Source organism: Urocitellus parryii, chromosome 7, assembly GCF_045843805.1.
Source record: "Urocitellus parryii isolate mUroPar1 chromosome 7, mUroPar1.hap1, whole genome shotgun sequence".
In the NCBI taxonomy this organism is placed as follows: Eukaryota; Metazoa; Chordata; class Mammalia; order Rodentia; family Sciuridae; genus Urocitellus; species Urocitellus parryii.
In genome coordinates this window covers 130,209,126-130,279,632 of record NC_135537.1, presented here as the reverse complement: position 1 = coordinate 130,279,632, position 70,507 = coordinate 130,209,126, and the positions used below count along the sequence as shown (strand labels likewise).

The 70,507-nt window shown below is 40.5% G+C and overlaps 2 protein-coding genes, 1 long non-coding RNA gene and 1 pseudogene across 5 annotated transcripts; 1 reads left to right on the top strand and 3 right to left on the bottom strand.

Moving 5' to 3' along the window:
• The first annotated feature begins 15,451 nt into the window (after window positions 1-15,451).
• On the top strand, window positions 15,452-67,966 carry LOC144255764 (uncharacterized). Of its 3 annotated transcripts, XR_013343928.1 has the most exons (5): window positions 15,462-15,524; window positions 31,497-31,559; window positions 58,597-58,736; window positions 67,092-67,414; window positions 67,944-67,962. It is a non-coding gene; the product is annotated as an uncharacterized LOC144255764 (long non-coding RNA). The 3 variants fall into 3 exon arrangements; XR_013343927.1 differs by having other exon boundaries at window positions 67,092-67,966; XR_013343929.1 differs by lacking the exon at window positions 31,497-31,559 and having other exon boundaries at window positions 15,452-15,524; window positions 67,092-67,966.
• LOC144255800 (acyl-CoA-binding protein pseudogene) lies at window positions 30,571-30,823 on the bottom strand (annotated as a pseudogene).
• On the bottom strand, window positions 47,290-49,557 carry LOC113177750 (C-type lectin domain family 10 member A-like). The gene is made up of 6 exons (XM_026382275.2): window positions 49,467-49,557; window positions 48,719-48,832; window positions 48,216-48,311; window positions 48,063-48,134; window positions 47,664-47,750; window positions 47,290-47,574 (listed from the first exon to the last, which is right to left on the bottom strand). Exons 1-5 carry the CDS (start codon window positions 49,531-49,533, stop codon window positions 47,728-47,730), a joined length of 372 nt encoding a protein of 123 aa, XP_026238060.2. The 5' UTR covers window positions 49,534-49,557; the 3' UTR covers window positions 47,290-47,574; window positions 47,664-47,727.
• Window positions 56,105-58,636, bottom strand: LOC144255763 (C-type lectin domain family 10 member A-like). Its single transcript, XM_077800644.1, is given in 9 exon segments — window positions 56,105-56,261; window positions 56,372-56,478; window positions 56,552-56,703; window positions 56,796-56,882; window positions 57,011-57,082; window positions 57,164-57,235; window positions 57,318-57,413; window positions 57,795-57,908; window positions 58,559-58,636. Coding segments are annotated over 9 exon segments (924 nt in total). The 5' UTR covers window positions 58,626-58,636.
• Window positions 67,967-70,507: the final 2,541 nt, after the last annotated feature.

Genomic DNA, 70,507 nt, shown 5'->3' with positions numbered 1-70,507 from the left:
CAACGACTCTCCATTGCTAATTCCTCTATTTTATGTATAAGACTCTTCATAATAATCAAAGGTGTATCTGTCTAAGCTACCTTCCCATTACAGATCCCTCCTCAAGCCTTACTTGCTCCCACCTGCCCTTAGCTACTTACCTTCTCCACCGACATGCCTAGCCTTTTCTCACTTCTGGCTTTTGGCATATGTCATGCATCTGTTTGAAATGTTCTGAATGGGGTACAAGAGTCTATGAAGGTTTAAAGTCCTGCCACAGACACCTTGGGAAAGTGGCCCCACCGGTTTTCCCAGCTGGTGGGAGTGCTGTTATAAAAGCCACCAGGGTGGTGGAGCCTGCAAGTCCTCAAGCCACCTAGGAGAGCAGAAAGCACTGCTTCCTAAGAAGGTTTGTGAGGACTCTACTGTAAGATAAATGAAACCAATTGAAACAGTCGTCTCCTGTGGTGAAGTAGAAAGAAGACTGGGACCTCTGAGTCTGGGAGGAAAGCTAAGCACTTAAGTATGATGCTTATGAACTCAGAAGGGCATCCCAGAACCTGGAAGTGGGGTGATTTGTTATGAAAAGGCACATTCCCCTTCTACCTCACATTTCCTATATTCTTAGCTGAAATTACTGCCTGTTGCTCATGGAGGTAATTTATATAGCACAGAAATTGAAAGAGTGGAGCCCTAACTTAGATGTTCTGGGTTCGAATACTGTTCTACCATTTCTCAGTTATTTGGTTGTAAGCATGTTGCTCTACAACAACGTGCTGGTTTTCTCATTTCTAAAAAGGGCATAATAATAGAAGCTACCTAATAGGGTTGTTATGAAAATTAAATGAGGGCTGGGGGTCTAGCTCAGTGGCAGGGCACTTGCCTAGCAGGTGCAAGGTCCTGAGTTCAGTCCTCAGTCTCTCTCTCTCTCTCTCTCTCTCTCTCTCTCTCTCTCTCTCTCTCACACACATAAAATTCAATGAAGATTAAATGAGTCACTGTATGTACATGTATAAGTAAGTGACATGGTCCTTGAATATATGTTAGTCCCCAGTGCTGCTGCTGGGACTCAGGGGAGCTAGGTTAGGCTCTCCTGGTACTCCTGCCCGTTTCTCCACCTGGCTGCTTCCACCACTGGTCAAGGAACCCCATTAGTCTGGTGAGTTCTCAATAGAATCATGTGAGTTATAAAATGTGAATATCTATTAAGAGATTAAGTAGAAATTTTTGTTCTTTTTCTTTGAGGCGTTTTGTTTAGTGTTTCCCAAAGTTTATGAGAAAATGGTGGTCTCCTTATTACGACTCTATAAAAAAAAAAGAAAGGAAGAGTAAAAAAGAAAAGTCTTACTTATTATTTTACACCAAATATTTATAGACACCTCTCATGCCTGGCACAGTGCTTAAAACTGGGAAGACACACACACACACACACACACACATATATATGATACATTCTCTCTTCCCACAGCTGCCAAATCAAATCAGAGAAACAGTCACATAAAGAAAAGAAATGCCAGCACCAGGAGAGGGACATAGACATGCAGAGTGGTGCATGGGAGGAACTGACTCACTCAGCTTGGGCCTGCTGGGAGGCCTCACAGAAGAGGAGCCCTTGAGTTGGGTATTGAAGGATGAGTAGGAGTTTGCCAGATGGATGAGTGGGTAAGGGCATCCCAGGCCAAGGGAGCAGCCTGTGGAAAATCACAAAGGCATGAAGTAGCTTGGCACATTGTTTATTGTTTGGGGAGCTGTAAATAGCTGCTGTGTAGAGAACAGACAGTGTGTAGGAGAAAAATGTTGGATGGAGATACCTCTGTTGGGCAGAGGTCCTCTCTAAAAGGCCTTGAAGGCCAAATAAAAGAATTTAAATGTTTTTTTTAACTGCTACTTCCCACAAATTTGCACAGAAGTAGCACTCACAAGTATTGAACACTGGATGCAGAAGAGAGAGGACTTAGCTACAGTTGGAGGCAAAAGAGAACCTCAGTGACAAGACTTTTGTGTGGGGGAAATTTCTTTGTTTTTTTAATTTTTTTTTATTTTAATTTTTTTTTTATTGGTCGTTCATAACATTACATAGTTCTTAATACATCATATGAGGGGAAATTTCTTTGAAATATCTTGTTTTATGTTAAAAAATTCATGTGGTATTTTGCATTTGACTTTATAATAATCTTTGATGCATGTTTTCATAGGAAAAATCATGCTCTAAATGACTAGATAAATTTACTATTTTCTCCTTAAGTCTTCAAGCAAAGATATAATGCTCCGGGAAGATGTACATACTTGTTCCAAGATTTCAATTCTCCTGCACTCCTAATCTACCTTGTTAACCTCCATCAGAAAATTTCTAGTCGGCAGTGAAATTGCTCATTTTTGTCCTCTGGTTTTCATTCCTATGTCATTCCTACACCATGAGGCCCTGGAGGGGCCTTATATAAATTATAATTTTATTTATATAAATTATAAATCTCTGGATCTCTTTCACATCCAAAGATAAAATTGTTAAGTGATCATTGTTGAATGGTTTAACAAAGGTGAGTGATAAATTGTTGGATGAGAGACACACCCAGCAAAAGAATCGTTGAATGAGTGAACTTGGTGCCTGATATTCCAACAGCATGTGGTAATATCATATGAAAGAGTGGGTGGCTGATGGACCCAATTCGTAATGACTGCTTAGGTGAAGAAAACCCCAAAAGCAGATGCTGAACCAGAGGAGTCTTTAGAAAGATCGTAAGAGAAGATCAAGGAAGGTATGGACACGATTTGTTTTGGGGACATGGGATCCGGGAGTGTGTCTATAGTTTGTCAACTATAAAATGACCCTGAAGCTTCCCATGAGAACCCCTGCAGGAGGCTCTTGGGACTTCTGGGGCCTGCGACCTCAGGGAAGCTCTGTGCTGAGCTTAGCTATCCCTGGGTACACCCACCAGGGAGCTCTCTCTATATAAGTGGATAGAAAAGGCAGGAGTGGGGGGGATGGGGATTTCCAGGCAAGATTGGATGGCGTCACCCACAGGAAACATTGCCATACTTGAGGTCCTTTGTTCCAGTGTTTGACTTGGTTGATCTTAGAGCTTCTAAGATCAAACAGAGCTGCCTCTCACTGGGTCACTTCCCAGGACCTTCTCCTTCCCCCAGTTCACCCAGAGACCACGCCAAAAGAAGTCAGCACAGATCTCAATGTTCAAACCCAGGGCCTGGAAGAATGAGGAAAGAACATAACCTGAGAAGGTTATCAGGACACAGAAGTCGGTGTATATGGATAAGGGAGATGAGTAATGGGTAATCTAGAGTCATTGTTGAGTTGGGTAATGAAGCAGGAAGGTGGTGGGGCTCATGGTGTATAGGAACAAGTCCATTTGGATGACCTCACCAATTGAGTGGATGGAGAACCAAGCTGAATCCCCTGAGCCTTGAGCTGGGACTTGGCAGAACCTGGGGCTGTAGGGAGCTAGTGATGGAGTTGGGGTTGGCCCAGATGAGGCAGCTGAGGGTAGAACTAGGTTGGAGCCAAGACCTAGGATAGGATGGGAGTCCTACACCACCTGACTCCCCTTTCACCCCCTCTATCAAATCTGTCTCCATTGCTACTTTCAATCCCAGACTTCCCTTCTTCACCCTACCACCAGCCTCCCATTGCTGTTACATGCTGAGGGGCTGTCTAGAGGCTCCAATGCCTGGATCTCTCATGAAAATCCAGTCTCTGCACAAATGTATTATCTAGCATATTCTGGGACTTGGGCCAATGTCTACGTCAAATTTTTCAGTTGGAATCCACAGGCAGAAACTCTGATCTATTTAAGGAAAGAAATTATTTATTGCAGGATATTGGTTTGCTCACGAAATTACCAAGAAGGCAGCAGAACTAGGTTTGGCAGAAGCACAAACTGGCACAACCCATGTGGGCTGCTAAAGCCCATTTCTGGAACACTAGATGTCGCTGCTGGCAGCCCTCTATACCCATTGGGCCTAGAGACTGCTGCGGCTGCACAGAAATATTTTCTTTTTTGCATCACTAGTTTCCAAATCCAAGTCCAGGGCAGTGATCCTGACCACTTGGTCCTCTCTTGCTCCTCTCTCATCCTCACTGGAATGGGCAACAGAAAAGCAAGCACTTGGTGTTTTTACTGTCTGCAGCAAATGGGTTCTGCCTCAAAAATAACAAGGTGAAGCCAGGCCTGATGGCACATGCCTGAGTTCTGAAGTTCCAGCTACTCAGGAGGCTGAGGTAGGAGGATTGCTTGAGCTCAGGAGTTTAAGGACAGCCTAAACAACATAGTGAGGCCCTCCCTGTCTTTAAAATAATAAGGTGTGGAATTTATTTATTTATTTATTTATTTTGGTTTTTTTTTGGGGGGGGGGTGGGGGAAGGAGGTACTAGGGATTGAATCCAGAGATGCTTAACCACTGAGCCACATCTCCATACCTTTTTTGTATTTTATTTAGACATAGTGTCATGTCAAGTTGCTTAGGGGCCTTGCAAAGTTGCTGAGGCTGGCTCTGAACTTGTGATCCTCATGCCTCAGTCTCTCTAGCTGCTGGGATTACATGTGTGCGCCACAGAGTTCAGCCCTTTATCCTTTCTTGATGTGGGAGAGGCAGACAAGACAGGGTAAGGGGATAATGTCTGTCATTTTCCCTCGGCTGTACCCAATCTTTCAGCTACCTCTGAGTAGCTGGGTCCCCGGAAAGGCCTACTTGTCTGTCTTCCTGATCCCAACCTGGGACCTCAGCATCTGACCTGAAGGATTTGTCCTCTTAGAGAATATGCTGGCTACTACTCTTAGGGCCGCAGTAGCCCTGCCAGGCCAGAATCTCCGCTGAGTAGTGTCAAACAGATCCAGAAGCCAAAGCGGGAGGGGACCAGGAGTCAAATGATAGGTTTTCCTGTAGCTGTAGGAGTGTAAAGTAGATATCCTGGGAGGATCTAGCAAATACAAGGTAGAGTTGAGGATGTAGCTCAGTAGTAGAACACCTGCCTGCTAGATAGGGCCCTGGGTTTGATCCCCACACAGCAAAAAAAAAAACTAATAATAATAATAACATACACAAGGCAGAGTTCTCAGGAGCAAGGAAGCTAAAGTTGCATATTTTTTTCAACCAGGAAGAAATAACTAAGGCAGAGTCGGGTGCTGGCTAACTAAGCTTTGGGAAAGTCCCAAAGCCACTGGCAGGTTCATGAACTGGAATCTGTGGCTCACTGCTGCCAGCACCACACACAAACCTCTTGTCCTTAAGCAGGGTGGCTCTTTTCCCTCTCAATGCACTCACTTCTGAACAGAGTGCCTCTCATCTGCCCTTGCCCAAATTCAACGTCATTTCCTCTGCAAAGCCTTCTGCCTCTCCCCTACTTGTGAAGTATCTTAAATCCTGGCAGTATATCTTCCTAAAGGTTCCTTCTCTGTGTCCCATTCAGGCAAATAGCTCATCACAGCTCTTTCCTCCATTCATAACTGAGTGTCCACTGCAATGGGATTCACCCTAATTTAAAACGCATTGGTGAGGATGTGGTGTCACCGAGGGAAGTTATACCTGCATAGGTCTACAGAGAGGTGAGTTACCTTGAGCACCTCACCTCCCGATTTATGGGTAATGAGTTTACCCCTTCCTGGACCCAGGGATCTGGGAGGTAGGAAGTTGGGCCTCCAGAGCAGAAGATTCAGGACCAAGACCAGAAAGTGCTGGGAGCACGGAGCAGCAGAGCAGGTGAAGAGCCAAGTCTGAGCTCTACAAGACAGAAAGCCTGGCAGATCTTAGCCTGGCTTCGGTTTTCTGAGTTTATTTCCTTGTTGCCCTTAAGGAGAACTGACTGACCCCTGAGTAGGCAGGACTTAGGCTCATTCTCTCCACATGCTTACAGAAATACTTGAGCCATGAAAAGGTCAATAGACTCCAAAACACAAAAAGAAAAGTGAAACTAAAATGTTTAAATGAGTCTCTACAAAACAAAATATTAATCAACTTCCATATTTTAAAATTTGCATTCTATTGGAAAACAATCTGTAAGTTGATTTTTTTTTTCAATGCTCAAGACTTCCTAAGTATTCATCATGATAGCTTTGAAATCATGGTCAATCATAGATTCAGTGAGCTCCTTAGAGATAGACATTTTTTTTAAAAATAAACATTTAAAAAAATCTTAATGGAAAAATATTATATTGACTATAATATATAATAATATATTGAGTGTGAAATGTGGGTGTGTCACGAGCCATCTGTGGGCTGTGTGTGGACTGTTGTGCATAGTAGCCTCCTGAGGGGATAAGTCTGGCATTGGGAACTCCCCGTGGCACCCCTCACACAGCACCTGAGATGGGTGTGACCTGCCAAGATATCAATCAACCTGCTGACCGTAAGACTCCGCCCTTGAAACCTTATGCCTGCCTTTGACGTACCCTCTTAAATAAACCACCAAAGCCATTTTGTCTTTTGTCTAATTAGAGAACCTATGTGGACTAGATCTATCAGGGACTTCACTTTCTGTAAATATATTTTTGAGTATTTGTGCTTTGTTATTTACTAATCATCTGAGATTGTAAGTCTTAGGGTGACTTGGATTATCCTGGGCAGGAAGAAAGACCCCTTAATGAGATGCTGGCCGCTGTCATCCCCCCATCCCCCATCTGGGTGTATTTGAACACACTCAGTACTGAGAGGTAATAGCAAGGTCATAAGGACATGAACTCTGGGACAAGGCAGCCTGACTTGAAGTTCTGGCTTTGCCACTAGTAAGTGGCACGTCAGGCTGCCTTGTCCCAGAGTTCATGTCCCAGAGTACTAGCTATCTGATTTAGAGCAGATGATTTAACCACTCTGGGCAATGACTCCCTCACCTATTAAAAAGATGATGATTATGATGATGATGATAGTTCCTAGGAGTTATAATAGTCCTAATAGTTTCTGAAACACAAAGATGACGATAATTCCTATGGTCTGAAAGTTGTGACTCCTTGAAATTCATGTTAAAAATCTAATCTCCAATGCAAAAGTACTAAAATATGGCAACCTTTAGGAAGTGATTAGGTGGAATCTCCATAAGTGGAGTTGTGCCTTTATAAGAGGTTCAGGGAAGGGCTGGGGTTGTGGCTCAGCGGTAGAGTGCTCGCCTCACACGTGCGAGACCCTGGGTTCGATCCACAGCACCACATAAAAATAAGCAAGTGAAATAAAGGTATTGTGTCCAACTACAACTAAAACAATTTTAAAAAGAGGTTCAGGGAAGCTCATTCATCCCTCCTACCATGTGAAGACACAGAAAGAAGGAACTATCCATCACTCAGAGAGCAAGCCCTACCAGACACTGAATCTGTTTGCTTCCTAGCCTACAGAATTGTGAGATATAAGTTTCTGTTGTATATAAACTGTTCAGGCTAAAGTATTTTGTTCTAGCTGCTTGAATGGACTGAGACAGTGATCATAGCTTGTTACTATGAGAAGAATATCTTTAGGTTGTATGAAGATTACATGAGTTAATGTTCATAAATTTTTTGGAACAATTTCTGGCAAGAAGTAAGCACTATTTAAGATTTATTAGTTTGTTTATATAAATAAACAAATTTAAGAGAGTTTTGGATCCCTGAGTGTTTTGTTTAAGTCTTTAAGAAGGTTACATCCAAGTTCACCTGGCCAGTGAAACTGTGCAGAGTAATGTATGCAGAATTTGACACAGCTTTGGGAGGAATCAGGTAAACTTGTATTTTCAGCTTAGAGGCAGAACACAAAAGGCCCCAAGGGAAAGGAAAATTCAGGCACTATGGAAAGCTGCCGAGTTTTTGTTTGTGTCTCCTGCCCAGGTTAGCCTATGAAGTCTCCAGGTTTGGTTTTATTAAGAAAACTGTCATTCGAACTACTCCCAAATCTAATTGTCCATTTGAACACTGCTGGACTCCAGCAGTCTCTGGCTGACAACCCCCGCCCTACATGACACATACACCTTAACTGTTTCTCTCCAACCTTTGACTGTCTTACTTTCCTCTGTGTTTTTTGTCTCTGATGATGGATCCAACTTACCAGGATCCCATCCAGTTGCAGGTGGTGGTAAGGACTGGCTATGTCCAGAAGGCTCTGTGGTATGCTGGTCCTATCAGCCCCAGAATGAAGGGAAGACTAGTATGGATTAGATGTGGTTGTCTCTAAAGGCCAATGACTTGGTCCCCAGTATGGTGGTGTTAAGGGGATGGGACATTTAAGAAGTGGAGCCTACTGGAGACATGTCCACAGAAGGGACTATAAGAACCAAACCTCTCAGGCTTTCTATGTGGCAATGTGATCTTTCCCTTGATGTGATCTCTCTCACACACACATGTGCTCCTGCCATCCACTGAGGTCCTTAGCAGAGCCAAGACTTGAATCTCTAAAACAGAGCTAAATAAATCTCTTTATTTATAAAGTTAGCCTTCCTCAGGTGTTTTTTTTTATAGTAACAAAAAAAAAATGAATTAATACAAAAAGACCACACTGGCTTTGAGTCGCAAGCCTTTCAGGAGAACATAATCGATGTGCTTAATGGCGGCATAAACCACATCCTTTGCTAAGATATTTATGGCTGCAAGTAACAAAAGAATATAACTTAGCTTGACTTAAACAATAAGAAAAAAATATCATCTCATATCTTAGTCTGTCTAGGCTACTATAAGACAATACTATAAGCTGAGTAGCTTATAAACAATAGAAATATTTTTCTCACAGTTCTGAAGGCTGGAAAATCCAAGATCAATAGATTAGGTGTTTGGCAAGGGCTCATTTCCAAGTTCAAAGATGTCTTCTTGTAACCAGAACCTCAGTGCTTGGCCCCAATGTCAATTAATGCCCGTTTAATAATGAGGGCATGGTTTTGAGAAAAAGGAAAAAGAGATTTTATTGCTTTGCTAGCAAAGGAGAAACACAGGAGACTTCTGTCCCAGCGGCTGTAAATTCTGCCCATTAGGAGGAACAGGAGGGTTTTAAAGGAACTTTTCATTCCAGTGTGCTCTGGTAGGGGATCCCGGGGTCCAGTGTCCTTGTCTGCCTCCCCAACCCCCGCTCCACATCCCACATTGGTGGTGGAAATGGAGTTCCTCTGTGTGGAGTAAGCTAGCAGCAAAATAAAGCTAAGAAAAAGAAGGCCATGAAAAGACCACACGACATGGAAGTAATTTTGAAAAGCGGGAGCCTGCATTTGCTTTATTCTATGTGGGGAAACTTCAAAGGGTATCCATAGAATGTTCCTCACCAAGTAAGGTAGGAGGCAGGCTGTCCAAGCCCCACCCATACGCCTGACTCCAGAACTACAGAGCAGTTTTCCTGGCCAAGCAGAGACTTAGGTCATGTGCATTGCATAATCCATTAAGTAGGAGGAGCTGCCAAATAGCACAAGGCCAGACCAAAATTTCCTTGGCTCAAGGCTCAGGGAGTGAAGACTTCTCAAACAGCTCAGGGGTGGCTCTCCACACCAGAGCAGCCTGATGGTGTGTGAGGATTCACTTGTTAATTTGGAAGATATTCACTTCCTAGATCCTCTGGCAGCATCTCCTTCCCGTGGAGCACAGATAACTCAAGGGAATCTCATTCCCCACCCCCAGGTTAGGGAGGGAGAGAGGGAGAAGAGGAAAAGGAGTACCCGTCCCTTTCAAAAATAAGCCTCAAGCTATTTTCAAAAGGTGAAGTGGACCACTGCTATGTTCTCACTGTGATATCTTTTCTAACAACATTAATCCACCCACAAAATCTAATCCTAAAGACCCCACCTCAAAATACATGGAGCTTTGGAATTTTATACCCATGAATTGTTTTTCTGATGGAGGTGGGGGATGGGACACAAACATTCAGTCTGTAGCATCTCAGACCTCAATACAACTAGAGGTGGGAATAGTCCAAAATTAGCTTATCACTGGCTCAGTAACATCATCAAGGAATCAGATTCTTCCCAGAGTTTCCATGTATTACCCCATGGTTTTAACTTTTTTCCTCTTAAAGCTGCAGTTTAAAATATTGCATGTAGGCTAGCAATGTGTGGGTATAAATGAGTACATCTCTTCCTCTGCATTCTCCTTAGCAATAAGGGTATCTTCCCCCACAGGTCCCAGAAAATGGCACCTCACCTGAGGCCAGAATTTTATCATATATGTAAGATTAAACCAGCCACTGACAAGGGGTGTGGAACCACCATGATTGTCCTGCCTCTGGGACTAGGCTGGAGTCAGCCTCACCTGAAGTACACAATGATATGGAATAGAGGAGATTCCAAAATACTTAGGGCCAAATAACAAGAAGGAAAAAAAAATCGCAGTCCATGTTGCATAGAAAAATCAAGAGTAATTGCTAAACTGTCTATGAACTCACAGCTGGTTCTTGAAGAGACTTAGGGAGGTTGGAAAACCAAAGATTACAATGGAAGGGTTCACTCCTGGGAAACTGGTGTTTTTGTTTATTACTATTGATGCAATTTGTTCTCTCTGATTTTTACCACCAATTCCTCCCTCCACCACATGTAACACAAAAGAGTAGGAAAAAATACCTACACTCTGTACGAAGAGCCTGGCATAATTTTTGGCATGAAATGGGCATCAATGTAGCAGCAATAAATAAATGTGTCTCTCTTTCCCCAGCCTAGATAACTACAGCCACATCCTAACTGGTCTCCCTGACTGCAGAGAAGGGCATTTTTCTAATATTCAATTTGGATCTGAACAAATGTTCCTGCCCTCAGGACAAAGTCTTGTGTCCTTAATCGGGAACACAAGATCTTTTATCCAATGAATCCAGCCTGGAAACTGCATCTTCAGAATTCTTATTCATGCATCCTCAGTTCCAGCCCTGCTAGAGGGATAAATGATTGAAGGAGGAGTAGGCAAGGACTCAGTTAAAAATTAGATGTAACATCACACCAATAAATTTAGAGGAGACATTGAATGAATTTCAGCAACCATCTTCTAATTAAAAAAAAAAAAACCTAAGTAAAATAGGCCTATAAGAAAACTTCTTAAATTTAATAAAGGTCATTTCTCCAAAACAGCAAATAGTCTAACAACAAGAAAATCACTAACTCTATTTCATTAAAAAGAGTAAGCAGGGTACCCATTATTACCATTATTATTCAACAGTGTCCAGAAGTTGTAGCAAAAAAAAAAAAAAAAGTACAAAAAAGAAAGCACATAATTATAAGACTGAATACCTAGAAAATACAAAGATTCTAGTATGAAAGTATCAGAATTTATAAGAAAATTTGGCAGGGTGGCTGAATACAAGATATATAAATGTAAAACAGTAGCTTTCACATCCTTTGCTATATCCATAGGGCAGCTAATGTTCCTAAAACCTTCCCACTAGAAAATGCTGAAAAGTGGGTAAAAAAGAAAAACATTCATTTCAAATTAGTAAAAAACTTAGCTAGAAAGAAAGGGCAATTCTTAAAGGTGAAGCATAAATCCAGGCAGGTAAACTGATGGAGACTGAAGAGTTAGATATAGTACTATGGAGTTTCAGAGTGAATCCCTGCGTGAGTGGCAAGAGGCAAATTCAGGTCCACGTGAGGTGGGGAGTCAGATCATGAGAATAGGCTCAAGAAGAATCATAGAAAAGACAAGAAGGAAGCTGGTTTGTCTTGGCCTCACCTCTGAAGAAGAAAACAGCAACCCTGTAACAATTAATAACCAGAAACCACCTGTCCCCAAGCAGGAACAGGGTACAACTACATACCACATGTGAGGTCCAGGAAACCTCCAACCAAGTATTTTCTTAAAGCAGTACCAGATTGGAAAACCCCAGGCACCTGGCGGAGGAATATACCAAATTTTAGGAGACAAAGTTCCAAAAACCAAGAACTCATTCTTTTTTCTTTTAAATCATAAAACACAAAGAAAACTAGGCATCATGAATGTGTAAGCAGAGATTGCAAACAGCAGAATAAGACCTATGTAGCGTTTAGATACTGGAATTACTAAAATATATATATATGATAAATATATCTGTTTAAATAAATAGAAGAGAATTTGAAAACATGAACAAGAGAAAGAGACCAGAGAGCTTCCCAGTGAGGAGTGTCCACAGCTGTTGCCACCATTTCAGGCCCAGTCTATGTGCTTGAGAACAGAACTGACCAGCTGGGGAGTTGGTAGAGCAGCAATGATGTCTCAGCACATTGGTGCAAAGGTACACACATGGCAAGTCACTTCCACTCAGAAGAGTGGAGTCTCCTCCGATTCCAAACAGAAGATCAGGAGTTTGGGTTCATTACTTGCTTTACTAAAATTCTACAAAATGCACAATTTGGATACTACAATGTTGATAGAACCAGCTTCGGAGGTTTAGGCAAGGAGGTGGAGTGATTCTCAGGCAAGAAGGGTCAGAAAATGTACAACCTGATCCCACTTAGCCTTTAATGAGAGTGGTGGGGGAGATCTTGTCTTTAAGAAAGGAGACAAACTGAGATTTCAGGAAAAGTCTGAAGAACAGAGATGGAGTTAAAAAGAGAAGGCAAGATGGGGAGCAGTCTAGCTCTTTATAGGGAGATATATAGGCCTGCCACCATTTTAGTATTGGCTCTTATTTGAGTTCATGAACTAGTAAAGTTCTCGAGGGTCTTGGGATTAGTGTGAGTGGTCAAAGGGAAGGAGTATGAATGCCAAACAAGGTCACTTCCTATTCATTCATGCTCCTCTGTTAGATCAGCAGGACCACATGAGGACATTGGCGCAATAAACAGTTTTGCTGATGTATGGGAATGAGATTTTTTTTAGTTTTTCACAACTGACATATATACAATTTTTCTACAGGTATCAAAGACAGTTTAGTTCAGATAAGCACTGTGAACTTTTGGAATAGAACTGCTCCATTCCTAGTCTCAGTTCACCAAGACTGAGCTATGAAACTGGAGAGCTTATGTGTTCATTTTTGGATTAGTTAATTTTAGTGGTAGTAGTGACTTTATCTTATGTATAGAAGAGACAGTGTATTAGTCCATTTCTGTAACAAAATAACAGAGGTTGGTTATTTTATTTAAAAATAGGTTTTATTAGCTTGCAGTTTGCAGGGGCTCAAGGACATAGTATTTGTATGGGGTCAGCTCTGGTGAGGGCCTTGTGGTTGATAACATCACAATGGTGAGTTCACATACAAGAGCAAATGCATAGTGGGGTGAGAAGCCAGAGAGATTCAGGGGTTAGACTCACTCTTTTATAACAACCCACTTATGTTCGTCATATTTCCATTGCTGTGACAAAACACCTGAGAAAAACAAAGGAGGAAAGATTTATTTGGGTTCATAGTTTCAGAAGTTTCTGTACATGTTGGTTGGCTCCTTTGCTTCTGAGCCTGAGGTAAGGCAGATTATCATGGAGGTGGGAGCATATGGAAGAGAAGGCTGCTCACTTCAGAGCAGTCAGGAAACAAAGAGAGAGGGGGAAGTGGCCAGAAACAAGAGATACACCTCCAGGGCATACTCCCAATAATTTGATTCCTTCAATGCGGCCCCATTTCCTACAATTTTCATTACCTCCCAATAGCCCATTAATTATGAACTTGTTGATGGATTAATGCTATGATGATGTTAGGACATTCGTGATCCCGTTACTACCCCCAAAACACCACCTCTGAACATTGCTGCATTGGGGACAAAACCTTCAACACATGAGCCTTTGGATGATATTCTAGACTCAAACCATAACAACCACTCTTTCAGGAAATAACTCATTCTGTAGGATCAGCATTAATCCTTTCTGACTTTGCCTGCCACTAAGCTCTGTCTCTTAAAAGTTCCATCACCTCTCACATGGTCACACTAGGGACCCAACTTCTAACACAAAAATCCCTAGGCGATATATTCAAACCATATCCAAACTGTTAACAGATGGTTATCTTGCCCCCTTATTCTCAGATGGTGAAAATCAACCTGTGGAAAACTGATGGTGTTAGGAGGAGTACCTGCTGCTTATCCTGATTTATTAATGGTTTTCTTTTCTCATTCTGAAACCATTCTATCAAATGGCAACAAACTGTTCCTGTCCACCCCCATGAAGTAATCATGCAGTGTGTGAATAATACACAATAGAATTACTTTTTCACTTATAAAACATGATCAGTTATGACTCATTCTGACATTTCAAAGCCTAAAAATTCTGGGGGCACTACCAAAGGCATTTGTCTTCCTTCTAGCCAATGATTCATACGTTTTCTTCAGATTCTGTTAACCCTTGTCATTCTTTCTCCCCAAACCTATAAGTACATTAACTATAAGATCAGTGTGTATTTTCATTACAGATATAAAACTGAATGTTCAGGGCACATAACTCGGTGCCTAGCATTAACTGGATATTGGAACCACTAAGTAGAAAACTAAACACCCAGCTGTCTGCCTTCCCTCAAAACATCATAGCAGGCTTGCTAAAGATCAAACTTAGGGCCCCTGGGAATCTAGGCAAGTGCTCTACCTCTGAGTTACTCCACCAGGCCCAGTCTTTTCTTTTTCATCACAGAAGAAAATCTTTCACGGACCCCCATCAGGCTTCCAAATTCTCCAGCATCATTGGCCCAAACTGAATTATATGAGTACTCCTAAGCTGACCATGGACAAGAGAGTGGACATGCGCTAATGGGCTTCAACCAATCATAATTGCAACCCTTATTGCGAAGCAGGGCCAGGCTGCCCTGGGCAGGTTGCAGCCCTAGACTGGCTTATCTGAACAAAGGAAGGAGCAGAAAATAAGTATTTATCATAGAGGCAGAAAAGGATGGTCTGAAGCCAGAAAGAAGAATAAAGCATATAGAGAACTGAGAAAAGAAACTTTCTAGATTCCAGTTCCCTTTCCAGTCTATCTCAGAACTCTAGCCACTTCCCTGCTCTGTGGTTTCCTGAGGCTGCCTTAACAAAATGCCACAAACTAGGTGGCTTAAACCAACAAAAGCACACAATAAATATTACTTAGCCTTAAATGAGAATGAAATTATGGCACTTGCTGTTAAATGGATAGAACTGGAGAATGTTATGCTAAGTGAAATAAGCCAACCCTAAAGAACCAAAGGCTAAATGTTTTCTCTGATGTGTGAATGCTAATTCACAATTAGGGTGGTGGAGAATACAGGTCCTTATTAATAGACCTTATTACTCTATGAGTATATATGATTACATGACCAGTGTAACTCTACATCATGTACAGACAAATGAGAAGTTATGCTCCATTTATGTATAATGTGTCAAAATACATCCTACTGTCATGTACAACTAATTAAAACAAATTTAAAAATTCTAAAATGTTGGGAGCTGCCCTGGATGCAGACGCCTTTAAGTTCTGATATGCCGGGTTCTGAACAATTCTTGCGTCCAGTCTGGCAGGGCAGTGCCAGGACGAAGTAACTTGAGCGTTTCCCTAGCTCGGATAACAAGGCATGGCTCCAGGTGTAGGCATCACCCGCTGGGGTTGAGTAACACTCACCTGTTCCCTTGTAATCCTACCTCTTTGCCCTTTTGGGGATAGAATGTTCCATGGAACCTCCCCTTACAGTGGCTCTCTCTCTCTCTTTCCATGGACCCTTAAGGTTGGAGAGCCATCACAGATTTTGAAAAGGTACTTCTCTGTGTTGCATGCTTTCTTTGTCATTTTCTTAAGTTATTGGAATAGTCAAATTTTGTGAACCCATCATTAGGTCGCCAGCTAGGATAGATGATGATACTAAAAAATCAACAAAAGCATGGTGCTAGAGGAAATCAAGGTGTGGGTAGGACTATGCTTCTGCTGAAAACTGCAGAGAAAATCCTGTGTTGGCTCCTCCTGGCTTCTAGTGGTTTGCCACCAATCCTTGACTCCCAAAGACAACACTGCAACCTTTGCTTCTGTTCTGGCATGGTCTTCTTCCCTTGTGTGTCTGTCTCTTCTTAGAAGGACACCAGGCATTTTGGGTAAAGGGCACATCCTGCTCAGCATGACATCATCTTCAATGATTACATATGCAATGACTCTATTTCCAAATAGGTCACGTTCTGAGATATGGGGGCTAGAAAATCATCATATCTTTTGGAAGATACCATTCAACCTTTAATGGGTTGTATGAGACACTCTTGTATCATAAATGGTCTCTTGCATTACCTATATCTAGAAATTTTCTATAGTTTATAACAAAAGAGTCCTTGTAATGTAGAAACCAATGTCATACCATGCCTTCCAGGGTCTCATCTCCTCTTTACCTAAATCTCCTGGTCTTTAGAAGCAAGTTCATGTTCACCAAACAGGGTGATCTGTGATTACCTTAGATCAGTTTAATCTCCTTCTAACCAAAGAAAGTCCCTTTTCAGAAGGTTTTGCATGAGTTTGAAGGGTTCATTTGCAACATTAAAGAGCCACCATGAGAAGTTTCCTAAAATTAAAGAACAGTCTTCTTTTAAACTTGTAGTTTTTTCCAGACAGAAGAAAATACAGGGTTGCTTTTTTTTTTAACTTTTTAAAAATTTGTTCTTATTAGTTATACATGATAGTAAAATGTATTTTGACATACGTATATGGAGTATAGTTTTGTGCTCATTCTTCTGGTTGTACATAATGTAGAATTACATTGGTCAAAATGCAGGGGTTTTGTTGTTGCTGTTTTAATTTGTGAAAATATAGCTTTTTATTTTATTTTATATTTTTAGTTTTGGTACTAGGGATTGAACCCAGGGGCTCCTTACTACTAATCTCCACCCTCAGCCCTTTTTATTTTTTATTTTGAAACAGGATCTAAGTTGTTTAGGGCCTTGCTAAATTTCCCAGGTGGGCCCGGAAGTTATTAGGATCCTCCTGCTTCGGCCTCCCTAATCGCCGGGAATACAGGCCTACACCATCACACCTAGCTGAAAATGTAGCTTTTGAATCTCTCTTTTTTGTTCAATCTGCATCAACTGCACCAGCTTGCTTGACTTGCTTCCAGTTCAGATCCCAACTGGATTACCAAGTCTTACTCTTTGAAACCTGTCCCAATTGTACATTCTAATCTAACTCAACCCACCCCCAAATATTGCAGCTTTTCAGAACTGGGGTAACCTCCCTTTTCTGGTATCTGTGACCTGCCACATCCCAGTCTTCACCTTGACTGGCCTGGAATCGTTTTTGTCTTTGCTGTTGAGATGACAACTACAGCATGATCTCGACTCATTAATTCCAAGCTTGGGAGAATTTGTGTGAATTGATGGAAATTCATTAATTGATCTTGTTCAGTGACACTTATTTGTTTTTAATTTTTTTAAAAAATATAAGTTATGGACTAGAGCTGTAGCTCAGTGGCAGAGCATTTGCCTTGCATGTGTTAGGCACTGGGTTCGAGCCTTAGCACCACATAAAAATAAACAAATAAAATAAAGGCATTCTGTCCATCTACAACCACAAAAAATTTTTTTTTTTAAAATACAAGTGATGCCGGTAGAAAATCCAAGCAGTGCAAAGAGACCTTAAGTGACAAACCTACAGTAGATCATATCTGGAACAGTAAGTGGGGCCTCTCTATCCCCATCACCAGATCTGTGTCACCATGTGAAAGGAAAGAACCAAATGAAGAAAATAAATAGAGAGGAGAACACAGATTATTCAGGACAAACCTGCAGAGGTGGCCTGGGCCAGGCCAAGACCCATCTTCGGCTTACAGCCTGGGGTAGATATAGAGGAGAGAGGAAAGGGGGAGTTTTTGCATCTAGGTCTTTGGTAGGGGATGTCACAGAGGGGTCCTTGTGGTGTTACCTTCGAAAGGAAGCAGATGTTTTTAAGGATTTTACTCTCAGAGAACAATTTCCTTCTTATGATGATGGAGTGTCATCTGGAGTTTAGGTCGGGCTAAGTTAGAGAGATCTTGAGGGATTCTTATTCTAAGGTGGAGGATATGTTTCAAAATGACATTGCCAGTGTCAAGTTCTTCTTACCTTTTCTAAACCCTTGTTTATGCTCACTCTATTCTCACTTAACCACCATGATTCTGCCCCACCACTCTGGCATTAGTGATAACTGTCCATAGTCACAACCCCAAATTGGAGGTGGGTATAAACATAAACTATAACAAAAGAAGTCAACAAGATTTCTGAATGGATTTTCAAAACTCATAAGAAAAGCAATACTCTGAAAGCCAGGGAGGTTCTACATTGTTCTAAATTGCCTTCCTCTGACTATACCTTCCTGTGGGGTCAGGAATCTACTAGGCCATAGGGTATGCTCACCCCAAGTCATACCTACCCTTCTAGACCACCATCTGGGTACCTGGGAGCCCAGATGTTCCACCCCAAAATGACCCTGAGCCTGTATTAGGGGCCTGAGTACCTCCTCTTCCTGGGTCTATCCTCTGTATAAGCAAACCATATTGCTGGTATGTGTACCCCCAGGGCCTAGGGCACAGATAGTAGTTTGGAAGAGAATAGAGGGTATTGACTGTGCTGGGGGCATCCTCACATATGCCCCATGTTCCTGGAGATACAGGACTGCACCAGGGGAGCAGAGTGTAGTGGGAGTAGGCTGCAGAGGAACTAGCTCAGATTCCTTCAAACTGTGAGAAGGGACTATCTCTGGGGTTTGTGCCTGTCTTCTTACCTTTTCTAAACCCTTGTTTATTCTCACTTTATAAGCACTTGAGATTTTTATACATCAGGAGCCTTAGACTCCACTGATCTCTAAGGTTTTGGGACATGAGATGAAGGCAGAGAGGGGCTGGGGCAGATGTTAGGACTCCTTGGGTTGGATGGAGTTGAGGGTTGATGTTTGAACTAGGATGGGCATAGGAGTTGGTCTGGTGTTTGGGGCTAAAAATGAGGTTTTTTTTTTTAGGTCTCAGGCTGAAATTGTGGAGGTGCTCATGTTGGGTTGGATTATGGACTAAGGTTGAAAATAGACCCTCCACTGAGGCTGAGGCTGGAGTGGGATTAGGTTGAAGTTGCAGTTGAAATGAGGTTGACTTTAGAGACAAATTTAGAGCTGAGGTTGGAGTTTACGTTTGGGTGAGGGTTTGGTTTCAGGCTGGGCCTGAACTCGAAGCTGAAGTGGAGGCTCAAACTAAGGTGGAGACTGGGATTGTGCTGGTTTGGGCCTGTCCAGTCCAATCTGGAAGCCAGTAGAGAGAACGGAGCCTCAGTCTCCTCTAAAGAATAATTCCCATTCTGCGATCTGTACTCCCATTTATTTCCATCTGAAACACAGTCACCCTCATCCTACTTGCCCCAATATCCTTTCTGCCTCCCCAGCCCACTTTATCTGCATAAATCTGGAGAATATAATTGCAGGTTTTCTCAGGCAGCACAGGTACCAATGTCAGGAAATTCTAAAGGGAGGGCAATAGGTGGGGCTGGATCCTTCCTGTCTCTGTGCGTAAGGACCCAGAATTCTGGTCAAGATCTTCTAGTCCCTGACTATGGACAGTAAATAGAAAAGGAACTGGACCTCAGATTGAGGATGTGTGTAGGTGGCAGTGAGAGATAAGCCCTGCTTGTTGTCTTCCTCCAGGGTATCCCTTTCTCCTCCTTTCAGCCTTCCCCACCCCTGTCCTGTCTTCCTCATTTTTGTCATTATAGAGAAAGGTGGTCCAGAAGGGATCATAGGTACAGTCTATTATTTTCTTCTCTTGTCATATTCTTTCTTACTTTCTGCCTCTGAAGTTCCCAGAATCGTTAGATAATGTCTCCCGGGTTCAGGAGAACCCATTTCCCTTCTCTTACATAGTGCAGACAGACCCAGGCTCTTAGGCTCTGAACATCTGACCCAGCATCATCAGGTGGTCTAACCATAAGGCTGGCCCACCTCTAACCTTTCCTCTACACAGAAGTAAAAATCAACCAAAGACTCAAGACCTTGGGGAGAAGGTGGAGAGACAGTGATGAAGGCTAGGATTTCCTGGCCACAACAGGAGGGGAGGAATTGGGAAAACAAGCACATTTTTATTGGTATCCAATCTTTGATGGAGATTATGCCAATCATTTGCCTTACATAACCATTCGATTTCCACAAATATCTTGGGAGGAATTTTGGATGATGGACAAAGAAGTCTCCAAGTCATTGTATGACTTATACAAGACCATAAGACTCATAAGGGAGATACCCAGAAGTCTTATAGTTTGGATCTTGAATGCCCCCCACCAAAGGCCCATATGTTGAAAGCTTGGTCCCTAGCCCATGGCACTATATCAGGAAGTGGTGGAACCTTCAGGAGGTGTGGCCTAGTGGAAGGAAGTTAGGTCATTGGAGTCAGGCCCTTGAAGGGGATATTAAGACTCTCTTTTTCATCTCTCTTTGCTTCTCAGCCAGCAAGAGATGAGTAGCTTCCTCCTCTACAGATTCCTACCATGATGAACTACCATAGACCCAAAGACAACTGGGCAAGTGATCATAGACTAACATCAAAATATATACTCATTCCTCTAAGGACAAATTACTGCTTCCTTCTAGATGGATGAGTTCCAATGTAGTTACCGCCATAGGCAAATGGCTGAGGATTGATGCCATAACAGGGATTCAGTGTTGTTCTCAATCTTTGTAGGTTGGACACTCAGCTGCAGAATCAGCTATGTCAATCTTGGAGAAGAAAATCTGTGTTTTGAGCTAATTTATAGCCTCTGTCCCTGCTGCCATGGTAACTCCCCACATGGGACCAGCACTGCAGTGGTTGGATAAAGTAGACTGACACTCAGAAACGAGGTCATCTGATCCAACTGATTATTGTCTTACCTGTCACTGTGCTTTGTGGGCATATTCATGGGATACAAATATCTTCACTCTTTATGTTCATTTTGAGATGTGGGAGAGCCATTTATCTCTCCCCCAAGACAACTTGCCAACAATTTTTCAATGTTATTCTTCTCGAGGCTGTTCGTTCACCAGCTAGTGAACTCACTCAACTGCTGCCTATGAATCAACTTAGATCCATATTTCAAGCCACATAGCCTTCTACCCCAAATGGATAAACAAATATGCCATGTGAAGATCTTCCTACTGAGAGGACGTCCTATCATTGTTGTTTTCTAAGGCATCCCTAAGTCAGGCTGTACCGCAGCTGCCCTCCACTTGTGTATCGTTGTTAGCACAGTTTGAACAGCCATCGTTAAATCAGGACTATGCTTTATATTCTTCTCTTAACTGATTAGATAGAACTCCCTAGAGGTCCTAGAAATATGAGCCACCTACCAATGCAACAGCACCTGCTGGACTTGCCTGTATGTATGAAATATTTCCATTTTAAAAGTGATTGCAACACACGCCCAATTCTTTGGTTTTAATTATTAGCTAAAGCCTAGATCAGAGTGGGCATTTGGGGGCTGTATAGTCAGTTAAAATTTTATAGTTAGGCATTGGATCTCTTTCAATCCCTAGGAACAAGCTCAGGAACTGATTTTCAAATGAAGAATAGTTGTCAATAAAAGAGAGTAGGACCTAATTCCAAAGTTCCACTATCTGCAATGTGAATCTCATACTTAAATTTGCCAGAGGTTCAATGCTCAACTTGTCATAGATATTTCCAATACCACTGAGTATGAACAGTTTTAAAGCCTAAATAGTGTTTTTAAAAAATTGTACCTTAGCAGAATACAACAGACATGAGTATGTCAATATGTAAATCAATGGAAGTGTAACTGATGTGATTCTGCAATCTGTATATGGGGTAAAAATGGGAGTTCATAACCCACTTGAATCAAAGTGTGAAATATGATATATCAAGAACTATGTAATGTTTTGAACAACCAACAATAAAAAAAAGAAGATAAATAAACATGCCACTATTAAATTTTTTTAAAAAATTGTACCTTGCAGCTTGGATCTAATACAGAGACTTTTCCTGCCCTAGGCCCATTATCAAATTGAAAATCTTATGTTGAAGCAACAAACTTAGATGTGCTATACATTTTTCCAATAGTCGAAAATATTCAAAGCATATTGTTCTGTCCTCCTAATGATAAAGCAAGGTAAGGCAATTTGCCTCTAACTTTGAAGTATATCCTGACATACCTTACACCACTGGAGTATTTTCTGGATTTATCTCCCCTCCTCTGGAATGAATGTGACTTACAAAGACATTAGAGAGTGCTTATTATGTGCCCCAGAAAAGCTAATACATCTGGAGCATTATTTACAACTCTGTGACAACTTAAGTTTTATAATGTGTATAGTCATTTTCTAAGATCCATCTGATTTTCATAATGGCCAAACAGGCAACATAATGGGGGATGTAGCAGAAAGTTAGCAAACATAATATATTATTATGCAATTTTGTGCAACATTAAGGTGATAAAAATCCCATGTGCCCTCCAGATTATATCATGATAGAGAACAATAGAGTTGACTGTGCCATACATTATGGTACAGAATAGTAAAGTTGATGTATATAAAATAGTGAAGGTGTTCTGCTGTCCTTGTTACATGAAAGTAAATTGTTTCTGATTATCTTTGTAGATAGAGATTTAAAAGAAAGCATTTGCTAAGTGAATAGTTGCATATCAGTGTCAGTGAATGTATTGAATTGCTTCAGTAAAGACTATCTTGAACCTTATTTATAACTGTATGACAACTTAATTTTTATAATGTTCATAGTCATTCTCTAAGATACATTCAATTTTTGCAATGACCAGACAACTTCATTGGTGGTGTGACAGAAATCAACCAATCCTGCATTTTTCTAAGCCCTAATACTTTTCAAATTCCTCCAATTATATGGTTTTGTTTTGGGGCTTAATGTCTTGGTGTTTCTTTCTTTCTTTCTTTCTTTTTTTCTTTTTCTTTTTGGTACCAGGGATTGAACCCAGTGGTGCTTAACCAGTGAGCCACATCCCCAGCCCTTTTTTATATTTTATTTAGAGACGGGGTCTTGCAGAGTTGCTTTAGGACCTCACTAAGTTGCTGAGGCTGGCTTTGAAGCCACTATCCTTATGCCTCAGCTTCTTGAGCCACGGGGATTACACTGTGGCATGCACCACAGTGCCCAGCTTCTTGGTGTTTCTGATGGCTATCACTTGGCTCTTCATCCCACAGTGTGAAGCAGGCTTAATCAAGTAATAGTTCTCACTTCAGCTGTGTTGCTGAATGTGATAAGATTTATGAAACTTCAGTTTTATTGCATATAATCATTGGCTTGAAGAATGCTTTAATTTCCGTTGTAATAGGAAAGAGTATTAGCAAAATCAGTTGTGGTAGCACATGACTGTAATCCCAGTGGCTCAGGAGACTGAGGCAGGAAGATGATATGCCCCTTCAGCAACTTAACAAGGCCCTAAGGAATTTAGTGAGATCATGTCTCAAAATAAAAAATAAAAAAGGGCTAGGGATATGGCTCAGTGGTTAAGCACCCCTGGATCTCATCCCCAGTACTAAAAAAGAAAGAAAGAAAAAAAAATCTGTCTCAGTTCTCATTCACATGACATAGAAAATATTAACTTAGAATTTTGCCTCAGGGCTACTTAATTCTCCCATTTTATATTCTAGCATAGTTCAAAGAGATCTGGATTTTTCTGGACATTCCACAGACACTACACTGATCTATGTCATCATGCTAATTGGACAGGAGGACAAGATGTGTGTCTGTTGTACTGGAAGCTTCTGTAAAGCACATGAACTACAGAGAGTGGAGAGGGATAAACCCTACAAACACCCAGGGACTAACCACTTCAGTTAAATTGTTAGGGTTTGCTTTTTTTTTTTTTTTTTTGGTCCTTAGGGTTCTCATGATTGGGGAAAGATATCCCCTCTAAAGTAAAAGAAAAATTGCTGCTCTTTGTATTTTCCTCCACCACAAAGAAGAAAGTACAGTGCCTGGTAGGTTTTTCTGGGTTCTGGAGGCAACTAGGAATACACTGTGGTTAATATACAGGTGACACTGAAGGCTGCCATCGTTGTATGGGATCCGGAGCTAGAACAGACACCGAAGCAAGTCAAGATGCAATGCATTCAGCCTCGATACTTGAGCCACAGACTCTAGGTTTGGGATGGGTCATGGGTAAAATGGAGCTTATGGCATGCTCCTGAAGAAATAGCTCTTGACATGTTACTGAGACCTGGAAGAGATGGAATGCTTGACCACAGGACACCACATGACCCTGTATCTGAAACTTCCCATTATAAGCTGGGTTCTGTCAGGCCCAGCAGGTCACAAGTCCAGCTATTGTCCATTGTCAGAAAGAAATGGAGTTGAGCCTAAGCAGGACCAGACCAAAGGTCACAAATGAACTACATGAGCAAGTAGTCCACACCGCCATATCACTACCACATTTGAACCAGTTCTCCTTCCCTCGTTTGAAGTTGGTGAGGAGCAGGAGGACTCAAGTTTGGCCTATGGATGGGTCAGCTTGACACTTGAGTTCTAGTTAAAAAGGGATGGTAGGGGCTGGGATTGTGGCTCAGAGGTAGAGTGCTCGCCTAGCACACATGAGGCGCTGGGTTTGATCCTCAGCACCACATAAACATAAAATAAAAATATGTGTCCACCTATAAATAAAAAATAAATATTAAAAAAGGGATGATAACTGTATTACAGCCACATTAAGGGGAGATTCTGCAAGGTAGTAGAGAAGGAAAACCTTCCCAATGGGCAGAGCTATCAGCCATGCATTAGGCTATTCACTTTGTGTGTAAGAAGTGGCCTGGAGTAAGGATATAAAATAGAAATCCTTGGTAGTTGCCAATGGCCTTCTGTCTGGTTGGAGGTCTGGATGGGAAGGACTTGAAAACCAGAGACAAGGAAATCTGAGGACAAGGGATATAGAAGAATATATTAGAGTACACAAAGCTTATGAAGGACCAGTGGTCACCAGAAAGCGACATCAAGGAAGAGGGGCTAACAAAATGTAGACAAAATGCCTCAACCAGTTGGCATTAGCCAGCCTTCTTCATTGGCCAGCCCAGAATTGTCAGGATGGGCACATGAACAGAGGGGCTACTATGGGCCCATCAGCAGTATCCCACTTCCCAGGGCTGATCTAGCTACTGCTGTTTTTGAAAGTCCAACTTCTCAGAAACAGAGACCATCTACAAGAGTCATCCAAAATGGCCCTAGGTCTCAAGAAAAACAGCTAGCCACTTCTGAAAGAAAGGAAAACATTTTTGTGACCTCGGATTAAGCAAGGATTTATTTGATATGATACCAAAAGCATAATCCATAAAAAATTAATTGGACTTTATAAAAATTAAAGCATTCACTTTGGATAAATTAATTGTATAATCAAGATCATGCTTAAAGCATCATATTTGAGAAAATGATCAGGTGTGAGAAATCCACCCTGAAGGATTAAGAATTGCATTTTCTGTGTGGAGCCAATGCCCACAAACCTACTTAGGCCCTGATTGTTGTATGACACCACTTAGCTTAGATTTTCTGATAAAACTACAGACTTATATGCATTCATTACTACTTCATGCTGCATCTATATAGATGAATTAATGATTCAGAACAAATTACAGCCTTTTTTTTTTTTTAACTGAGGATTGAACTCAGGGGTACTTGACGACTAAGCCACATCCCCAGCCCAATTTTGTATTTTATTTAGAGACAGGGTCTCACTGAGTTTCTTAGCACCTCACTGTTGCTGAGGCTGGCTTTGAACTTGTAATCCTCCTGCCTCAGCCTCCTGAGCTACAGGGATTACAGGGGTGCACCACTGTGCCTGGCAAATTACAGCCATTCTTAGCGATCAAGAATATCATTTTCAGATTATGTATGATTAAAAGGGGGACTTTTAGAAAAAAAAAGTCTAAAACAGAGATAGGCAAGACAATGAATGCATATCTTTAATTACTATACTAAAATAATTTTTTAAAACAACTAAAGTCTAGAGTTATCTCTTTCCAGCTGGAGTTGTGGCTCAGTAGTGAAGCTCTTGCCTAGCATGTGTGAGGCACTGGGTTTGATTCTCAGCACTGCATCAAAATAAATAAAATAAAGCCCATTGACAACGAAAAAAACTTTTAAAAACGAATTATCTTTTTTTTACTTACTACTTTATATAGATTTAGTATATTTTAATAATCTATTAAAAAGCTGATAACAAGGGAAATTATTCTTATCCAATAACAATGCAAATGAATTCTGTCTGATCGTACATGTATGAAGACATGAATTGGGTGTCAACCTACTTTATACACAAACAGAGATATAAAAAATTGTGGTATATATGTATAATAAGAATTGTAATGCAAAAAAAAGTACACGTATAAAGACATGAATTGGCATGAACATACTTTATATACAAAGATATGTAAAATTGTGCTCTATATGTGTAATAAGAATTGTAATGCATTCTGCTGTCATGTAATTAAAAAATAAAATCAATAAAATAAAATAAATAAATAAAAAATAAAAATACCACATAAAAGCATGATTTTTAAATAAAATTGCCACATATAGACTGCCAAAAAATTCTGTCTGATCAAAAAGATAGATAATCCAAATATTATACTTTTATTGTCACTTAGGGCAAGTAAGTTTTGTACTTAATTAAACAACCTTATTCCAGTAATCTTTTTTTCAATTACTATCAATATTTCCGTCTCTCCTGTGAGTGACTATCTTTGACTTCCTCACTAATGGTTTAAGTAAATTTTAACTCATTTTAAATATACAACTTATTAGTTAGAAAATTGAATACATGTGAGAAGATACAAAGTAAAATGGTAAGGAGAAATTTCTTAATTTTATCTACACTTGATGTTATTATATTGACACCTTAAATATGCAAGAAATTAAATTTTTTAAAAAACCTGCTAGAATTAACAAGAGAATTTGTCAATGTGGTTAGATACAAGATCACTATAAAATATTAGTTATTTTTACAGCAAGCATTCTTAATGTGTAGACCATGGACTCCTTCAGATCCCTGGAGTCTTGTCAGGGATCCACTAGGTTAAAATCATTTTTGTAATAATATTTATCATCCAAAACGCCTCTTAAGGTGCTTGTGGGAGTCAATGGTTATGTAGGGTAAGTGTCTGACACAATTCCCATCAGAGATTTGATGCTCAATAAATATTTGCTCCTTTCCTGGTTCCTTCTCCTTCCTTTAATCTTGCCAAGAAATCCTAGTCTTTGTCACCCTCTTTCTTGCTTCTGAGTAGAGTGAGGAGATGGAGCCAGAGCTGGGGAGCTTGATAGCTGAGGTCCCAGAGGAAGCAGAGATGCTGGAGACTCAGGCTAGGATTGAACAAGAGCAAAGAATGAGTTCCTCTAAGCCTTGCGTGGGGGTGCAATGGTACAGACACCAACAGTTCTGGAAAGTGTAGAGGCAGGAAGTGAAAAAAAGGGTGGAGTAGAGGAGAAACAATAGACTGCATGCTTAGTCCACTCTGGTCCAGCTCCCCTTCCAGATGTTAAAAATGAGGAAGTCCATGTGCGAAGGATGCAGAAAAGGGAACACTTGCACGTTGTTGATGGGAATGTAAATTAGTACAGCCCTTAGGGAAATCAAAAAAATTAAATAATGAGCTACCATATGATTCAGCAATCCCACTAATGAGAACAGTGTTTCAAAGAAACATCTGCACACCCTCCCATGTTTATGGCAGTAATGTTCACAGTAACCAAGAAATGGAAACAAACTAAGCATCTATCAAGTGATGAATAGATGCAGAGAATGTAAAAGGGGTGAGATCCTGTCCTTTGCAACAGCATGGACAGAACCGGAGATCATTATGTTAACTGAAATAAGGCAGGTACAGAAAAGCAAGTACCACATGATCTTATTCATATGTGGAAACTAGAACAGTTGATCTTATTGAAGAGACAACTGGTAGTTCCCAGAGGACAGAGAGAGTAACCAGGAGGATGAGACTGGGAAAAGTTGACTGATCGGTACTAAGTTACAGTTGGATAGAAGCAAGAAGTTCGGGTGTGCTGTTGCACAGTAGGGTGACTAGAGGTTAAGATGATATACTGTATATCTCAAAAATCTACCTGAAAGAATTCTGAATATTTTCACCAGGAAGAAATATTAAAGCAAATAAAGATGCTTAGCCTGATTTGAACATTGCCTAATATATACATGGTACCCCATTTACTATGTAAAATTTTTGCTTTTATGCATCAGTTTTAAAAGACATTTAAAAATATATTTGAAAACAGTTGCATTTGTACTGATATGGGGGAGCTCAAAGGGGAAGAAAGTAGACACACATTGGAAGAAGAGAGTCTTGATCCCGTGCTCACTACACCTATATATATTTTGTACAGTTTCTCCATCTCAACTCATTCTCCTTTTAATTCTCCTTTAAAGACTCACTTTAGTATGGGGGCAGGAGATGTCTGGTCTTTTGCACTAACTTTCTCCAACCTTCTCTCCCTCCACCATTCACACTCTCCACCCAACGCTCCAGGATTCAGCCCTGACAAAGGTGACTCTGTTGCCTGCAATCAAGTCCTTTGAACTTTCTATAAGTGACAAGGTTAAGGAGGAAAGAAGGAGAGAGAAGGCAGACAATGTTAGAGGCAGCAGGCTGGGTGGGGGAGGAATTTGGGGCTTTAGTTGGATTCTCTTCTTATATCTGCTTCTTTTTTTAATTTTATCTTTTTTCCTTTAATTTTTATTGTTGGTTGTTCAAAACATTACATAGTTCTTGACATATCATATTTCACACTTTGATTCAAGTGGGTTATGAACTCCCATTTTTACCCCGTATACAGATTGCAGCATCGCATCAGTTACACATCCACTGTTTTACATATTGCTATACTAGTGTCTGTTGTATTCTGCTGCCTTTCCTATCCTCTACTATCCCCCATCCCCTCCCCTCCCATCTTCTCTCTCTACCCCATCTACTGTAATTTATTTCTCCCCCTTGTTTTCTTTGATATAAGGAGAGTAACTAAGAACAGAGTTGGGAGGAAGAGCATGAGAAGAAGATTAACTTTAAACAGGGGTGAGAGGTGGGAGGGAAAAGGAAAGAGAAGGGAAATTGCATGGAAATGGAAGGAGACCCTCATGGTTATACAAAATTACATACAAGAGGAAGTGAGGGGAAAGGGGAAAAAAAACAAGGGGGAGAAATAAATTATATCTGCTTCTACATTGAATCTGTTATAGCATATTGCCTTGGCAAAAGTTTATGAAAAAAGAATCTAGACTTAACACAAATAAGTAGTTGGAAAAGGGACTAGTACTTTAGTAGCCTTTCAAGATAATTGTGGATGGAAATGAGGATGTAACTCAGTGGTAGAGCTCTTGCTTCAAATGTTTGAGGCCATATATGCAATCCCCAGCACTAAAAATAAAAAAGAAAGAAAAAAATAAATGTCTCTATTTTTTCTTTAATACTACCTAAAACTCAAGAAGTGGTAATTTTTTAAAAGTTGCAATATTGACTCTGACACCACATGAAGAAATTTTTAAAATAGACATCTGCTATAGACATTTGCTATCTGTAAATCTTCTTTGGTGTAATGTCTGTTAAGGTCTTTGCTCATTTTTTGATTGTTTATTGTCTTACTGTTGAGCTTTAAAGAGTTTTTTGTGTCTCTTGGATAACAGTCCTTTATCAGATATGTCTTTTGCAAATATTTTCTCCCAGTTTGTGGCTTGTCTTTTCCACTCTCTTGGCGATGTCTTTTGCAGAGCAAATATTTTGAAATTTTATCAATCTTTTCTTTCATTGTGCCTTTGCAGTTGCATCTAAAAAGTCATTTCCAAATACATCCAAGGTCATCTAGGTTTTCTTCTATGTTATTTTCTAAGGTTTGTATAGTGTTGCATTGTATATTTAGATCTGTGACCCATTTCGAGTTCATTTTTGTAAAAAGTGTAAAGTTTGTGTCTAAATTAATTTTTTTCATGTGGATATCCAGTTGTTCCAGCACATCTGTTGTTCTTTTCTTTTCTTTTTTTTTTTTTTTTTTTTGGTACCAGGGATTGAACCCAGGAGTGCTTAATCACTGAACCACATCCCAGCTCTTTTTATTTTTTTATTTTTAGACATGTTCTCACTAAGTTGCTTAGGGTCTTGCTAAGTTGCTGAGGCTGACTTTGAACCTGAAATGCCTCTTGCCTCAGCCTCCAGGGTCACTGGGATGATAGGCATGAGCAACTGCACCCTACATAGCCTTTACTCTTTTGTCAAAGATGGGTTGACTACATTTACATAGGTCTATAGTTGGGCTCTCTATTCTGTTCAATTGATTCATTTTTCTTTTCTTTAACCAATATTACACTATCTTGATTACTGTAGCTTTACCGTAAATCTTGAAATCAAACTGAGTGTCAGTCTTCTAAATTTGTTCTTTTTCTTCAATACTGTATTGGATTTCTGGGTCTTTTGCCTCTCCTAATAAACTAGTGAATCAGGTTGCCAATGTACACAACATAACCTGCTGGGATTTTGGTTGGGATTTTATTGAATTCATAGATAAATGGAGAGCATCTGACATCTTGACAATATTGAATCTATGAACATGGAATATCTCTCCACTTAATTCTTGTTTTGATTTTTTTCTTTTTTTAAGTGACAAATATATTTTTAATTTATCTCAGATAAAAGCTAGTTGGAGACAGTTATTTCAGCCCTTATTTAGTTAAAGCTGTACCCTGAAAAGCCTTGATAAACTGAACTAATAGGTTATCTTCAGTACTTCACATCATGCACAGTATTAGAAGAAAAAAAATCATATCAGTCTAGGTTAAATGTGGGACATGAAGGCCAATCTAATCTCTTAGCTTGCATATTTTTTCTTTAGCTCTTCTATATTGTTGAAATAGATTCCATGGCATTTTTCTTGGAAGTCCCTTTCAGCTCATTCCTACTTGGCCTTGCCTTTGAGATCCGACATTCCAGGTCTTTCTGCACTTAAGTTGCCTGAAGTTGCTTGTTTGTAGCAGCTATAGAAAAAAATAGCTTCTCATGAATGGTTTGGTCTTGGGGTGCTTAACATCTTCTGCAGCTTTCCCAAATATAGACCAAGACATGTTGGAGGGATGGCAGAGATTCCCAGGAATCTGCAGAGAAGGCAAGGAACAGGAAGCAATAGCTTTAAATCTAACCTACAAGTGCCTCTTTGATTTCCATCATCAGTTTTGCATTCTCCTCATAAAAATCTTGTACATATTTTGTTAGATTTATACCTATTTTACCTTGGGAAATGCTAATATAAATGGTATTTTGGGTTTTTTTTTAATTTCAAATTCCACTTGTTCATTGCTGGTGTAGAGGAGAGTGATTGGTTTTTGTATATTAACTGTGTCTACTGCAACCTTGTTACAATCACTTATTAGTTCCAGGTGATATTTTGGTTGATTCTTTCAGCTTTCTACATTGACAATCGAAGGCAGTTTTATTTTTTCCTTTAATCTGTGTACATTTTATTTCTTATTAACATCTTATTGCATCTTCTTGGACTCCTAGTACAAGGTTGAAAAGCAGTGGTGAGAAGGGGCATATTTGATGCAATCTAATATGATGCTAATATGATACAATCTAATATGATGCAATCTCTAAGACTTTTATAGATATTATTTATCAAGTTGAGGAATTTTCCCTCTATTCCTAGTACTGAGAGTTGTTGTTGTTATTGTTGTTTTATTTTATTTTTTTTAAAGAGAGAGAGAGAAAATTTTTTAATATTTATTTTTTCGTTTTCAGCGGACACAACATCTTTGTTTGTATGTGGTGCTGAGGATCGAACCCGGGCCGAACACATCCCAGGCGAGCTCACTACCACTTGAGCCACATCCCCAGCCCTGTTATTGTTGTTTTAAATCATGTATATATGTGGGATTTTGTCAAATACTTTTTTTGAATATTGATATGATCGAATGATTTTTCTTCTTTAGCCTGTTGATATAATGGACTACTGTTTAATTATTTTTTTTCCTAGTCAGGGTCTCTTTATGTTGCCAAGGCTGGCCTCAAACTCTTGGACTTAATTGATCCTCCTGCCTCGGCCTCCCAAGTAGTAAGGAATATATGCATATGTCCCTATGCCTGACTTACACACTACATTGTTTTTCAATTTTTGAACCAATCTTGCATATTTAGAATAAATCCCACTTAGTTGTGATATATAATTTCTTTTCTACATTGTTTTATTTAATTTGGTAATATTTTGCAGAGGATTTTTATAGCCATGTACATGAGAGATATTGGCCTAGAGTTTTCTTTTCTTGTAATATCTTCATCTGGTTTTTGTATTGGTTAATGTCAGCCTCATAGAATGAGTTAGAAAGTATTTACTCTCTATCTTCTGAAAGATTGTACATAATTTTGGAATAGTTTCTTCTTTAATGCTCAGTAGGATTCAGGAGTAAACACACCTGGACTTTCTGCTTTGGAATATAATTGATTATTTGTTCAATTTCTTTAATAAATATAGTCTTATTCAGATTTTCTATTTCTTTTCATGTGAGTTTTGACAGATTGTGTCTTCCACAGAATTGGTCAGTTCTTGTGGGCATAAAGTTGCTCATAGTATTTCTTTTGTTCTTTTTTTTTGGGGGGGAGGTACCAGGGATCGAACTCAAGGGCATTTGACCACTGAGCCACATCCCCAGCCCTATCTTGTATTTTATTTAATAACAGAGTCTCACTGAGTTGCTTAGCACCTTGCTTTTTGCTGAGGCAGGCTTTGAACTCAGGATCCCCCTACCTCAGCCTCCCAAGCCGCTGGGATTACAGGCATGTGTTGCTGTGCCCGGCTACTCATAGTATTTCTTGATTATCTTTTTAATGTCCATGGAATCTGTAGTAATGTCTCCTTTTTTATTTCTGATATTATTTGTTTCTTCTCTTTTTTTCTCCCTTCAGCTCTTAGAAACTTACAATTTGTATTGATCTTTTCAGAAAACTAGCTTTTGACTTCATTGATTTTCTTCCTATTGATTTCCTATTCATTGTTTTGGCTTTAATTTTTTACTTATTTTCTTCTGGTTACTTGATATTCAATGTGCTTCTTTTTGCTAGTTTCCTAAGGTAGAAACTTTTTTTTTTAATTGGTTGTTCAAAACATTACAAAGCTCTTGACATATCATATTTCAAACATTAGTTTCAAGTGAGTTATGAACTCCCATTTTTACCCCAAATACAGATTGCAGAATCACATCGGTTACACATACACATTTTTACATAATGCCATACTAGTAACTGTTGTATTCTGCTATCTTTCCTATCCTCTACTATCCCCCCTCCCCCCCATCTTCTCTTTCTATCCCATCTACTGTAATTCGTTTCTCTCCTTGTTTTTTTTTTCCAATTCCCCTCACAACCTCTTATATGTAGTTTTTTATAACAATGAGGGTCTCTTTCCATTTCCATGCAATTCCCCTTTTCTCTCCCTTTCCCTCCCACCTCGTGTCTCTGTTTAATGTTAATATTTTCTTCCTGCTCTTCCTCCCTGCTCTATTCTTAGTTGCTCTCATTATATCAAAGAAGACATTTGGCATTTGTTTTTTAGGGATTGGCTAGCTTCACTAAGCATAATCTGTTCTAGTGCCATCCATTTCCCTGCGAATTCCATGATTTTGTCATTTTTTAGTGCTGTGTAATACTCCATGGTGTATAAATGCCACATTTTTAAATCCATTCATCCATTGAAGGGCATCTGGGTTGGTTCCACAGTCTAGCTATTGTGAATTGTGCTGCTGTGAACATCGATGTGGCAGTATCCCTGTAGTACGCTCTTTTAAGGTCTTCAGGGAATAGTCCGAGAAGGGCAATAGCTGGGTCAAATGGTGGTTCCATTCCCAGCTTTCCCAGGAATCTCTATACTGCTTTCCAAATTGGTCGGACCAATTTGCAGTCCCACCAGCAATGTACAAGAGTACCCTTTTCCCCACATCCTCTCCAGCACTTGTTGTTGTTTGACTTCATAATGGCTGCCAATCTTACTGGAGTGAGATGGTATCTTAGGGTGGTTTTGATTTGCATTTCTCTGACTGCTAGAGATTGTGAGCATTTTTTCATGTACTTGTTGATTGATTGTATGTCCTCCTCTGAGAAGTGTCTGTTCAGGTCCTTGGCCCATTTGTTGATTGGGTTATTTGTTTTCTTATTGCTTAATTTTTTGAGTTCTTTGTATACTCTGGATATTAGGGCTCTATCTGAAGTGTGAGGGGTAAATATTTGTTCCCATGATGTAGGCTCCCTATTTACTTCTCTTATTGTTTCTCTTGCTGTGAAAAAACTTTTTAGTTTAAGTAAGTCCCATTTGTTGATTCTTGCTATTAACTCTTGTGCTATGGGTGTCCTGTTAAGGAATTTGGAGCCCGACCCCACAATATGTAGATCAGAACCAACTTTTTCTTCTATCATACGAAGAGTCTCTGATTTGATATCCAGGTCCTTGATCCATTTTGAGTTAACTTTTGTGCATGGTGAGAGGAGGGGATTCAGTTTCATTTTGTTGCATATGGATTTCCAGTTTTCCCAACACCATTTGTTGAAGATGCTATCCTTCCTCCATTGCATGCTTTTAGCCCCTTTATCAAATATAAGATAGTTGTAACTTTGTGGATTAGTCTCTGTATCCTCTATTCTGTACCATTGGTCCACCCGCCTGTTTTGGTACCAGTACCATGCTGTTTTTGTTACTATTGCTCTGTAATATAGTTTGAAATCTGGCATTGCTATACCACCTGATTCACACTTCCTGCTTAGAATTGCTTTTGCTATTCTGGGTCTTTTATTTTTCCATATGAATTTCATGATTGCTTTATCTATTTCTACAAGCCATGCCATTGGGATTTTGATTGGCATTGCATTAAACCTATAGAGAACTTTTGGTAATATCGCCATTTTGATGATGTTAGTTCTGCCTATCCATGAACAGGGTATATTTTTCCATCTTCTAAGATCTTCTTCTACTTCTCTTTTTAGAGTTCTGTAGTTTTCATTGTATAAATCTTTCACCTCTTTTATTAGGTTGATTCCCAAGTATTTTATTTATTTTTTTTTGAGGATATTGTGAATGGAGTGTTTTTCCTTATTTCCATTTCAGAAGTTTTGTCGCTGATATACAGAAATGCCTTTGATTTGTGTGTGTTGATTTTATATCCTGCCACTTTGCTGAATTCATTTATTAGTTCTAGTAGTTTTTTTGTAGACCCTTTTGGGTCTTCTAGGTATATAATCAAGTCATCCGCAAATAGTGATAATTTAAGCTCTTCTTTTCCAATTTTTATGCCTTTAATTTCTTTCGTTTGTCTAATTGCTCTGGCCAGTGTTTCGAGAACTATATTGAATAGAAGTGGTGATAGAGGGCATCCCTGTCTTGTTCCAGATTTTAGAGGAAATGCCTTCAATTTTTCTCCATTCAGAATGATGCTAGCCTGGGGCTTAGCATAGATAGCTTTTACAATGTCAAGGTAAGTTCCTGTTATCCCTAGTCTTTCTAATGTTTTGAACATAAAGGGATGCTGTACTTTGTCGAATGCTTTTTCTGCGTCTATCGAGATGATCATATGGTTCTTATTTTTAAGTCTATTGATATGGTGAATAACATTTATTGATTTCCGTATATTGAACCATCCTTGCATCCCAGGGATGAATCCTACTTGATCATGGTGCACAATTTTTTTGATGTGCCTTTGTATCCGGTTCGCCAGAATTTTATTGAGGATTTTTGCATCTAGGTTCATCAGAGATATTGGTCTGTAGTTTTCTTTCTTTGAGGTGTCTTTGTCTAGCTTCGGAATCAATGTGATGTTGGCCTCATAGAATGAATTTGGAAGAGCTCCCTCTTTTTCTGTTTCCTGGAATAACTTGAAAAGTATTGGTATTAATCCTTCTTTAACGGTTTTGTAAAACTCCGCCGTATACCCATCCGGTCCTGGGCTTTTCTTGGTTGGTAGTCTTTTGATTGCTTCTTCAATTTAATCCATTGATATTGGTCTGTTCAAATTGTGTGTGTCCTCCTGACTCAGTCTGGGCAAATCATATGTCTTAAGGAATTTATCGATGTCTTCACTATCTTCTATTTTATTGGAGTATAGGTTTTCAAAATAATTTCTAATTGTCTTCTGTATTTCTGTAGCATCTGTTGTGATATTGCCTTTTTCATCCCTTATGTTAGTAATTTGATTTCTCTCTCTTCTTCTCTTTGTTAGCATGGCTAAGGGTCTGTCAATCTTGTTTATTTTTTCAAAGAACCAACTTTTAGTTTTGTTAATTTTTTCAATAGTTTCTTTTGTTTCAATTTCGTTGATTTCCGCTCTGATTTTAATTATTTCTTGCTTTCTGCTGCATTTGCTGTTGTTTTGCTCTTCCTTTTCTAGGGCTTTGAGATGAAGTGTGAGCTCATTTATTTGTTGGTTTTTCCTTTTTTTGAGGATTGACCTCCAGGTAATGAATTTCCCTCTTAAAACTGCTTTCATTGTGTCCCATAGATTCCGATAGGTTGTGTCTGTATTTTCATTCATCTCTAAGAATTTTTTTATTTCCTCCTTTATGTATGTCTTCTGTAACCCTTTGATCATTCAGTAACATATTGTTCATTTTCCATGTGATATTGAATTTTCCCTTCCTTCTTTTATCATTGATTTCCAGTTTCATTCCATTATGATCAGATAAAATGCATGGTATTATCTCCACCCCTTTATATTTACTGAGGGTTGCCCTATGGCATAATATATGGTCTATTTTTGAGAAGGATCCATGTGCTGCTGAGAAAAAAGTATATCCACTTGATGATGGTTGATATATTCTATATATGTCAGTTAAGTCTAGGTTATTGATTGTGGTATTGAGTTTTATAGTTTCTTTATTCAACTTTTGTTTGGAGGATCTGTCCAATGGTGAGAGAGGTGTGTTGAAGTCACCCATAATTATTGTGTTGTGGTCTATTTGATTCTTGAACTTGAGGAGAATTTGTTTTATGAACTTCACAGCACCATTATTAGGTGCATAAATATTGATAATTGTTATATCTTGTTGTTTAATGGTTCCTTTTAACAGTATATAATGTCCTTCCTTATCCCTTTGGATTAATTTAGTCTTGAAGTCGATTTTATTCGATATGAGGATGGCCACCCCTGCTTGCTTGCGAGGACCGTGTGCGTGGTATATTTTTTCCCAACCTTTCACCTTCAGCCTGTGTATGTCTTTTCCAGTCAGGTGTGTCTCCTGGAGGCAGAATATTGTTGGATTTGTTTTTTTAATCCATGTTACCAGCCTATGACGCTTTATTGGAGTGTTTAAACCATTAATGTTTAGAGTTACTATTGATATATGGTTTGTACTTCCAGCCATGTTTGATTATTTATCTCTTTTTTTTTTCAGTTTAGTTTGTTTCTCCATGATTTGCTTTCCCCCCTCCGTCTGTCTTTACTGAGGTACTTCCCACTGTTGGCTTTGGTTATTGTTTTTCATTTCTTCCTTGTGGAGTGTTTTGCTCAAGATGCTTTGCAATGCTGGTTTTCTGGCTGCAAATTCTTTTAGTTTTTGTTTATCATGAAAGATTTTTATTTCGTTGTCGTACCTGAAGCTTAATTTTGCCGGATACAGGATTCTTGGTTGGCATCCATTGTCTTTCAGTGTTTGGAATACGTTGTTCCAGGATCTTCTTGCTTTCAGCGTCTGTGTTGAAAAATCTGTTGTTAACCTTATTGGTTTACCCCTGAATGTAATCTGCCTCCTTTCTCTTGTAGCTTTTAATATTTTCTCTTTGTTCTGTATATTGGATATCTTCATAACAATGTGTCTTGGCGTTGGTCTACTGTGATTTTGTATGCTCGGTGTCCTGTATGCATCTACAATTTGTATATCTGTTTCCTTTTTTATTTCTGGAAAGTTTTCTGTAATTATTTCATTTAGTAAATTACTCATTCCCCTGGTTTCAATTTCTATCCCTTCCTCTATCCCAATGACTCTTAAATTTGGTTTTTTTATATTATCGCATACCTCTTGTATGTTCTCTCGTGATTTTTAACCATCCTATCTGAGTTGGCTAGACTCTTTTCAAGTTGATATATTTTGTCTTCATTATCGGACATTCTGGCTTCTAGTTGCTCCACTCTATTAGTGATACTCTCATTTGAGATTTTAATTTGGTTTATAATTTCCTTCATTTCTAAGATTATTGTTTGATTCTTTTTTATAATCTCTATCTCCTGATAAAGATGCTTAACTTCTTCTTTTATCTGTTTATGTAATTCATTCTCAATGTGTTCTTTCGCTGCTTGAATTTGCTGTCTCGTGTCCTCTTTAAGGTTCCATTCCATCTGTCTAAGGTGTTCCCTGAGTTCTTTATATGACCACTTTTCTGAAGACTCTATGTCGTCCTGAATATTTAGGCTGTCCTGTGTTGTTTGTACTCCTTTTCTTCCTTGCTTTTTCATACTGCTCATTTTGCTTCTTGTTCTGTTTAACTGTTGAGTTACTGTCTATTCCTATAAATTTATTTGATGCTTGGGAGGAAAGGTATTAGCAGGGAAGGGAAGAAATCACCAAAGAGAATGAGAGTAACCAGGTAGAATTCAAGGAAGGGGGAATAAGAGAATTGAAAAGAAATGGAAAGACAGAGGAAGAGAAGAAAGAGAAAGAAAAAATAGAAAATTAAAAAGAATTTTAAAAAATAACAATAGTAATAATAGAGATGAGGATTAAAATTAAAAAATAAAATAAAATAAAATAAAATGAATTTTAAAAACACTTTTTTTAAAACAACAACAACAACAAAAACCCAACAACAACATCAACAAACAAACAAACAAAAAATTAAATAAATGCAGTCTTAGAGTCCGATTCACTATTCTTCCATTAGGTGAAGCTGTGCCCACCGGGCTAAGCTTCTCTTCTCAGTAGGCGGGAGCCTGTCACTGTGCAGCAGCTTTTCCTCCTTGACTGGGCAGGTCTGCTCACCGGTAACGCTCACCACAATACTGGCTACACGCCAGGTCTGCTGCTCCTGTGTGCCCTGTTTTCATGGCCACCTGGGCACGCTCTCCCTGTTTGCCATTCCCTGGGATCCTAAGTTTGTAGGGCTTGGGGCTGAGGACCCGCAGCGAATTTACTTGCCCTCTGGTAGTCACGACCCTGGAAACTGGTGCAAGAGACCTCAGATGTTACCTCTGGTGGGAGCCGTAGCCGGGAGTTCCTTGCGGTGGGTCCCGCGCCACTCCTGATTCCCCCATGCGGGCAGGGCTGTTCGAAGTGCCCGGCAGTCGGGGCGCGTTTGTCCGTTTGCCGTGTGGGCGGGGCCCTTTGCAGAGCCCGGTGGGCGGGAGTTGTTCACAGGAGCGGGGTGGGGGTGGGGGGGTCGTGGTTTGCAGCTCCGAACCGGCTGGGGGTGGGGTGGGGGGGTGGGGGTGTTGTTTGTAGCGCCAAACCGCCAGAGGCAGTTCACAGACTCAGGCCTGCAGGGCCCAGTCCGGCCGAGGCCATTCGTATGTTCGCTGCAGTTCGACGGTGGCTGGCGGGATTGTGTCCCTGATCCGAGTTGCCGAGATTCACTCGCCTGAGACAAACTGACCCCTCACACAGACTTACTAGTTATCGGCAGGTCTCCTTTCAGTGGAATATTGTTAGAAGTTCCTCAGCAGGTCCCATGCAAGTGTATTTATGTGTCTCTCTGATCCCGTTACTGCGGAGGTATAGAAAATGCTGCCTGCTCGCCGGCCGCCATGTTGGAACCCCTCTGAGATAGAAACTTAAATGATTGATTTTAGATCTATCTTCTTTTCTTTTCTGTGCATTCAATTATACAAATGACCTTTTAATCACTGCTTTCCCAGTATCCCACATGTTTTGATAAGTTGTCTTCCCATTTTCATTTAGTCCAAAATACTTTTTTCATTTCTCAAGATTTTTCTTTGATCCTTATGTTATTTAGATGTGTGCTTTTTGATCTCCAAATATTTTGAGATTTTTTTCTGTCTTCCTGTTTTTGATTTCTAATTTAATTCTTGTGATCAGAGAATAGACATCATATGATTTCAATTCTTTAAATCTGGTGAGTTTTATTTAGGGGTGAGTTTTTTTTTTTTTTTGTCTCAGCAACAAAATACTATTGAACTCTATCAGTGAAAGCAGGCATCTCTATTTAAACCTGATTTTAATGAAAATACTTCATCATTTTACTGTGTCATAAATTGTTTGCTGTTGGCTTTTTAAATTTTCTTCTGTTTTTATTCAGGTTTTTAAAATCCATAAGTTGATCATGAATTTTATGAAATATATTTCTGGAATCTACTGTCACATTGGCTTATTTTTCTCCTTGGATTTGTTGAAGTGGGAAATTATGGTAATAGAATTTTGGATGCTGAACTATCCCTGTGTACCCAGAATAAATCCTACTTTGCTCGTGCACAAAAAAAGGAGTCTTTCAATGCCTTCTTTTGATGCACTCATGTTTTCTATTTACCAGTTTTTCAATTAGAATCTTTGTACAATAATTCAATTATAAAATCAGACCATCATTTTCTCTTTGAACTCTTTTTTTAGCTTTGGTATTGAAGACACGCTAGTTTAATTAAATAAATCAATGAGCTGCCATCTTTTCTCTATGTCTTAGAAAGGTATAATTGATTTTGGAATTACCTGTTATTTTATTTAAAAGAGCAATAGAACTCGGCTGTGAAACTAGGCAACTACCTAGGCCTTCTGTTTTTTTGCTTTGTTTTCTGATGCCAAGTGTAAAAGATACAAGAAGTTCACCATGAAAAACTTCCCTTACTCTCTTTTCCTGGCCATTCAATCTTCCCTGGTAGCTACACAATCATAATTTCACATATTTGCAAATACATTCATATTTTTTCATCAAAATATTATCATACTTAATATATCACCCATGCCTTAAGTTTTTCAAGGTCATTGCATACCTTGGAACCCTTCTGTTTCAACCTCATTTATTCTTTTTAACAAGCATATGGTATGCCATTGTTGGTTGTAACATAATTTGGCACAGTTGTATTGTCAACTAGCTTTTAGCATTATAAATAATACATCTGTAGGATAAACAGTGGAATTATTCGCACTTTTTAAAATTTTTAGTTGTAGTTGGACACAATACCTTTATTTCACCTATTTATTTTTATGTGGTGCTGAGGATCCAACCCAGGGCCTCACACATGCGAAGCAAGCACTCTACCACTGAGCCACAACCCCAGTCCCTTATTTGCACTTTTAATGTTAACAGATTTTTGTCAAATTCCCTTCCAAAGAGAGGAGTTATACCAAATTACACTCCATGAAGTACATGGAAGTGCCTATTTCTCCAAGTTCTCACCACCATAGTGGATTTAAAACCTTTTGATCTTTGATATTTCGATAAATTAACAAGTGTTCTAATGTCATTTCAATTTGTTTTTCTCATGGTACTATCATTTCTAGTTTAAAAACTATTGGTATTTTCTTTTATATGAACTGTCCACATATTTTGCCAGTTTTTAAAAAGTGTTGAAATTTATTGTTTATTTGTAAGAATTCTCAATATATTCAGGAAACTAACCCTTTGCTCCTTAGGTATTATCAGTATCCCTAGTTCATTACCTTTTAACTTTGGATAAAAGCTTTTATCCATACAGCCTTATTATTTATTTTAGTTGGTGTATTTTTTTTTCTTCTGTGGCTCTGGGAATTGTCATAGTTTGAAAATCCTTCTTATTCTGAGATTTTTAGGAGAATTGGTTCACCATTTCTGTTAATCTGGTCAAAAAGAAGACAGAATTGGGGAGAGGCCACTTGGGTACCTTGCAGACTAACATCTGCTGCAAATGGGATAATATTTTCCTAACAATAGGATTTAGGGTGAATTTGGGGGTTTTTCTGACTAGTTTCATCTGTGGAGGATCTTGTGCACATTTCTCATATTTCTGTTAGGATTACTAAGTTACTGTCCATGTGAATGTGAGAGGTGGAAGAGTGTCCCCTCCCCCTGGCCTCTACCTGTGCACTCCTAACAACTGGTATTATCTGCCTTGAAGCAGGGTATCTTTTCTTCTACTAGTATCTGTGAAATTACTACCTCTTTAGCTTGCATGTAGGGTAAAATCTTAGCCCCTTCAAAGATAACCTGAAATTCTTTATATTTTTTCTATAGCCTATTTTTAAAATTGCTTTTTTTCCACTTTAGAAAAAGTGCAAAAGGAATATATAAGGCTAGAGAAGTTTGTGTGTATGTAGCCATGTGTTCTTCTGGGACTCTTGATGCTTGAATATGACAGATGGTTCTCTCAAGTACCTGTCTCCCAGTTCTCTGTAAAAAAAGAAATTTATTATCACGATTATCAGTAATAATTAATCTAAGTGGTTGAAGCTGTCCTAAAATGATTATGACAAGGAAATAGGTATTCAAGGAAAGAAATAGAAGATGCTTTTGTTAATCAAGAAAAAAGAGAGTAGCTTTTTTTCCTTAGTGTTTGGTTGTTCCAGGATACAAAAGTGAAGGAAAACATCTGAATGGATAGAACGTTGTACAAGGTTTATATAAATGAAATATATTTCCCTTGGACTAATGTCTGCAAATGACGCACTGAAAAGAAGCAATGAAATTTGTTAAAACTCTGGCAACATTAGTTTAATTTTGATGAGTTTATTCATAATGTTTTAAAGTATGCAAATCCTTTCCGGTGTTAATATATTACATTAATGCAAGACTAGAATTGTTTTCTCTCTGTTAAATAACACATTGATCTTGGAGTGTTCAGCCTGCTCTGAAAAAGAAGTTGCAAAAATTCTTCTTTATCTTCTAGATAGTCTTCACAATTATCAGAAATTCTGGACCTCATCATAATAATGTTCTGTGCTTTCTGTTGAATTGGTTATGCCCTCAAATATTAAATAAGCAAAAAATACTTGCTGATGAATGCATCAATGTTCCTTACAACTGTATTACTTCCTTCATTGTTTATTCTTTTTGCACTGTCAACACTATATACCAATTACACCAGGCATCCATGCATTCATGCTTCATCCTAACCCAATGATCACGCCAGGCATGGTCGCACACACCTGTAATCCCAGCAGCTCAGAAGGCAGAGGCAGGAGGATCACGAGTTCAAAGCCAGACTCAGCAAAAGCGAGGTGCTAAGCAACTCAGTGAGACCCTATCTCTAAAATATAAAATAGGGCTGGGGTTGTGGCTCAGTGGTTGAGTCCTGCTGAGTTCAATCCTCAGTACCAAAATAAAAAGAACTCAAATGATTGATTTTCTCAGATAAATTTTTAAACTTTTCTCTCCCCAAATCAGGCCCTAAATTCAGAAAAATAAAAATTCAAAGATGTCTTTTATGGATTCTCTCAGAAGACCACTGGACAAGCAAAAATATTTTTTCTTTTACTTTAAAGAAAGAAGGGTGCTTTAAAAAGAGTTTTGTTTACTGTGTTCCTTGTTCTTAAGTTTCTCAGTGCTATTTTAAGAGCTTCATGATAAGAGCTGTCTGAGCAAAAGGAATTCATCCATCCCTAGGCTAATTACATGTTAGCAAAATCCAAATCATTTAAAATTATTTCAGAGATCACATATGCCACATGATAGATTGGAAAACACTGGAGATTTGTCAGTGCCTTCAATGATCATAAAATGTTCTTACTCTTTGGGAAACAGCAATCAAATTCTCCTAAAATAGTTCTGTATTACACTTCAATGGATAAGCTACTCTCCTCCATTATGACATTGCTGGTTAAGGTAATAAATCCACAGTAGCCATTCAACCTTACATGTAGCATCTGTTTCCCTCTGATATTTGCCTAAAGAGCTTGCCATAAGGCATATGGCTTTAAAAAAAAAAAGAGTATCTTCATCAAAGAGGGGCAGGCTCAAAGCCTCATGAATGACACTAAATATTTTTTATGTTTTATTAGTGCACTACAGTTATACATTACAGTGAGGTTCGTCTTGACATAAGCATACATGAGTGGAATATATTTTGTTCCATTGAAGTCCCCAGTACCTCCTCTTTCCTCCTCTTCTCCCTTTCCTCGTTCCTCTTTCTCTATACAGTTACTTCAAGGAACCAACCCACAAGGATGGGCTCCTAAGTAGATATTGATTGGACAATAGTCTGTTCAATTAGCAGAGTGATTCAGGATTTCTAGTACTATTCTAGTCCATAGCAAAAGGACTTCATGAAACCTGAATATTAACCCAACATTCAGCAGAACAAAAATAAATTAAGTAGGATTGCATAAGATAATGAGGGAAATAAAGGTGCAAAATGATTCTCATTGGAGGACTTGAAGAGGAGCCTTTCCTCATTCATTTAAATATAATTGGTATTATTTTAGTATTTTATTTTTGTAGTTTTATAATATAGCCATTTCTCTTTCCTCTTAATCAGGTTGTAGTATTTAATTTAGTAAAATATTCTTTAAACACTTATGTTCTTGTTAATTCAGGGGAAAATACTCCTAAGTCTCTATACTTTAAATGACAATGAAGCTGTTTTCATAGATTTGATAAGATTATGTCCTCCTTTTTTACCAGGATATAGTTTGAAAACCTAGTTGTGCAACAGAATTATTTGAATTTCCTGGAACATCATGTTTGAGAAACGTTTTATTTAGTTAGGCATTTCAAGTCCATTTTTAAGAAGCAAGCTACTCACAAAGCTATCCTAGAAAACTGATCTGGTACCTGTTCTGTGTAAGGAAGGCTATTTCCTGAGAATTCAGGAACTTCGGCAGATTCAGGGACCTTGAGAAAACAATACTTATTATGCACATAGATAGACAACATTGGCAAAAACTGGTGGAAATAAATTGAACCTGGGGGCACTTAACTATTAAGCCACATTCCCAACTCTGTTTTTTTTTTTTAATTTTGAGACAGGGTCTTACTAAGTTGCTTAGGGCCTTGCTAAATTGCTGAGGCTGGCTTCAAACTTGTGACCTCCTGATCAGCCTCCTGAATCACTGGGTTTATACAAGCATGCCATCACATCCAGTGAGTTACATAAATCTTAAACTCACTTGGAAAAATACAATGCATAAGGTTGAAAATCAGAGCCATGCAGAGAGACACAAAATTAAAATATTCAATAGGTCATATTTGGATCACTCAGCTGAGGTGTTTTTTTTTCCAAATATCAGACTTCTAGGTACCTACAATTCTTTTGCTCCTCTCAGGCACAGTGATGGTCTTTCTGAAGGTGGGTACCTTGCTGTACTCAGTAGCAACCACTGCCCATGTAAGAGAATCAATGAGAGCCCCTGATAATGAGCCTGTCCATGTGCAACCTTGACAGGGACAGCAGCATTTCCTCCCAGAGAGTCAATTCCTCCTTGTTCCTCTGATGACATCAGTTCTCCAGACTGAGAAGCTTTCCTGACATTCCTCCTTCTTTCTACAAATCCTCAACCCAACTCCAATCCCAGATTACTGACTGGATGCTAATGTGGTACCCTTGAGAGACATGAGACCACCAGAGGATTCATGTTCCTTGTGTGCTTGGCCTATTAGGTTCCAATATTTGGTGCCCACAGAACCAGCTGCTATTCCTTGCAGAATCCCTCACATGCTGGACTGTGCTCTCTAGATCCCACCAGCCTAGCATCTCCTTTGAGCACTTCCTGCCAGGACTTCCTGCCAAGATCAGCACAGTGGTTTTCATGGTGATTTTGATTAGGAGGGAGAGGTGAAGGGATGCTACCTCCTAAGAGCTAAATCCTGCCCTCCCCATACCTTCCATCTGACCTTATCCTCTTTGATTTTAATTAACACTGATTGATTCTCTCCTATATGTCAGGCAATTTTCTGGGTGTAGGTAATATAGCAATTGATAGCTAAATTAATTAAGAGAGGGTAGGAACTATGAACTTGTTCTTAATAACTGATGCTTCCCTTGATGTGTTATGAAATGATGGAGTATATTTTTCTATTCCTTGAATTGGAGTTAAGTTGCAATCTACTTTGGTCAATAGAATGTAGCAGAAATGATACTTTTGCTCTAAAAGCCTAAGACTCTGGAGTCCTTGCATTCTTCTAATCACTCTTGGAACTCTGTCCAGCCACTAAATGACAAGCCCAATGAGGCCCAGTCATGCCCATTGTCCCAACCCATAGCCAACCAAATATCAGACAAGTCAACCCTCATCCAAACAATCCTTTAATGACCAGACACATGAATAAGCTCAGCCAAGATGAGCCTAACCTGATCATACCAGAAGACTACCCAGCCAACCTATAGACTCATGAACTATAATAAATATTTTATTGTATCAGCACTGAACTTTGAGGTGGTTTGTTACACAGCAATATCTGACTGATACACCTAGAAATATTATCTACTTTCAACAACTCTGGAATCTTCAGAGAAATTAAACAATTCTCTCTCCTGATCATCCTAAGTTTGCACAGCTTTTAAGTGACAAAAGATGTGAATTCAAATCTATATAAGAAAATGCTCTTTTACAATAATATAGGACTTTCGAAGGCCTCACTTAGTTTCTCTGTTCTGCCATTTTTAGGATGCTAAAAATCAGATAACACAAAACACATAAAGTCTCTCAAAAATAGCATATAGTATATGGTTTTGTTTATATGAAATTCTAAAACAGACAAAACCAATCAAAAGTGAAATAAAACAAATTATTACTTGCCTGGGGGAGGGGAGGCAGTTAGACTGCAAAGGGAAATGAGGAAACTTTGGGGACTGATGGAAATGTTCTACATCTTGATTGGAGTAGTTATTAACTAGGTGTTTCTATTTGTCAAAAGTCATCTCTGCACTTTAAATAGGTACATTTTGCTGTGTAAAACAGTTATTACTCAATAAAATTGATTTTAAAAGTTGGGGGAGGAAACCTCAGGAACTCTTATTGTATTTTTAAGGTTAAAGAGAAAAAATTCAGGATGACAGTGCTTCCAGTCTCCTGGGGCCTATTCATCTCCCAGATAGGTCTTGGTAGGGGTCTCTGGGGAAGAAGCCCTCTCCACTGCCATTTCCACGGCCTAGTGGTCTAAAGGAAGCATCTCAGTAACTCCTAGCTGTCCTGGCTCAGGTTGACCTAACAGACCCACGGGTAGGGTTTCTGGCAGACATTGTTATTCCACTTGCCATCTAGGTAAGTTGGCACAATCCTTGCCTCCACCCAGCCTGTGCCCATGCCAATCATCTGGCTGGTTTGGCATCCAGTTCCTGAGGGGAGAGGACAATAGCAAGCCAGGAAGGATGGGTGGAGCAGGATTCAGGTCTGGGAAGAAGGCATCTAGGTCAGATTCCTGAGGAGCAGAGCTGGTTAAGGACATGGGGCACAGAAAACCAGGGGGTACTCCCTTGAAGTTGGTGCCATAGTTGGTCCTGTCTGTCCATTTCTGGACTCTTTCAAGGACACTAAGGCCTATTCAGGTATAGGAGGAGGCTTTAAGTCCCTGGAAAAATCCTGGGGTGAGAGAAAGGCAGTGGTGATTTTTACTCATCCAAGCCAACTTCATAGACTAGGTACTGAACTTTAAGCATTAAGTCCATTGAGGCATTTCACATATTTATTCCAATGCTCAGGCCAATTAAATTTCTGAGGGCATGGTTCAGATGGAAATAGTTACTAAGGCTCAGGGGTGGTTCCAATGTATAGTCAAGGTTGTTAACCATTTCCCTAAATGAGACATATCTTGGGAACTAAAGACAAGAGGCTTCTACCTGATCCTCCCGAGAATTGATAACCACCAGGTGGGCATTCTCCAGCTGGAAGTACTTGTCAGCCTCCCTCCAGGACATCCCAAATTGAGAGATCCACTAGCAGCTGCCCTCATGCTCCAGCCAGTTAAGGGGGCAGCAGGACTTTTCAAAGGCTGAGGGGAAGAAAGAAGAAGAGGTTGAGAAGCTGCCCAGAGGGCCACCGGCAGGAAAATGGGGACAGCCACACCCAAATCCTCCTCACCTTTGCACTTGAGATTGGTCAGTTGGGAAGTTAAGAATTTTGGTTACTTTGGGAGTTGCTGGACTCACAGAAACATCTCAGATTGATCTGGCACACACATAGAAGAGAGAGGGACAGTGTTCTGGGTACAGCCTCTGCTGAGGGAGTACCTCAGGCTAAGACACCTGCACGGGGCCCAATCTCGGAAACTTCCTGCTCTCCCATGAATATACCATGCCCAAATGCACTGTAAGAGCCATCTGACCAGCTTTGCATTCCTGCTCCCGTTTCTGCAGGCTGCTCTCCCCACAGAAACCACCTTCAGGTTCAAGCTGTGGGCTAGAGGGGAGAGGGCTCAGCACCAGGATGCTTCTCTCATGCACACCCTTCCATATGCTTTTGGAGAACAAGGTCTCTCACCTGCCAGCAGTTCCTGCCTGTGATCCTCCACCTCAGCTCTCAGAGAGGTTATGGTTTCTTGCAAGCTCTGACCTGGAGGAAACAGGGACTTGAGATCAGGAGTCAGTCCACACACACATACACCAATCCAGACCCCACCCAAGCCCAGCTCACCATGGGAGGTCAGTGCCTGGACATTGGCCCCTGTGTCTACACTGAAATTGCTGAAAGTTGTCCTCAGGGTGCCCAGGTCCCTGTGTAATTTGGAATCTGATGAAGAGGATGAGATGATCAGAACTAAGATTGATCAGGTCCCCTCTACCAGCACAGAGCAGGACACTTTACACACATTGTCTCATTCAGTCCTCAGAGCAAGCCAGAGGGGCAGGCACTGTGGTTATCCAATATCACACAAGAAGGAGAAGTAATTGAACTACAAAACCCAACTAATAAATACATAGCCAGTGGCCATTCCAATCATGGCTCCTTCAATATCCCTACCTGTGTCCCCACCACTGTTCTCATCAACCACCCAGTTATGACCCCTCAATGGTGCCCCCACACTGCCCCACTGTGCCCATTGCTGGTCCTGCTGGGGTTCTTGCCATTACCCCCCATCCCTGCCCCACCACAGACCCTTGATTTCTCTCTTCCCTGTGTACCCCTGGAGTACCCACTTTGGGATCTGATGACACAGACAACCACCAACAGCAGGAGACTATGGCCCAGGGAGAACAGGATGAGGCGAGGCTCAGAGCAGATATGCCAGAGGCCATCCTGGGGTGGAGGTGCTGAAAGAGAAGAGGGTATCAGGAAAAGGGAGATCTAGGACATACCAGAGACAGAGGAGGGGGCCCAGGGACCTGTCTGGGGATGAAGGCTGGGCCTAGTAATGCTTGGGGAAATGAGGAGAGAGATTGCGGGATGGAGACTACCCATGCCTTTGACCCCTCATGACCAGCCCAAGTCTTCAGTCACATAGACTTCTCATATTCTGAGATACCCATGATCCCAACCCTAGAAACCAGACACAGACAGGGATAACAGAGAAATATGAGATCTCATCAGAGCTGGAGGAGGTATCATCATGACCGACCAGTCCATTAGGAGATTCACCCTCATCTGCATGACCAGGTGTGCAAATAAATAAGTTTCTCTTCCAAACCCACTACCTACAATGGGTACCTCTCATCCCCTCCCCATAGAGCACAGGAAACCAGGTCCACAGAGGTCTTCCCTGTCCCTGTTTTTCTGAAGATCTTGAGTCCTCTTCACATTGGGTTCTCAGAGTACTGGGACTGACCCCCTCAAAGTGGGGGACCCAACATTGGACATGGTAGAGGTGAGATGTGATACCACAGTAGAAATCCTGCTAGACATACGAAGAGTGCATCTTAGTAGAGGACACTTCTCCTGTCCTCTTACCTTTTCTAATCTCCTGGGTTTTCTCCTCACTCCCCAAGTGCTGGAGATCTTCATACTCCATTGTCATGCTTGGACCAATGTAGGCCCTGAGGCTGTGAGAGATGAAACTGAGAGAGGTTCAGGTTGTGGGGAAGCCTGGGCCAAAATATAGGCTGGAATCAGGGTGGGGCTATTGGAAAGACAAGTGTTGAGGTGAAAGATGTAATTCCAGTTGAGAATGACCCCAGTTTGGGACTAGTATCAAATGGATCTTAATTTCCTACTAGGGTTAGAAATGGAGTCAGGATTGGGCCTTGGGCCAGGATCAAGTTGAGTTGAGAGTAACATTGAAGGTGAAGTTGAAGCTAAATCTGTTGCTTTGACTGGGCCTATAATTGGACTGGGCTTGAGGCTGTGGCACATGCCAGAATTTGGCATCAGAAGTAACCTTGGAGCCATGGATGGAACTGGACCTAAGCTTGGCACTGAACCTGGAAATAGAATAGGGCTGAGGTTCAGTTTGGGGTTGGGCTCAGGGTTGAGATTCAAGTTGGATCTGGGGTTGATGCCGAGGTTGACATTACAGGAGGAGCTGAGTTTGGGGCTGAGGCTGGAGTTGGGGCTGAGGATCAGACTGGAATTGGGCCAGAGATGGGAACTGTCACTGGGGATTATGGCTGCATGATACAATCTAGAATCCAGGGACAGGACACTTGGTTGTTAAATCCCATACTGCCCCCATCATATTCTTTCCCTTTTCTCCTACATAAGACCCAAAGCCCCCTCTCCCTGTTTCCTCTAACACATCCCCAGCCCAGTTACCTGTGGGAAGTCTGGAGTCTGTGATTCGTGGCCTCGTTGTACAGCAATGACTACAAGGTGGGAAGTCACTCAGAGCAGCAAGAACTAAATCCTCAAGAGTTGGTCTGGGAGGGACTATAGGAAGAGCCATGTACATGATGGACTCCTACTGGTTTTTGTGCCCCAAAGCCCAGGATTCTGAATTTGGGGATCTTCTTCCTCACTTTGGACAGTAAATAATATTTAGAATAAATTTCAACTGGAACACAGGCAGAGATTGCATGTGGGGGAGTTGGGTGGGGGACCAGCTTGCTCTCATCCTGCAGGGTGTGTCTACTACCTTTTGTTATTCCAGCTCCCTTGACTTCTTCATTTTTATTTATGTGTGAGAAAGAGCTGGACCAGAAGGACCAGGAGTGCCTTTCACTCTGCCCCATCCATCCTTTCACTCCCTATCTCTGAATTTCCCAGAATTCTTGGTGTCTGTATCTTCATTGCGCCAGGTCCAGAGGAGCTTATACTTTGCTTTGGTTTAAAGCTAGCCTGAATCCCTAGATTCTGAGCATCCTCTGAGGCCTCCACCATGGAGCTCCCCAGCTCCAGAAACACTCTCCTCAGTCCACCAAGAGGAAAAAAAGAAGGGGATGGAGAATAAATACGACGACCTGGCTAGAATGAGAGAGAAGGAGTCAGGAAAAGCAGCAAATTTTATTAAGCATCAAATCTGTCAGGGTATTATGCCAGACTCTTCCCTTCTATTAACCATTCAGTTCCCATAAGTACCTTGGGAGGCATTTTAGACGAAGAGTCAGAGACATTTTGTTACACATCCGAGATCACAAAGCCAGGAGAGAGAGAAAAAGAGGTGCTGCCAAACATCCTGAACTGGTTCTCTGCACCTGCACTGTGCTCACAACATGTTTCTATTTCATCCCATGAACCCTGCCAGTCCCCCTAAGGGGGCTGCCCTGAGTACAAACAAACATTCCTTTTAAGAAAAAGAAACCAGAGTGGAGAGAAGCAAAGCAGATACCTTGGAGATTATATTTTCTATTTCAATTGAATTGCATTCTGGAACTTGCCTTTATTATTATTGAATTCACAATGCATCAGGGATTTTTTCCACATCCTTTCTCCATTGGGTTCACCTGTATTTCATTTCATCATATGTTCCATCTTTTATTTGTAAAGCATTTCCCTACTGGTAAACATGTTGGTTGTTTTAGTCAGTTTTTTCACTGCTGTGACTAACGGGTCTGACCAACACAACTGTAGGGGAGAAAAAGTTTATTTGAGGAGTCACATTTCAGAGGTCTTAGTCCATAGATAGCTGGCTCCATTCCTTGGGGATAAAGGTGAGACAGAACATCATGGCAGAAGAGTGTGGAAGAGGGAAGCAGCTCATGTCACAATGATCATGAAGCAGAGAGAGACTCCTACTCCAGATACCTCATACATACTCCATAGCCACACCCCACCTGCCTCTAGTTACCAATCAGTTAATCCTATTAGGGATTAATTCACTAATTTGCTTAAGACTCTCACAATCCAATTACTTCTCTCTGAAACTTCTTGCATTGTCTCACACAAGAGCTTTTTGAGGGTGTCCAAACCATAACATTGGTTGTTTGCAGTTTGGTTTTGGCATGTCCTCCATAGGCTCATGTGCTTGAGACTTGGTCCCCGCCAGCTTGGAGCTATTGGGAGGTGGCAGAACCTTTCAGAGGTGAGGCCAAGTAGGAAGGCTTTGGCTGAACAGGGTAGGGGGTGGGGTATAGCCCTAAGAGAGACCCCAATACCTTCCTCTTTCTTTTTTTTTCCCCCCAGTCCTGAGGTGACCAGTTTCACTTTGCCACACTTAATCACTTTGTAGTCTTGATAAGCTGCCTCCCCACAGGTGCAAAGCTGTGGGGCAATTGATCATGAACTGAAACCCCTAAAACTGTGAGCTAGAATAAATCTTTTCTCTTATGAGTTTATATATATCAGGGGATTTTCTATAGTGAAAGGAAGCTGACTAACACAGTGGGGTTATGGAAGCTCATGCCAAGATGAATCTGGAGTGAGCTATTAACTAGGGATCAACACCTGGGAAAGCTTGAGGGACATGCAAAGTTGGGCAGAGGGAGACCCCACATGGTGATACCAGTCATATAGGGAGTTCTGGAAGCTCAGACAGTATTGCCACGGGAGTGGTCCAGCACTGGGCAGACAGGGGGACAATTTTGGAAATCAGATTCCCTCTTCCCCAGGGTTGTTTGCTACTGCTATTTGCTTTTGCTGATGCTGCTGTCTTTTGGCTTAGGGACTTTCCTGAAATAATTCTATAAAATTAGTATTTGTCCTGGGTGACCACTGAGATCTCTGATTCTTTGGCTTAGTAGATACCTAATGACTACACAAAGATATTCTTAAATTCCTTGGAGTAGGTCTCCCAGTCCTTGCCAGTGAGCTCCCTGTACATGTTGGGCATGCCTTCAGGGCCACAGCTATGAAAACTCTCCTTTAGCCTTCACTTCCTGCTTGTGCAAAGCCTCAGGTCAGCCACAAGTGAAAAATGGTCATTTTCTCAGATCTTCCTGCATGTATACAGCCCTGCACATGGGCCTGGCCTTCTAGATTCCCAAGAATACACTAGAGTTTTTCAAAGCCACTAGGGGAATAGCACTTCCCAACTTTTCTTTTGAATTTTTTGGTTAGCCTCTTGTTTATCCCAGCTGTTATCCCAGTGGTGAGCTGCTTTAGTGTTTAACAATTGTCAGATTGTTTTTGACAAATACCCTGGTAAATGCTCTTTACAGTGAACAAGCTCTGAGTCGAGTACAATAAAGATGAATGTTGCAAGTGGGATTTCCAGGGAGCTTCCAGACAGGTCAGATAATAATTCTCCTGGAATGGAGATGTTTAGGTAGCTCCAAACCTATTCTTCTCCTCCAGTTGTTAGTAGGCTGCTGGTTTTCACAACCACCATAGCTGCTTGGCTATTGGTTTTAGGGCTTCCATAGATTTGGGGGGGAAAAAAGAACAGGAATAAGAGAAGTGAAAAACTACTATGAACTCACTATTTCTATCAAAATTAAGATGTTTTTTGCAATTAGTCACTTCAAATTTTTCAAGCCTTTGACTAATTTCTGGAGTTCTGCAAAAAGTATATTTTGATTTTTTTTTACCAGTATTCTCATTGCTTTTATGGAGGAGCTGATTTTTGGAAATCCTCACTTTACCTCTCTAGAAGTGTTGCCTCTTGTCATATGAGTTTTAGGAGTTGTTGTATACTCTAGATGCAGGTCCTTTATTAGGCATATGATTTACAAATATATTCTCATAGCCTGTGACTTTTCATTGAATTGACATTGTCAAAACATTTAATAGATGTTTCTTCCACAATTAACAAGTTGCTAAAGTAAAGTAATTCATTGTGTTTATCTTTTATCCAGCAACAAAAACATATGCTCTTATTCTTACTGATTACTGCATTTATGAACAGTATTTTATATCTTATGGCTTTAGCTCCAAAAAACTTTAAATACTACCAATGAAAGCAGGCACCCATATGTTGTACTTAATTTTTATATCAGTTGATTTATATTATATTCATTTTGTTGTAAATTTTATTCAAATGTAGTGTCCACTTAAAAGTACAGAGATAATAAATTTACTAATCAATGAATTTGCACAAAATGAACTTATGCAACCAAGATCAAGTTCAAGAAACAACATTGCCAGCACCTCAGAATCCTCTCAACTAACTTGCAGTGATAAATACCTTCCCAAGGGTAGCCACCATGATGATTTATAACACTATAAAATAATTTTGACTGTTCTGAAATATATATGAATGCTATCATATAATAGCACTCTTTTTGCTTGACTTCTTTCACGCAACATAATGTTTCTAAACCCATCCATGTTGTTGCATATTCACAGTTTATTCATTCTTATTGCTGCATGATTTTCCATTTCACAAGCATGGCACAATTAATCTAACCAGCCATATATGAGCATTTGGTTTATTTTCAGTTTTTCAATTTTGTTTTGGGGGGGTAATTGGCTTTGAACTCAGGAGCACTCAGCCACTGAGCCACATGCATAGCCCTATTTTGTATTTTATTGATAGGCAGGATCTTACTGAGTTGCTTAGTGCCTCACTTTTGCTGACTGGCTTTGAACTCTAGATCCTCTTGTCTCAGCCTCCCGAGCCATTAGGATGGATCATAGGCATGGGCTACCAATCCCAGCCAGTTTTTCACTATTTAAAATAATACGATCATAAACATTTTTGTACCTGTCTTTTGGTGAATTCATGTATACATTTCTCTTTTATTTATCCAGAAATGAAATCGCTGAGTCATAGGATATACATAGTATATACTGCCCGATACTTTCTGAGGTGGTTATAGCAATTTAAACTTTCATCAAAAGTGTAAAAGTTACTCCTCATACTGAGAAATAATTGATTTTATCCTTTCCCTTTTTGACACGTTGGAGAATATGTAATGGTATCACATTGTGTTTTTTAATCAACTTTGTAAATTTAAACGTTTTTTTAGTGTTTTCTTATCATATCCACTACATCTGTACTTATGGAACATATCAGCTTTCTAAACTAGTGTCTGTGGCTCCTTTTTTTCTTCTTCATATTTATTTTAGGCACCTTTTCCAAAAATCAGATTTTTCTTCTCTTGATCATATCTATATTTTTATTTTCTAGTTCATTAATTTTCACTCATATTTCATACATTTCTTTCTTCTATTTGAGGGGATTTATTTGGCTACTCTTTTCCAGACTTCTTGAGTTAAAACATAGCTTATTCCAATTCAGCCATGCTCAATTTTTAATAAATGTGATGGCTTCATGTACCTCCTCCTGAGAACTGCCTAGACCATCCCACAATGTCAGCAAGTGGTGCTCTCATTCATTTCTGACCACTTGACTTTTTCATTATGACTTTTCTCTAAAAACCAAAATTATTTAGAAAGGTGGTGAGAAAATTACACGTTGATACATCCTTTTTAGAATGTACTTTTGAATTCATTTCTAACTGTTCTATTATGGTCAGAGCACTGCTTATTTTTGGAACTAGTATAGGTCTTATTTATGGACAAATTCTTTGTCCGTTTTTGTTAATAATTCTGTATGTGTCTCGAAAGTCCTAATTGGTTTGTCCTCACTCTCAGACTTGGTTATTGATTCTATTAATGTTGTCACTTCTCTTTCATGGTCCACGTTGTCCTCATGTGTTTAGGGACTCTGGGTTGTATGTACTCATGGTATTTGTCACCTGTCTCTGAATGCAACTTGTGGTTACTATCATGGAAGCAGCAGACAGCAGTCAAAGTATTTTGAAGCACTCAACAAATGAGGGGGTTCAACCCTGGGGTTTCTGCTGAAGTGGGTGGTCTCTATTAACAAGCCTGTCTGTAGCTGAGTTTCATAGAAGAGAATAACTTGCCCATGCTCAAAACCTGTGAATAACAAAACTGGGCTCCTAACCAGACCATCTGGCCCTAAACCCATTCAGTTCTCATAATGCCTCTACCAGCCCAAGTCTTCCCAATGCCAACCAGGCCCCACCCCAGTTCCTAATGCCCACTAACCAGACAGCTGTTAAACAGAATGTTTAAATATATTTCTTTTCCTTTTATTCTTAAAAAGAGAGAGAGAAGTCAACAATAAGCTTCACACAACTGCAGAAAGTGTCGTGAGTTTCAAGTTCCCCCTCCTTCCAAAATCACTGTACCCTTGAAATCCTAGATGAAAATCTCCAAAATGGTGAAGACTCCAATATAGAATGATCTCCAATCCAGACTTTGGCAGCTCAAGGCATTGAGGAAATAAATTTAGGTTAGGGAGTCTCCTAGCTGGTCTTGCCCAGCTCTGTCTCACAGATCCAGGAGAAGGGCCTCCGGCAGACATTATCATTCCAGCGACCATCATGGGTAAAGTGGGCACAGTCCTCGCCTCCTCCCAGCCAATGCCCCGTCCAGTCATCAGGCTGATTTGGACGCCAGTACCTGTGGACAAGAGATAGCTGTGTACCCAGGGAGGTCAGATTCAGCCATGAGGCCCTCCCACCTTTGAGACACAGGCCAAGAAGCCCGATTAGAAGAGGACACACACTCACTTGAAGCCTCTCTCATAGTCAGTCCCATCTACCCATCTCCAAGGTCCATTTTGATCAGTGAGGCCCATCCAGGAGGGCACAGAGCTCATGTGTTTCTCAATGAATTTCTGTGGAGAAAACAAGGGGTTGATGACCTTTCCCTTACATCAGACAGCCAATAAGAGGAGCTACCAGGCTTACCTGCTCTTCTAAGGAGGTGACCACCACCAGGTGGGAGTTCTGCAACTGGCAGTTCTGGTCAGCCTCAGGCCAGGACTTGCCAGATTCAGAGAACCAGTAGCAGCTGCTTTCATGTTCCAACCAGTCAATGGGTCAGCAGGTCTTTTCAGAGCCTGAGGGGGAAAAAAGGGATGGGGGAACTAAGGAATGGCCTAGTGCACCACCAATGGTGAAGTGGAGCCAACCATCCTGCCCAGCTCCTCACCATTGTTCTTGAGGTTGGCCAGCTGGCAATTAAGGGTTCCTAGGTTCTTTGCCAATCGTTGTACTTGCAAGACCACCTCAGATTGACCTGAAACACAGACACAGGGGGACTGATGAGAGTACTTTGGGTGTGACCACTACTTAGGCACCCCACAGGGATCTTCCTGTGCTCCCACAAATACATCATGCCAAGGTACACTGGAACAGCCATCTGACCTGCTTTGAAGTCCTGCTTCTGTTTCTGCAGGCTGCTCTCCACTGAAACCACCTTCTGGTTCAAGCTGTGGGCTAGAGGGGAGAGGGCTCAGCACCAGGATGCTTCTCCCATGCACACCCTTTCATATGCTTTTGGAGAACAAGGTCTCTCACCTGCCAGCAGTGCCTCCCTGTGATCCTCCACCTCAGCTTTCAGAGAGGTTATGGTTGCTTGCAAGCTCTGACCTGGAGGAATCAGGGACTTGAGATCAGGAGTCAGTCCACACACACATACACCCAGCCCAGACCCCACCCAAGCCCAGCTCACCATGGGAGGTCAGTGCCTGGACATTGGCCCCTGTGTCTACACTGAAATTGCTGAAAGTTGTCCTCGGGGTGCCCAGGTCCCTGTGTAACTTGGAATCTGATGAAGAGGATGAGATGATCAGAACTAAGATTGATCAGGTCCTCTCTGCCAGCACAAGGCAGGACACTTTACCCGCATTGTCTCATTCAGTCCTCAGAGCAAGCCAGAGGGGCAGGCACTGTGGTATCCAATATCACACAAGAAGGAGAAGTAATTCAACTACAAAACCCAACCAATAAGTGACACAGCCAAAAGCCATTCCAATCATGGCTCCTTCACTACCGCTGTTCTCATCAACCACCCAATTATAACCCCTCAATGGTGCCCCACACTGTCCCACTGTGCCCATCATTGCTTCTGCTGGGGATCTTGCCATTACCCCCATCCCTACTCCACCACTGTACCCCCTTGATTTCTGTGTACCCCTGGAGTACCCACTTTGGGATCCAATCACACAGACAGCCACCAACAGCAGGAGGTTGAGGCCCAATGATAACAGGATGAGGCGATGCTCAGAGCAGATATACCAGAGGCCAACCTGGGGTGGAGGTGCTGAAAGAGAAGAGGGTATCAGGAAAAGGGAGATCTAGGACATACCAGAGACAGAAGAGGGGGCCCAGGGACCCCTCTCGGGATAAGGATGGGCCCTGGTAATGCTGGAGGAGAGCAGGAGGAAGACTATGGGGTGAGGACAGATCAACCTTTGATCCCTCACCACCAGCACCAAGTCTCCAGGATATGGACCTTTCATGCCCTGAGAGACCCATATATCCACCCCTAGAAACCAGAGTGCACATAAGCAGACTTAGACATGGACAATGGAGAAAAGTTACGTCTTATCATCAGAGCTAGGAAGGGTAGCACAAGGACCCTGACAGTGTTGGAGTCAGCTAGGCCCATGGCAGGTTCACCTGCATCTATATGGTCAGGTGAACAAATGTCCAACTACCTGCAAAGGATACCTCTCATCCCCTCCCCATAGAGCACAGGAAACCAGGTCCACAGAGGTCTTCCCTATCCCTGTTGTTCTGAAGACCTTGAGTCCTCTTCATATTGGGATCTCAGAGTCCTAGGACTTACCCCCTCATAGTGGGGGACCCAACATTGGACATGGTAGAAGTGAGACGTGATGTGACAGTAGAAATCCTGGTAGACATACGAAGAATGCATCTTACTAGAGGACACTTCTCCTGTCCTCTTACCTTTTCTGATCTCCTGGTTTTTCTCCTCACTCCCCAAGTGCTGGAGATCTTCATACTTCATTACCATGCTTGGACCAATGTGGCCTCCTTGGCTGTGAGAGATGAAACTAAGAGACCTGGGCCCAGGCTGGCTGGGTGCTATGGCCAAGGAGGAGGCTGAAACCAGGGAGGACCTGAGGTAAGAAATGAGGTTCCTCAAGAGAATGAGCCCTGGATTAGGGCCTGAGTTTGGAGTGGAGGTTACAAGTGGAGTCAGAATTGAGTTTTGGGCCAGAATCAAGTTCAGTTGGGTTTAACATTGGAAGTGAAGTTGAAGCTAAATCTGTTGCTTTGACTGGGCCTAAAATTGGACTGGGCTTGAGGCTGTGGCACATGCCAGAATTTGGCATCAGAAGTAACCTTGGAGCCATGGATGGAACTGGACCTAAGCTTGGCACTGAACCTGGAAATAGAATAGGGCTGAGGTTCAGTTTGGGGTTGGGCTCAGGGTTGAGATTCAAGTTGGATCTGGGGTTGATGCCAAGGTTGACATTACAGGAGGAGCTGGGTTTGGGGCTGAGGCTGGAGTTGGGGCTGAGGATCAAACTGGAATTGGGCCAGAGATGGGAACTGTCACTGGGGATTATGGCTGCATGATGCAGTCTAGAATCCAGGGACAGGACACTTGGTTGTTAAATCCCATACTGCCCCCATCATATTCTTTCCCTTTTCTCCTACATAAGACCCAAAGCCCCCTCTCCCTGTTTCCTCTAACACATCCCCAGCCCAGTTACCTGTGGGAAGTCTGGAGTCTGTGATTCATGGCCTCGTTGTGCAGCAATGACTACAAGGTGGGAAGTCACTCAGAGCAGCAAGAACTAAATCCTCAAGAGTTGGTCTGGGAGGGACTATAGGAAGAGCCATGTACATGATGGACTCCTACTGGTTTTTGTGCCCCAAAGCCCAGGATTCTGAATTTGGGGATCTTCTTCCTCACTTTGGACAGTAAATAATATTTAGAATAAATTTCAACTGGAACACAGGCAGAGATTGCATGTGGGGGAGTTGGGTGGGGGACCAGCTTGCTCTCATCCTGCAGGGTGTGTCTACTACCTTTTGTTATTCCAGCTCCCTTGACTTCAACATTTTTATTTATGTGTGAGAAAGAGCTGGAGCAGAAGGACCAGGAGTACCTTTCACCCTGCCCCACCATCCTTTCTCTCCCTATCTCTGGATTTCCCAGAATTCTTGGTGTCTGTATCTTCATTGCGCCAGGTCCAGAGGAGCTTATGCTTTGCTTTGGTTTAAAGCTAGCCTGAATCCCTAGTATCTGAGCATCCTCTGAGGCCTCCACCTTGGAGCTCCCCAACTCCAGACTCACTCTCCTCACTCCACCAAGAGGAAAGAAAGAAGGGGATGGAGAATAAAAAGGACAACCTGGCTAGAATGAGAGAGGAGGAGTCAGGAAAAGCAGCAAATTTTATTAAGCATCAAATCTGTGAGGGCATTATGCCAGACTCTTCCCTTCTATTAACCATTCAGTTCCCATAAGTACCTTGGGAGGCATTTTAGAGGAAGAGTCAGAGACATTTTGTTACACATCCGAGACCACAAAGCCAGGAGAGAGAGAAAAAGAGGTGCTGCCAAACATCCTGAACTGGTTCTCTGCACCTGCACTGTGCTCACAAACATGTTTCTATTTCATCCCATGAACCCTGCCAGTCCCCCTAAGGGGGCTGCCCTGAGTCCAAACACACATTCCTTTTAAGAAAAAGAGACCAGAGTGGAGAGAAGCAAAGCAGATACCTTGGAGATTATATTTTCTATTTCAATTGAATTGCATTCTGGAACTTGCCTTTTTATTATTGAATTCACAATGCATCAGGGATTTTTCTCCACATATGTGTTTCATTTCATCATATGTTCCATCTTTTATTTGTAAAGCATTTCCCTACTGGTAAACATGTTGGTTGTTTTAGTCAGTTTTTTCACTGCTGTGACTAATGGGTCTGACCAGCACAACTGTAGGGGAGGAAAAGTTTATTTGAGGAGTCACATTTCAGAGGTCTTAGTCCATAGACAACTGACTCCCTTCCTTGGGGCTCTAGGTGAGACAGAACATCATGGCTGAAGAGTGTGGCAGAGGGAAGCAGCTCATGTCACAGTGATCATGAAGCAGAGAGAGACTCCAGCTCCAGATACCCCATATATACTCCATAGCCACACCCCACCTGCCTCTAGTTACCAACCAGTTAATCCCATGAGGGATTAATTCACTAATTGGTTTGAGACTCTCACAATCCAATTACTTCTCTCTGAAACTTCTTACATTGTCTCACACATGAGCTTTTGGGGGCACCTCATATCCAAACCATAACATTGGTTGTTTGCAGTTTGGTTTTGGCATGTCCTCCATAAGCCCATGTTCTTGTGACTTGGTCCCCACCAGCTTGGAGCTATTGGGAGGAGGCAGAACCCTTCAGAGGTGAGGCCTAGTAGGAAGGCTTTGGCTCACGAGGTTGGAGGGGTCGGGTATGTCCTCTAAGAGCGACGCCAATATCTTCCTCTCTTTTTCCCCCAGTCCAGAGGTGACCATTTCATTTTGCCACATTTAATCAGTTTGTAGTCTTGAAAAGCTGCCTCCCCACAGGTGTAAAGCTGTGGGGCAATTAATCATGAACTGAAACCCCTAAAACTGTGAGCTGAAATAAATCTTTTCTCTTTAGAGTTTATATATCAGGGGATTTTCTATAGTGAAAGGAAGCTGACTAACACAGTGGGGTTTTGGAAGCTCATGCCAAGATGAATCTGGAGTGAGCTATTAACTAGGGATCAACACCTGGGAAAGCTTGGGGTACATGCAAAGTTGGGCCAAGGGAGACCCCACACAGTGTTAGCCAGCCATATAGGGAGTTCTGGAAGCTCAGACAGTATTGCCACGGGAGTGGTCCAGCACTGGGCAGACAGGGGGACAATTTTGGAAGTCAGATTCCCTCTTCCCCAGGGTTGTTTGCTACTGCTATTTGCTTTGGCTGATGCTGCTGTCTTTTGGCTTAGGGACTTTCCTGAAATAATTCTATAAAATCAGTATTTGTCCTGGGTGACCACTGAGATCTCTGATTCTTTGGCTTAGTAGATACCTAATGACTACACAAAGATATTCTTAAATTCCTTGGAGGAGGTCTCCCAGTCCTTGCCAGAGAGCTCCATGTACATGTTGGGCATGCCTTCAGGGCCACAGCTGTGAAAACTCTCCTTTAGCCTTCACTTCCTGCTTGTGCAAAGCCTCAGGTCAGCCACAAGTGAGAAATGGTCATTTTCTCAGATCTTCCTGCATGTATACAGCCCTGCACATGGGCCTGGCCTTCTAGATTCCCAAGAATACACTCGAGTTTTTCAAAGCCACTAGGGAAATAGCACTTCCCAACTTTTCTTTTGAATTTTTTGGTTAGCCTCTTGTTTATCCCAGCTGTTATCCCAGTGGTGAGCTGCTTTAGTGTTTAACAATTGTCAGATTGTTTTTGACAAATATCCTGGTAAAATCTCTTTACAGTGAACAAGCTCTGAGTCGAGTACAATAAAGATGAATGTTGCAAGAGGGGTTTCAAGGGAGCTTCCAGACAGGTCAGATAATAATTCTCCTGGAATGGAGATGTTTAGGTAGCTCCAAACCTATACTTCTCCTCCAGTTGTTAGTAGGCTGCTGGTTTTCACAACCACCATAGCTGCTTGGCTTTGGTTTTCAGGGCTTCCATAGATTTGGGGAATAAGAGAAGTGAAAACTACTATGAAACTCACTATTTCTATCAAAATTCAGATGCTTTTTGCAATTAGTCACTTCAAATTTTTCAAGGCTTTGGCTAATTTCTGGTTTTCTGCAAAAAGTATATTTTGATTTTTTACCTAGTATTCTCATTGCTTTTATGGAGGAACAGATTTTTGGAAATCCTCATTTTACCTCTCCAGAAGTATTGCCTCTTATCATATGAGTTTTAGGAGTTGTTGTATACTCTAGATGCAAGTCCTTTATTAGGCACATGATTTACAAATTTATTCTCATAGCCTGTGACTTTTCATTCAATGGACATTGTCAAAACATTTAATAAATGTTTCTTCCACAATTAACAAGTTGCTAATGTAAAGTACTTCATTGTATTTATCTTTTATCCAGCAACAGAAACATATACTCTTATTCTTACTGATTCCTGCATTTATATACAGAATTTTATATCTTATGGCTTTAGCTCCAAAAAACTTTAAATACTACCAATGAAATCAGGCACCCATACATTGTACTTAATTTTTATATCCTTTTATTTATATTATATTCATTTTGTTGTAAATTTTATTCAAATGTAGTGTCCACTTAAAAGTACAGAGATAATAAATTTACTTATCAATGAATTTGCACAAAATGAACTCATGCAACCAAGATCAAGTTCAAGAAACAACATTGCCAACATCTCAGAAGCCTCTCAACTAACTTGCAGTGATAAATACCTTCCCAAGGGTAGCCACCATAATGATTTATAGCACTATACAATAATTTTGACTGTTCTGAAATATATATATGAAAACTATAATATAATAGCACACTTTTTGCTTGGTTTCTTTCAGGTAACATGATGTTTCTAAACCCATCCATGTTGTTGCATATTCACAGTTTATTCATTCCCATTGCTGCATGATTTTCCATTTCACAAGCATGGTACAATTAATTAATCTAACCAGCCATATATGAGCATTTGGTTTCTTTTCAGTTTTTCAATTTTGTTTTTCAGGGTACTTGGGATTGAACTCAGGGGCACTCGGCCACTGAGCCACATCTCCAGTCCTATTTTGTATTTTACTGATAGGCAGGATCTTACTGAGTTGCTTAGTGCCTCACTTTTGCTGAGACTGGCTTTGAACTGTAGATCCTCATGTCTCAGCCTCCCAAGCCACTGAGATGGATCACAGGCATGCGCTACCAAGCCCAATATGATAGTATTAAAATAATACTATCATAAACATTGTTGTGCCTGTCTTTTGGTTAATTCATGTATACATTTCTTTTTTATTTAGCCAGAAATGAAATTGCTGAGTCATAGGATATACATAGTACATACTGCCCAATACTTTCTGAGGTGGTTATAACAATTTAAACTTTCATCAAAATTGTAAAAGTTATTCCTCATACTGTGAAATAATTGATTTTATCTTTTCCATTTTTGACACTTTGTGAAATAATTGATTTTATCTTTTCCATTTTTGACACTTTGGAGTGTCAAATGGTATCACCCTGTGTTTTTTTAATCAACTTTTTTATTTTAACATCTTTATTGAAATGTAATTTATATACAATTAAACTTACCTATATTAAATATACAATTAAATTTTTTTCAGTAAATTTGTGGAGTTGTGTGACTATCATCAAAATACACTTTTAGAACATTTTAGTCATCCAAATAAGATTGCTTATTCTAACCTACATTTAATCCTTGTTTCCATGCCAGCCCGATTCCCACCCCATTCACTTACTTTCTCTATTGCTTTGTCTTTTATTTTTATTTATTTATTTATAATCAACTTTTTTAATAATCAACTTTTTGATGTATAATTTACATACAGTAAAATACATCCATTTTGAGTGTCTAGTTCTGTAAGTTTTAATATATGTATCCATACAAATAACCATCATAATCATAGTATGTCATAACAACAGACAAATTTCTTTTCCTAATATAACTCTCTGGCAAATACTAGCAAATGCTGTGCCAATCCTATAATTATATAAAATCTATAATTTTAGTAACTGAGTACCTATAGGAAATGGTGTAACAATCATGCAAACGGAATACTGCCCTCTGGTGTTTCCACAAATTCTCCTGGGATCTAAGGTCTTAGTATTTTTTTTCTCACTTTGTTTCTTTTTACTTTATTGATTTCTGCTCTTCATTATGTTCTCTGCTTTCCTCCTTTAAGTATAAACTGCTCTTCTTCTGATCTATTGAGATAGAAACTTAAATTCTTTGATTTTGACCTGACTTCTTTCCAAGTACAGTCAGCACTCTGTACCCCAGGGTTCCACACCCATGGATTCAAGTAGATTAAAAACACCATAAGGGCTGGAGATGTTGCTTAGTGAGGGAGCACTTGCATAGCTTGCATGAAGCCTGAAGTATGACCCTCAACACCACAAAATATAAATAAATAAATGTCTGTATTGACTATGTGCAGACTTTTTTCTTACCATTATTCCCTAATCAATACAGTACAAAAGTCTTTTCATAGGATTTATATTATATTAGTTATCACAAGATTTAAAATGCATAGGAAGATGTACAGAGCTTATATGCAAATAATACACTACTTTATATATAAGAGTCTTGCCCATTCATGTATTTTGGTATCATCAGGAAGGTCCTGAAACCAATCCCCCTTGATATCCAAGATGACTGTATAAGCATTTAATGTTGTAAAGTGAAAATTTCATTCAATTAAAAATATTGCCTAATTTATCTTTTAATTTCTCTTGATCTTAGGAGATTACAACTATATTGTTTAATTTCAAAACATTTGGAGATTTTCCCACATATCTTTTTGTTATTGATTTAATATATTTACAACTGAATTTCATTTTGATGTCAGGACATTTATTACTTTAAGTCATTAAACATTTATTGAGGGCTTCCAGCTGCAGGTGACACAAAGCAAACACAGTCCACTTTTTCTCTGCAACTAAAAACAACTATAAAATTTGAATGGAACACATGCATCAACTTTTTGCAGACTCTAAAAAATAAATTACAATGGGTTCACTGGAGAAAAAAACAGAATTTGTAGTGCCACTGAATTGGCAATGAGTTTATCATTTTATTCTTTCAGTATCACCCAGTCTAACATAGCTCAAAACCTGGAAATGAGCACTTGTTGTGGACAGAGGTGGCTCCAGGAGACACTCTAGCTCTTGCTTGATGACTAGAAATAGTAACTCCTAACACTCAGGGAAATATGAAAATCTGTGCCCCCCACCCCACTCCCTTATACTTAAGCCCAAATGCAATCCAACAGCAGTAATGGCAGCAGTGGGGTTACCAAACCTTCCTTCCTATTTGGTGGAGTTGCAGTTCCAATAGCATGGGAGACCATTGCTTCTTCTATGTCTCTCTTCTTTTGTCATTGCAAGACCAATAAGGGGAGCTGCAGGGAAAAGGAAAATACCAGACACTCATGAAGAGATGTGTGCTATGAAAAACTATACCTAAAAGTTGTTTATGAACTCCAGGACTAACACGTAGGCCAGACATGTAATATTCTAATCCTACTTAGCATCCTGAAGACTAGAATTTAACTAATTGCTATGTTGTAGACTAACCACCCAGTGGCACACAGCCAAGACAGACCTGAAGAGCCCCCAAGTCCCCAAGATAACAAAATGTACCAACAGGGCTTAGATAGTAACTGATGCTGGAACTTAACCTATAGAGGTGGGTTGGAAATTGTAATCCTAATTTGGTCTGTTGCGTGCTAAACAACAACAACAACAAAATCAGCATTCTCTGTAAAATTTAAATAAGACCCAGAATTTTATAACTTAACATGTAACATATCAAGAATACAATTCAAGGGCCAGGCACAGTGGTGCATGCCTCTAATCCCAGCATCTTGGGAGGCTGAGGCAGGTGGATCATGAGTTCAAAGCCAGCCTCAGCAATTTAGCTAGGCACTAAGCAAATAAATAAAATACAAAAAGGGGCTGGGGATGTGGCTCAGAAGTTAAGAGTTCCTGGGTTCTATCCCCAGGACCCCCCCAAAAAAAAAAAGATGGGGCAGGGGTGCTGGAGCTATAGCTCAGTGGCAAAGCGCTTGCCTAGCATGTACGAGGCACTGAGTTCAATCCTTAACACCACATAAAAAATAAATAAGTAAAATAAAGGCATGATGTCCATCTACAGCTACAACATTTAAAAAAAAATACAATCCAAAATGAGTTGGCATATGAAGAATCACTAAAAGTTTAACCTGGATTATAAGACACAATAAACACCAATTCCAAGGTGGCAAAGATGTTGGAATTTTCCAACAAAGATTTTAAATTAGATACTAATAAAATGCTTGAGCAAGCAATTGATGACATCCTTGTTATTTTTTAAATTTTTTTGTAGTTGTTGATGGGCTTTTATTTTTATTTATTTTTATGTAGTGCTAAGGATCAAACCCAGTGCCTCACTCATGGTAGTCAAGCACTCTACCACTGAGCCACAGTCCCAATCCCAGAATTGATGACATTCTTGAAACAGATGTTAAAACAGAAAGCCTTAGAAATGAAATAGAAACTATAAAAAAGCACCAAATAAAAATATTATGACTGAAAAGTACAATAAGTGAAATTAAATGCTCAGTGGTTGAACTTGGAGCAGAATGGAGATAACAAAGGAAAGACAGTGAATTTGAAGACAAATCAATAGAAAGTCTCCAATCTGAAAACAGAAAGAAAACAGTAGGGGGGAAATGTAGAGACTAAAGGGCCTATCGCACAACCATAAAAGATCTAATGTTTGTGTTATTGCAGTTCCCAGAAGAAGAGGACAACCACAATATGTTACCAGCTCTGCTACTCCTGAGCCTGCCTGCTTAGCAGTAACTTTAGACAACGGACCTTCCTGAGCACCATACAAAGCTCCTAACATTGCACATTGCAACTGTGGAAAAGCTGCATAGATGTTTCTAGTTTCTGTAACTTTCCTGAATACAAAGAATCATGCTTGAATAGTCTTTAACCCCATAATGAAACATGTTAATAAAGATTGCTGGCATAACTCTTTAGATCTGCTTCTCCATCAGGTGCAGCACCCCCACTTGATCCCAGCTTTATCTTTAAAATCATCTTCATGTGTGAGTCTTTATTTTTCTTATCCCCTTTTGCCCCTCGCCCAGAACCATGAGTTTAGCTGTGCTGGTTGTGGCAATTGGTGGCCCATACGAATCCAAATCCAGACACAGGGGAACTTTTTCAGTCATTAGATGCCATTTAAGATAAAAAATCCTCAAGGTAAGGAGGTGGGGTGGGGGAGAGATTTGGAGTCAGGTGTAAAATATGGGAAATATAGGCTCCAAAGAAAGGCATCGTTATGTTTCTATCCTTAAAGATGTGCTTAAGAAAAGAGGTAGTTCTGTTAGAAGATCACAGCTGTTGCAATTTATAGAATACATTACTGAAACTTGTCCTGGGTTTCCTAAAGAGGGAACAGTTAGTTTAGATTTATGGGGGGAAATTGGCAAACATCTACATGCAAGACATAAGGCCCAGAAAACATTTAGGTCCAGGCTCAAGACTGCCTTAATCCAACTCATGAAAATATACAATGGTCAGCTCCTAACGCAGCTTTTGACCTTGAAAACACTGTTAAATGTGTTATTGCAGCTCACAAGAAGACGACAAAGAAAGTAAAAAAAAAAAAAAAAAAAAAAAAAAAAAAGCTGAAATTCTGGTGGCAGAACACTCCTCTGGTGCTTTTGAGGAGATTCAAGAAATTGAGCAAACCTCAAACAAGATAAGTCCAGAAAAATCCACTTAAAAATAAAAGTCAGAGAAGAGGTCTTTAGAGCATCCCCTGGAAGCAAAACTGGATTCCAGAGACAATTGATTTCTCATCAGAGACCATAAAGCCAAAAAGAAGGAGTCACAATATTAAAAATAAAAAAAAACTATCAACTTAAGAATCTATAGCCAGAGAAAATATCCTTCAGGAATGAAGATAAAATAAAAGGCACTATCAGAATGAGAAAAACGAGAGAATTCATTGCCAGCAGACCTGCTTTAAAGAATGATGCATAAGGGGCTAGGAATATAGCTCCGTCATAGAACACTTGTCTAGAATGTGCAAGGATCTGGGATTGATCCCCAGCAACAAACACACACACACACACACACACACACACACACACACACACGAGTGATGCAAGCTCCTCACAGAACAGGGAAGAGACTGGAAGAAAAGATGAAACATCAGGAATGAAGGAAGAACAATAGAAATGGTAAATGTGTAGGTAGAATAATGGACTTTCGTTCTCTTCTTGAAATATTTAAAATATACTTAATGGTTGAGAGGGGAACACACATAGCATGCATGGTCTGCTACAGTTTTCAATTCAGGTGAGGTGTAAGTCAATTATCACATGAAAAGAGTATATTGTTTATTAAGACTGAAAGACCCTAGCCCAGTTAGCCCAGTTAGCCCAGTTACCTAAGGCCAAGATATGAAACCAAGATATCAGGCAGGCCATAAACAGGTTCAGGCGCCAGGCATGCTTTCCGGACAACCGGTTGAAGAACAGAGCACCCGCATCCTGAGGCATGAATGAATAAACCGGAACAGATAAGCAGGAACAGAAAGAATAGAATGCAGACCTGTGGTTTTTGGAATGCAGACCTGTACCCCCTAGATGGCCTATATGCTAGATTTAAACAAACCAATAAGAAACTTGTTGCTTCCCGCGCGCGCGAAACCTGTCCCAAACCCTATAAAAATCTCTGTATCCCCAAGCCCGGTGTGCCAGTTCACCAAAGCTCCGGCTGAGGTTCTGCTGGACACCCGCAGGCGCCTGTGTCCCAATAAACCTAAACCCTCTTGCTTTTGCAGCCAGTGTTTCGTGTGATTCTCCTTGGACAGGGAAACGGGGGTCTTTCAAAAACGGGGTGCTTTTCAAGACTAACATCACCAATGTTATGGTTTAGACAGGAAGGACCCCTGAAGGTTTATGTGTTGAAGGATTGGCCCCTAGCTGGTAACACTGTTGGGAGGTGGTAGAAGCTATGATGTGGGGCATAACTGGAGGAGGTGGGTCACTGGGGGGCATGTCCTTGAAGAGTATGTCTTATCCTTTCTCTCTCTCTCTCTCTCTCTCTCTCTCTCTCTCTCTCTCTCTCTCTCTCATTCTCCTTCTTGCCAGTTGTGAAGTGAGCAGCTCTGCTTCCCCACACCATCCCTGCCATAATGTTCAGCCTCACCATAAACCCACTGTGATGGGGACCATGCAACTATGGACTGCAAGCTCTGAAACCATGAACCAATATACATCTTTCCTCCCTTAAGTTGATTTTCTCAGCTCTGTTGTCACGGTGACCCCTAAAGAGTTTCTCTAAGGGGAAGCAAAGAAATAGAACGTTGAAGGGATACATGCCCTCCACAGAACGGGTGTCTACTATGGGAGTGATGAGAACTTATTTGTAAGCTCATGGAAATTATTCAGCATCAAAGGAAAACTTGCTGCAGAGAAGAGGTAAGCCCTGGAAAAAGTGAGTGGGTGCTGGCTTCATGGCCTTTGATAGAGGCAGAGAGTATGCCCCAGGGCAGTTTGATATATTTGAAAGTAAGAAAGTAAATAAATTGACTTAGTTGCTAAAGAAAGAACAAATCTCGGTGGTTTAGCACAAGTGTTTTCCTTGTTGTTCTCACAGCACCATCAAATGCAGATCCAGTTTCCTCCCTGGAGTGACTCAGGGATCCAACTCCTCATCCATGGCTCTGTTGTCCCTCGGGCCCTCCTCATAGGCACTCTTGGGATTCCTTCCATCTGGTCAGCTGAGGAGCAAAGAGAAAGAGTGAGAAGGACCAAGCATCACACATTACAGTCCACTTCAGAAGTAGTGTAGGCCAGAACCCCAGTCACATTGCCCCAACCAACCTGGGAGGCCAGAAAATGAAAGGTCCCTGCATCCAAAACAGGAGATGGATCAGTGACTATCTAGCAATGTTCACCACAGGGACAAAGGGACTGTTTTCAGCTAATTGCTGCCTTTTCCCAGTGAAATCAGAAGCAAAGTCATTACCTGAATGTGAGAAGAATCAAATCAAGGAAACAATGATTTTGGAGAGATTGAGAATGGATTCACTAAGAGGATTTGGCCCAGCAGCATTGATGGTTCACTTGAAATTGGTCCAAATTTTAGAGTCAGGCAAGCGCTCATGTCAGGATGGTTTTGTT

Bases quoted from the DNA above. Each gene is read 5' to 3' on its own strand.
- LOC113177750 (XM_026382275.2), bottom strand. From the start codon at position 49,533: ATGACAATGGAGTATGAAGATCTCCAGCACTTGGGGAGTGAGGAGAAA. The intron at 48,833-49,466 runs GTAAGAGGACAG...CTTCTCTTTCAG, and splicing joins AACCCAGGAGATTAGAAAAG to CACCTCCACCCCAGGATGGC. The intron at 47,751-48,062 runs GTGAGAGACCTT...TGTGTGTGCCAG, and splicing joins CAGGCAGGAACTGCTGGCAG to ATCAATCTGAGATGTTTCTG.